Genomic DNA, 71865 nt, shown 5'->3' on the forward strand with positions numbered 1-71865 from the left:
TGTCCTGGGCTTCCAGAGTCGCCCGTCTGTCCTGAGCTGCCAGAGTCGCCCGTCTGTCCTGAGCTGCCAGAGTCGCCCGTCTGTCCTGAGCTGCCAGAGTCGCCCGTCTGTCCTGAGCTGCCAGAGTCGCCCGTCTGTCCTGAGCTGCCAGAGTCGCCCGTCTGTCCTGAGCTGCCAGAGTCGCCCGTCTGTCCTGAGCTGCCAGAGTTGCCCTTCTGTCCTGAGCTGCCAGAGTTGCCCGTCTGTCCTGAGCTGCCAGAGTCGCCCGTCTGTCGCCTGTCTGTCCTGAGCTGCCAGAGTCGCCCGTCTGTCCTGAGCTGCCAGAGTCGCCCGTCTGTCCTGAGCTGCCAGAGTCGCCCGTCTGTCCTGAGCTGCCAGAGTCGCCCGTCTGTCCTGAGCTGCCAGAGCCGCCAGTCAGTCAGGAGCTGCCAGAGCCGTCCGTTACTCCGGTGCTGCCGGAATCGTCCTTCACTCCGGAGCTGCCGGAATCGCCCTTCACTCCGAAGCTGCCGGAGTCTCCCGCCTGTCCGGTGCTGCCGGAATCTACCATCCATTCGGGACCCGTTGCTAGGGTCCCCAGTCCGAGGTTGGCGGCGAGGGTATGTTTTAGTATGGTCAAGGCGTGAGTTGGGTGGGTTGTCTATGTTCGTTTTTCTATGATTTGGTATTTCTGTGTTTGGCCTGGTATGGTTCTCAATCAGAGGCAGCTGTCAATCGTTGTCCCTGATTGAGAACCATACTTAGGCAGCCTGTTTTCACCCTTGAGTTGTGGGTGATTATTTTCTGTTGAGTGTTTGTATTCTGCACCAGACAGAACTGTTTCGGTTTCGTTTGTTCACTTTGTTGTTTTTGTTCAGTGTTCAATTTCTTTATTAAAAATATGGACACTTACCACGCTGCGCATTGGTCCTCCGACCCTTCCTACTACTATTCGTCAGAGGAGGAAGAAGACCGTTACAGTATGTAAACCTTTGACCCACTGGAATTGTGATACAGTGGAATTGTGATAAGTGAAATAATTTCTGTAAACAGTTGTTGGAAAAATGTCTTGTGTTATGCACAAAGTAGATGTCCTAACAAACTTGCCAAAAGTTTAGTTTGTTAACAAGAAATTTGGGGAATGGTTGAAAAACTAGTTTTAATGACTCCAACCTAAGTGTCCGTCTTCAACTGTAGGCAAGTCAGTTATTAAGAACACATTTTTATTGACAATGACGGCCTACCCCGGCCAAACCCTAACCCGGACGACACTGGGCCAATTGTGCGCCGCCCTATGGGACTCCCAATCACGGCCGGTTGGAATCGAACCAGGGTCTGTAGAGACGCCTCTAGCACCAAAATGCAGTGCCTTAGACCGCTGCAACCAGTGTATCAGCCAGTGTGTCATCCTACATCCTGCAGTCTTGGTTACTCCCAATGCTGGGCAGTCGGGATGGCTGCCTGAGAGAGGCAGTTTTCTAAAGGTCATGGGGAAACAGAACAACAGAGTCCTCACATGAACTAACCTCCTCTGACAGGGAGCTGTCCCTCACTGCATGGGCCTCTGGGTCTGGGTCAAACCTATACCAAAGGGGGGACAGGAGTGTTCACCTTGAGCTTAACTAGGCTAGATATAACTGTAAGTAATATGTTTCTATGGCTGCGTTTACACAGGCAGCCCATTTCTGATATGTGTGTCACTAATTGGTCTAATTGTTCTCTAATTGGTCTTTTCACTAATTGGTCAGCTCTTGAGATCAGAATTGGAATGCATGTGTAAACGCACCCTATATGTGACCATACAATATGTGACAAAACTACAATGGTTAAATATCACTATTTTGACATATTCTAATGAGACCATTTTGCGACTATTCAAAGAGTTTATACATAGAATTGGTGATACCGTCAGTATCTGCATAGCTTCAGTTTTGCACCAGAGGATGTGAGTCTCTGGTATGCTGTCAGTCACTGTCTGATGCAAGCCAATGGATAGTCTTTAAAAGGGTGAGCATGGAGCTTCTTATGGCTTACATGAGGTGATCTGCATGAAGGTGTTTAGTTCACATTTGACATTTACCATTGTAACAACTAGAATGTGTAAAAATTATAATGTATCCGATATGATCTACAGGTACTTTATCCTCATCAGAAATTTGATCAGATGAGCTATCTATTTACCATTACTTGTTACAACCGTGTAAAGACAGACAATTATGGCCGATTCAAGTGTTAGGACATCTATAACCCATGGTGTTGTTTGCATTCCCTACAACACCAGGGCCTTGGACTTGATGTTTACCTGACATCCAGACCTCTAGCAGATTGCCCAGTCTCATCCCACTGGGCACACACTGTGGTTGAATCAATGTTGTTTCCACATCATTTCAATGAAATTACATTGAAACAACATGGAATGGACGTTAAATTGATGTCTGTGCCCAGTGGGCTGTGTCACTCACCGTTTGTTGTTGTGAGTGGAGGCAGAATAAGAATAGAAAGGACAGTACAGAGTCGTCTGTATGAAGGAATCACAGGTGAGTGGGTGGAATTGCCCTCGGGCTGGGCTGTGACATATTGGTCTAGGACAGATCAGGCAGAGGAGGAGGATAACACACAGTAATGTGTCCACATTAGACAATCTTTGTTGCTAAACATTGCTTTATCGATAAAGGCTATTATCTCTCTCTAGATCTTTGATATCTTAAAACAACATGATCAATATGGTGCCTCTGTTTCTGTTGCAGATGGATTGTACAGATAGGCCTACACTATATCTGGAAATGTATTTAATGTTTGTTACTGTGGTTGCCTGATCTTGTGTTTGAGTATGAATTCGTGCCTTTCCAAAGTCAAGTCACATTCGAATAAATTCTAATCAAATTTTATTGGTCACATACACATGGATAGCAGATGTTAATGCGAGTTTAGCGAAATGCTTGTGCTTCTAGTTCCTACCGTGCAGTAATATCCAACAAGTAATCTAACAATTTCACAACAACTACCTTATACACACAAGAGTAAAGGAATTAATAAGAATATGTACATATAAATATATGGATTTTAGTCAGTATGTTGGCAGCAGCCACTCAATGTTAGTGATGGTTGTTTAATAGTCTGATGGCCTTGAGATAGAAGCTGTTTTTCAGTCTCTTGGTTCCAGCTTTGATGCACCTGTACTGACCTCGCCTTCTGGATGATAGCGGGGTGAACAGGCAGTGGCTCGGGTGGTTGTTGTCCTTGATGATCTTTATGGCCTTCCTGTGACATCGGATGGTGTAGGTGTCCTGGAGGGCAGGTAGTTTGCCCCCGGTGATGCGTTGTGCAAACACTACCCTCTGGAGAGACTTACGGTTGTGGGCGGAGCAGTTTCCGTACCAGGCGGTGATACAGCCCGACAGGATGCTCTCGATTGTGCATCTGCAAAAGTTACTAAGGGTTTTTGGTGACAAGCCGAATTTCTTCAGCCTCCTGAGGTTGAAGAGGCTCTGCTGCGCCTTCTTCACCACGCTGTCTGTGTGCGTGTACCATTTCAGTTTGTCTGTGATGTGTATGCCGAGGAACTTAAAACTTTCCACCTTCTCCACTACTGTCCTGTCGATAAGGATAGGGGGCTGCTCCCTCTGCTGTTTCCTGAAGTCCACAATCATCTCCTTTGTTTTGTTGACATTGAGTGTGGTTATTTTCCTGACACCACAATCCGAGGGCCCTCACCTCCTCCCTGTAGGCCGTCTCGTCGTTGTTGGTAATCAAGCCTACCACTGTAGTGTCGTCTGCAAACTCGATGATTGAGTTGGGGGTGTGCATGGCCACACAGTCATGGGTGAACAGGGAGTACAGGAGAGGGCTGAGAACGCACCCTTGTGGGGCCCCAGTGTTGAGGATCAGCGGGGTGGAGATGTTGTTTCTTACCATCACCACCTGGGGGCAGCCCGTCAGAAAGTCCAGGACCCAGTTGCACAGGATGGGGTCGAGACCCAGGGTCTCGAGCTTAATGACGAGTTTGGAGGGTACTATGGTGTTAAGTTTGTGCTTCAAAAGCAATCCATGTCATACTTACTGAAGGCTAGGAAGTAAACATCCAAGCTAGAGGCTAGAGGAAAGAAAACCCTAACTAGAAAACTGTACTCCTTTCAAAATGTATTTTAATGGTGTTTACTTTGTGCGTGTGTGTGTAAACAGCTAAATGTTCATTTTTATTTTAATGTAGTGTATGTTTATAATGCACACATAAAGGACTGTGATATGGCTGTGTGATCACATTCTAAGTTAACGAGTTGGCTTAATCAAATGAAAAATGATATAGCTTTCTGAGAAAAAGAGGGAGAAAAGAGAGAGATTTCAGTGTCTTTGATCTGTTTGTGTCAGATATAGGCCCGTCTGTTTTCGAGAATGACAGTAAATGACAAAACACCATCTCATATTGATTGACACAAGTGAATTACTGAGTTAATCATTTAACATTTTAATGTGCATTTACAAGCAGCCTGTCAAGTGTGGTTGACAGTAGCAACTGATATGGTTAAACAATTGAATAATACGATACAATGGCAATATTACCACCAGCAGGTTTTCTGGCCAATAACAACACTGGAACATGATTCTTCGAATCCTGGATTGGAGCAGGAAACTTTACTTGCAGAATCAATTACATGTTGGCCTGTTGCTATCACGACCAGAAGCAGCTAAACAACAATCCCTCTGAGCAATCATAGTCCCTAAATTAAAACAGCTTTGCTTTTAGATTATCCCAGGTGGTCTGGAAGGACAGGGAGAGAGAACAGACAACAGTTCTGTCCAGATCCATTGTCTGATAGCTCCATCTCTGTCACGTAACAGACACACACTTCCCCCCTGGCCCATCCCTGGAGCATGGAGCCCAGCTAAACTGTATACCCTCTGTCACTGATAACACTAACAGGGGACGGAGTCAAACGTGATGTCAGTCAGTCCTATTGGCTGTCACTATCGATCATACAGGAGGCTTTTTTGGTTGCTGTCAGAAGGACACTGCGACACAGAGAGGGAGCGGAGACGAAGTGGTGCAGTGGCGATGAAGGTGGCTCAACAGTCATGTTGTTCTGGATTTTATAGACGCTGTCTGTAGGCTATGGCATGATGGCATCGAGGATGTTGGGACGTGCTGTAGAACAGAATATTCCTAGAATTAAATATCCTTAGTTTTCACCTTTTGGATTAAGAGAATGGATTTATACGTCTTGTTGTTAGACGAGGGACTAGAAAAGTTTAGCAAGAATGTCCGTTTCTCTTCCTGCATGCTGAGTCTTTTATTGTCTTTCATAAACATAATTATTCTACTCTCCATTTTTTGGGGTGTAGAAAGACTTTCTCCACAGACCATACGCAAATAATATAACGACGTACCTTTTGATCATCAACAGAACCTTCGTCATATGACATTACCGGTGAAAATAATTGGATAGAAAACCGCAGTGATTTCATTATACCATTATAATCAATCATTATTTCCTTGAATAAAGTAATGTGATGGACCATGGAATATACTGTATATTGTGCCTAACCCTTCACATAACAAAAGACAGGCCTGAATGTGACCTTCTAATGCTGTATGATTCAGCTAGCAGGACAACGTGGTCAGATGGCTGGCTCTGATAAGATCTAGAATTAAATATAGACACTGTGTCAGAGCTCCAAAGCGCTATTTTTATACCTAATGTCATTATTGCAGCCATTTGTAAACTCAGTGACCCAATTCTTAATGTCGTCACTCTCCTTTTCAGAAGCTTCTAATTCCACGGTATCAGAGTGATGCTGAGACTCCGATTTTTCACTTTAAAATGTATGCCAAACAAAAAGTTAAGCAAACCATACAACTCTATGCACAAGGACAACTTTTAACAATTTCCACTGAACATTTTACACAAACACAGTGCAGATGCAAAGTTTGGTAACAGAATGACTGTTTGTGCTGTTGGTACCGTCATTCTGTTGTAACATTTTCTGTGGAGATTTTTTAAAGTAGTCCTTGTGCATTGAATTGTATGGTTTTTGTTTGGCTTACATTTTAAAGAGAAAAATCAGAGTCTCAGCATCACTCTGATACCGTGGAATTTCCCTGAAGTAAAATGCAGTGTCAACTCAGTCATCTCCCTCTGAGTTGGGATGAATTTAAAATCCTGAAATGGAATTACTTTCTTTGTTCAAGGTCATTAGGTTTGGTTATTCAAGGTCATGCACTTCAAATAAATCTTTATCTAGGACCTGGGGTTTTTCCCGTTCAGGCCAGGCGGTCAGGGAAAGTCATAGCTCTTTTTATTCCACTTACTGCACCATCATCATCATCATCAGCTTGTGACCTGTATCATACTAGGGCCCAGAGTTTTCCTTGTCAGGTCAATAATCAGGAGGAATTTCTGACCCTTCTTAACAGAGATATTCCAGTCTTAACATGGCATTCGTTTTGAGCTAAACTCTATATGAAGTTTGATAGCCCCCGTTGTTTACTTCTTAGCTTACATTGTCAATTTGTCTCTCAGAATGTGGTGTAGTCAGATAATGTATTCATCCACTATCTCCAATAGATGAATGTGGACTTCTTACCAGCAGACTTGCTGTGCTGGAGGCCCAGCATTAATACGTACCCTACCCAGTTTCTGAATAAATTCATGGAAATGTATTCTCCTTGGGCAGAGTGGCAGAGGCTGGAGCTAAAGGATTAATAGAGTCAGATCAACAGCTAGAAAATGAATACGCATATCATCATCCTTCTTGCCACTGGAGAAATTAAATCGTTTTTTCCCTTCTTTCTTTTGGCTGAGCATATTCACAGGGTCAGAGGGTACGAGACAAGACTGTCAACCAGGGCCAGCGGTATGGGCAGACCTTCGAGGGCCTAGCCCACCCTGACGTACCTCCTGGCACGCCCTACTGTACCTCCTTGCTCATCCAAATAAAATATTTAAATATTGATAATTTCTTTGACCGAAACACACGCTGACAGTAAGACCCATCATTGTCAGATAAAGCATCAGAGCAAGCAAAACAGCCCCTCTCTGCCTCAGTATGTGTAGTCCATGTATCTGATGCTGTCTGGACTAAAAGAGTACGACATGTTTCTTTTGCCAGACCACATCAGATACATGGGGCTACATATTGTAAGACAGAAGAGTGCTGTTTCAGCTGATTGGATGCTATTTTTGGACTAACGTGCAAAGGTAACCTACTTTTTAAAGTGATTTATTTTACAATCAGATGAAAACATCATGACCGGTTGTGTTCATGCCACATTAAAATATAGGCTAATACATTGCTACTGTTAAATTAAATGTTGTTATAAAAAAATCCACAACTAAAGCAGGACTGCTCATGAATTTTAAAAATGTATAACTCTGCCATTTTTGAAGTCATTTCCCCCCTCCGTCTTTGACTTTTCCTAAATAAGTCTATACTATACACTGTTATTGTTAGAATCTTAATATCATAAACAGAACTGGTGTTACAGACAGTTTTAGGAGGGCATGTCATTTTTTATTTGGATTTCCCCTTTGCCCCTCCTCTAGATAGTAGGGCCTGCTCCCCTCCTTCTCCCGATGGTTGAAGATGCCGTGCCCAGTTGAAAATCAACCTGATAATTGCCTCAAAGGTTAACCTAAACTATACAGAAACTAATTTCACACATACAATAAAATATTAGATAAATTAAGGAGGCAAAATTATACAGAACCAAAATATAAACGCAACAAAGATTTTACTGAGTTACAGGTTGTATAAGGAAATCAGTCAAATGATTTCAGTCAAATAAATTCCTTAAGCCCTAATCTATGGATTTTACATGACTGGGAATACAGATATGAATCTGTTGGTCACAGATACTGTACCTAAAAAAAAAGTAGGGGTGTGGATCAGAAAACCAGTCAGTATCTGGTGTGACCACCATTTGCCTCATGCAACACATATTCTTCACATAGAGTTGATCAGGCTGTTGATTGTGGCCTGTGGAATGTTGTCCCGCTCCTCTTCAACGGCTGTGCGAAGTTGCTGGCTATTGGCAGAAACCGGAACATGCTGTTGTACACGTCAATCCAGAGCATCCCAAACGTGCTCAATGAGTGATATGTCTGGTGAGTATGCAGGTCATTGAAGAACAGACATTTTCAGGAATCTGAAACATGAGGTGATGGTGAAGGATGAATGACATGACAATGAGCCTGAGCATCTCGTCACGGAATCTCTGTGCATTCAAATTCCCATCGATGAATTGCAATTGTGTTCATTGTCCATAGCTTATACCTGCCCATACTATAACCACTCTGTTCAGCTTCCTGATATGCTACACCTGACAGGTGGATGGATTATCCTGGAAAAGGAGAAATGTTCACTATCAGCAATGTAAACAAATCTATGCAGAAAATTTGCGTTTATATTTTTGTTCAGTGTATGATGGGGGAAATTAATGAATTGCGAGGGGAAGCGAAGGATGCATAGTTATGTAATCACTCATTGTGAATGAAGAACAGGGTGGGCCATTCTATTGTACTGATCTATTCTAATTATAATCTCAAAATGTATTGCATTCTATTAGTCTACTCTGGCCATCTTGGAGTACACAGTGAGAGCGTGCGTCATTTACAATGGCAAGAAGACCAAGACGAATGGAGCGTTACTACAGAATTTGAATAAAAACGACTCCGATGGTGGGGAAGAAATGAATCATGATGACATATCTGAAGAGTATTCTTCTGATTCCGAGCCTCAAACTGATTTTTTAAATAGCTTCTTAGCAAATTTCTCAAGCAAGAATTTTATTAGACTGTATAGGAATGGTCTGATTGGCGAGTGGAAAACTGAAAATTTGCTGACCCCTCCTGTCTCAGCCTCCAGTATTTATGCTGCAGTAGTTTGTGTCGGGGGGGCTAGGGTCAGTTTGTTATATCTGGAGTACTTCTCCTGTCCTATTCGGTGTCCTGTGTGAATCTAAGTGTGCGTTCTCTAATTCTCTCCTTCTCTCTTTCTTTCTCTCTCTCGGAGGACCTGAGCCCTAGGACCATGCCCCAGGACTACCTGACATGATGACTCCTTGCTGTCCCCAGTCCACCTGGCCGTGCTGCTGCTCCAGTTTCAACTGACCTGAGCCCTAGGACCATGCCCCAGGACTACCTGACATGATGACTCCTTGCTGTCCCCAGTCCACCTGACCGTGCTGCTGCTCCAGTTTCAACTGTTCTGCCTTATTATTATTCGATCATGCTGGTCATTTATGAACATTTGAACATCTTGGCCATGTTCTGTTATAATCTCCACCCGGCACAGCCAGAAGAGGACTGGCCACCCCACATAGCCTGGTTCCTCTCTAGGTTTCTTCCTAGGTTTTGGCCTTTCTAGGGAGTTTTTCCTAGCCACCGTGCTTCTACACCTGCATTGCTTGCTGTTTGGGGTTTCAGGCTGGGTTTCTGTACAGCACTTTGAGATATCAGCTGATGTAAGAAGGGCTATATAAATACATTTGATTTTATTTAGTTTGCCCCCGGTGATGCGTTGTACAGACCGCAGCAACATCTGGAGAGCCGTGCGGTTGTGGGCGGTACAGTTGCCGTACCAGGCGGTGATACAGCCCGACAGGATGCTCTCAATTGTGCACCTGTAAAAGTTAGTGAGAGTTTTCAGACACCATTTTTCAGCCTCCTGAGGTTGAAGAGGAGCTGTTGTGTCTTCTTCACCACACTGTCTGTGTGTGTGGACCATTTCAGTTTGTTGGTGATATGTAAACTGAGGAACTTAAAACTTTCCACCTTCTCCACTGCTGTCCCGTCGATGCATAGGGGGGTGTTCCCTCTGCTGTTTCCTGAAGTCCACAATCATCTCTTTTGTTTTACTGACATTAAGTGAGAGGTTATTTTCCTGACACCACAGTCCGAGGGCCCTCACCTCCTCCCTGTAGGCTGTCTCGTCGTTGTTGTTAACCAAGCCTACCACTGTAGTGTTGTCTGCAAACTTGATGATTGAGTTGGAGGCGTGCGTGGCCACACAGTGGTGGGTGAACAGGGAGTACAGGAGAGGGCTGAGAAAGCATCCTTGTGGGGCCCCAGTGTTGAGTATCAGCGGAGTGGAGATGTTGTTTCCTACCTTCACCACCTGGGAGCGGCCCGTCAGGAAGTCCAGAACCCAGTTGCACAGGGCGGAGTCGAGACCCAGGGTCTTGAGCTTAATGACGAGTATGGATGGTACTATGGTGTTAAATGCTGAGCTGTAGTCAATGAACAGCATTCTTACATAGGTATTCCTCTTGTCCAGATGGGATAGGGCAGCATGCAGTGTGATGGCGATTGCATTATCTGTGGACCTATTGGGGCAGTAAGCAAATTGAAGTGGGTCTAAGGTACCAGGTAGGGTGGAGGTGATATGATCCTTGACTAGTCTCTCAAAGCAGTTCATGATGACAGAAGTGAGTGCTACGGGGCGATAGTCATTTAGTTCAGTTATCTTAGCTTTCTTGGGAACAGGAACAATGGTGGCCATCTTGAAGCATGTGGGATTGCCTGGGATTGATTGAATAGGTCCGTAAACCCACCAGCCAGCTGGTCTGTGCATGCTCTGAGGACGTGGCTAGGGATGCCGTCTGGGCATCCTCAACCTTGCAAGGGTTAACATTTTTAAATGTTTTACTCACGTCGGCCATGGAGAAGGAGAGCCCACAGTTTTTGGTAGCAAGCCTTGTCGGTAGCACTGTATTGTCCTCAAAGTGCACAAAGAAGTTGTTTAATTTGTCTGGGAGCAAGACGTCCATGTCTGCGACGGGGCTGGTTTTCTTTTTGTAATTCATGATTGTCTGTAAACCCTACCACATACGTCTCATGTTCGAGCCGTTGAATTGCGACTCCACTTTGTCTCTATACTTACAGTACTTGTTTGATTGCCTTATGGAGGGAATGACTACACTGTTTGTATTCTGTCATGTTTCCAGTCGCCTTGCCATGATTAAATGCAGTGGAACGTGCTTTCAGTTTTGCTGCCACCAATCCACAGTTTTTGGTTAGGGAAGGTTTTAACAGTCACAGTGGGTACAACATCTCCTATACACTTCCTTATAAACTCGCTGACAGAGTCAGCGTATACGTCAATGTTATTGTCTGAGGCTACCCGGAACATATCCCAGTCCACGTGATCGAAGCAATCTTGAAGCGTGGAATCCGATTGGTCAGACCAGCGTTGGATAGACCTAAGCACAGGCGCTTCCTGTTTTAGTTGCTGCCTATAGAAGGGGAGCAACAAGATGGAGTCAGGGTCAGATTTGCCAAAAGGAGGGTGGGGGAGTGCCTTGTATGCATTGCAGAAGTTAGAGTAGCAGTGGTCGAGTGTGTTACTCGCTCGTGTACTGCAATCGATATGCTGATAGAATTTAGGTAGCCTTGTTCTCAGATTAGCTTTGTTAAAATCCACAGCTACAATAAATGCAGCCTCAGGATATATGGTTTCCAATTTGCATAAAGTCCAGTGAAGTTCCATGATGGCTGTCTTGGTATCTGCTTGCAGGGGGATATACACGGCTGTGACGATAACTGAGGAGAGTTCCCTTGGGAAATAATACGGTCGGCATTTGATTGTGAGGAATTCTAGGTCAGGTGAACAAAAGAACTTGAGTTCTTGTATGTTGTTACAATTACACCATGAGTCGTTAATCATGATACAACCCGCCCTTCTTCTTACCAGAGAGATGTTTATACCTGTCGGCCGATGCACTGAAAATCCTGTTGGCTGTACGCACTCCGACAGCATGTTCCCAGCTAGCCATGTGTCTGTGAAACCGAGTATGTTACAATCCCGGATATCTCTTTGGAAAGCAACTCTTGCCCTAATTTCGTTGAATTTGTTAACTAGGGACTGGACATAAGCGAGTAATATACTCAGATGCGGTGGGTGGTGTGCGCGCATCCGAAGCCTAAATAGAAGACCGCTCTGGCACCCTCACCTCCGAAAGCGTTGTTTTGGGACGGCCTCTGCAATCAGATCGAATGCCCTGGGAAGTGCAGACAAAGGATCCGCTTTGGGAAAGTCGTATTCCTGGTCGTAGTGCTGGTTGTGCTGGTAAGTTGACATCTCTCTGATATCCAATAGTTCTTTTCGGCTATATGTAATAACACTTAAGGTTTTCTGGGCTAACAAAGTAATAAATAATACATAAAAAAACTAAATACTGCACAGTTTCCTAAGGACTTGAAGCGAAGCTACCATCTCTATCGGCGCCATCTTTATACCCACCACTGTTCTGTCAACATGGTCATACATCCACCACTGGTCTGGCAACATGGTCATACATCCACCACTGGTCTGGCAACATGGTCATACCTCCACCACTGGTCTGGCAACATGACCTGAACAAACACTGTACAATTAACAACAACATAGTTGGGTTCCTATTTGCTTTGTTAATTGGATTAATCCCGATGTTCTTGATTTCTTGTTTTTTTGTTGTACTTTTTGTACATTTTAATTATTTGTGTTCTTGTTTGTCATTTTACTGCATTGTAAGGAGCTAGAAACATAATACTTTCACTGCACTTGCTATAACAGATTTTAGGGTTTTGGCTGCTCTAGGATTTGATCACTACTGTATGTCCTGTGGTCTTGACTGTCAGAGTTGCAGGATCTATCGTTTGGCTTGATAGCTAGCTAGCAGCTAGCTGGCTGTTTGGATTCAAATAATCTGTTTGTAAGCATTACACCAAGGACTGCATGCTGTGTCCAGGGGTAGCAGAGTCAGTCCAGGGACTGTTCAGGGAATGCTCTTAACCGCTGCCAAGATGTGGTGGCTTTTCAGCAGCCGTGGCATCACCAAAGCTGGGTGCTACATTCCTGGCAATGGAGCACCAGTACCAAAACAGCGGCATCAGTGGAGTGACAGACCATTCAGAGAAGCAGGTGCGGTGCACTGTTGTTTCTCCTTGGCTACCCCATCAATGCCCCCTCCACTGAACCTACACTGCCTTTCCAGTCCAAACTGGATCAACTTCATCCCAAGCTGACTGAGACCTTCAATCACGCTCAATAAAAAAAAGTGTTTGTTGTTTTACTTTTGATGTGCTTTGAGATTCTTTGAAAACCGCTATACAAGTTCAAAAATGTATTCATTATTATTATATGAGTAACCCAAGTATGCCTAGTAGGCTAGGTCTACTGCATAACCTAGGCCTACTGTGTAACCTAGGCCTACTGTGTAACCTAGGCTTACTGTGTAACCTAGGCCTACTGTGTTATGTATATATTGTTTTTCAAATTAAGAGGAACACAATTGAAATACGTTTTCTAAATGTTTCGTATTGTGTTTTAATTGATCAAATAAACCTATCTATAACCGATACATTTTGATGTGATTAGATACAGGTCCATTGTAAAGTGGAGACCAGTAGGAACTAATGGACAGAGAATAATAGGAGAGAAAGCCTCAGTAAACTATAATGAGAAGACTAGAATATCCATGCAGAATTACCTACATAGGGATATGTGTGTCATGTATGTGTCATACGGTCAAAGTTGTCTTTTCCATTGGCTATTATATTGTATATGCCATACACTGCATGACCACGCAATACACACACACAAACACACACACACACACACACACACACTCTACATATCCATCCAAAGAGCAAAGCTAAAAGAAAAGATGAAAGTAGGATGTGTTGGCTGACTGACAAGACTGCAGCCAGAGTCTGTCCATTAGCGGTGGAGATGAGAGCAGAGGGCTCTGAGGGAGACGGAGACATCTGTACAGGAACACAGAGAAGAGAGCAGAGCAGGGCTGGGAGCATCTGTGGCCTGGCCTGATCTCTAACAGCAGCAGAGCCACCAGTCCAAACCCACCACCTGAGAGAAAACCCTGCTCACTGTTCTGTGCAGAGAGAGAAACAGAGAGAAACAGGCAGACGCAAGCATGCACACATTTACACACACATACACACTAGTGCTGAGCGATTATCCAAAATGTTGGTTAGTTTTCACTTTTTAAACAACTAATTGACCGACGTTGGTTCAATTATTTGAATTCCATTTTGTTATATATTTTTTCTGTAAGCTCGATGTGCAGTTTCTGTAGAGATAAACCAGATCAAGCCTGAACTGTGTGATGTAGTAGGGAGTTGTAGTTTCCAACAGGTTAATATTCTACATAATTTTACTCATTTTCTGCACTAAACTAACTACAATTTCCATAATCCATTGCGTGCACGCTTAAACTTCTCTGTTCTGTGCAGAGCAAGACAAGGAGACTGAGAGAAGAGAGAACGCACAATCGACAGGGATAGAAAGCAGTTGCTACGCGAGCCTCAAAATCTTGATAGTGATCTTGATAGTTGGTATTCAGTAGTCCTAAAAGTATGCCTTATTTACTTTGAAGAACTACTAAAGTAGTGATTTTGTCAGACAGCATATAGTATGCAGCAGCTCTATAGAGATGAGATGATGACTTGGAAGGAAATAATAAAGACATAGAAGTCTTCACATTAAAGTAATGTGACTAAATGATGGTTAATAAGTGATAGGCAGTAATGGGCAGTCACTACCATCATGAAACTTCTATTAATTTATAATTCCGTGTTGGTACAGCATTCCACCCACATAATGTATAGTGCATTTCATGTAAAAAAAAAGAAAGAATCGAAACCGAAAGCTGTGATTATTTTTTCATTATCAAACCGAAACCGAGCGGACTTCAAAAAGCACTAATCGCTCAGCACTAACAAACACACAAAAACCTATCTTCCTCAATGTGTGTTAACAAAAATACTCAAATGTTAATATAAAGTATAAAAAATACATCATTCTGTCCAATAATTAGAAATTCAACTTCACTTTTAGCATTTAACTAAAGCAGCAGTCAAATATTTCTCACTAACCATCATACCCTTTTCCAAACATGACACAGCAGCCCATGATGAGAAGCAGTGAAGGAAATGCTACATGTCTCCCAGTCAGTTGCTAGGAGCAGATAAAAAGAAGCTTCATTACAGCTAATCAATATAAACCGGAGCTGCCATGGTAACAAATCGTGCAAAGCTGCAAAGTAAATGTCTCGTTGAATATTAATTTGAAATATTGAACACACCTTCTATTTACTATGCCACTGACTTACTTTCCAGTAGTCCTAGATGATCTGGAGTAGTCGGCCTATATTTTACATACAAGATATAAAGTTGTTTTAACGGAATCCATATTAGGAAGTCATCAGATAGTTTTGCTTGATATATGAAGTCCTAATATGGATGCCGTATAACTAGTATGGGATGCCAAACCACAATTATGAGCCACATCCACAGTAGTTTCAATTTAGGTAACTGTACATGTTCTTTGTCAAGGGCATTTGTTCCTCTGCTGTATAGCCCACATATAGGATTTTAACCAGTAACCATTTGGTTGTGAATTAAATTGGCCTAACCTTTTGGGTGGTGCAGTAGTTGGCCCTACACCTTTTCTTTCCAATATATGTTTTGCTCTGTCATCATCACCAGTCTGATACATATTCAACACAACAAACATGCCTGAGTAGAACATATTTATTTAGATTATATTCAAATACATTTCACCCCGCAACTTTCTCACGGTTTGGTTCTTTTACATGTTTCTACAGTGTAAGATGTGCTGCTGCTGGGCTACTGTTACTCATGGTGACAAGATCAATAAACAAAGATCAGGTAGAATGGGACAATATCAAAACAGAAGTTAATAGTAGCAAAACAGAAGAGTCATAGAGGTTAGAATAGTAACACAATCTGTACAAAGGAAAAAAAACAACACTCAGAAACTAAAATCAAAACAATACACAAATCAAACTTTAATATGATACATTTGATTTGATATATAATAATTAATATATATAATAATTAATATATCTTTACATATTTTTGAAAGTACCATAATGGTTGACGGTGTACATCTCCAGAATCATTCAAATGTCCCATACATTTCTAGAAAAACTAGGACAAAGAATTATTTTATTAAATGTTAAATGCATAAAAACCATATAATCAAACTGTACATGGATAGAAACCTCTAACGGCCCATGAATACCAAAACTCTCAATGTTCAGATGATATCTATGAGACATTGAGGGGACATACAGTAAGACATTTAGGTAAACAGTACAGTATAAGGGTATAAAAATGGAATCATGGAGAAGAACATACAACAGGAGATTTCATCAAACTGTGGTGGTATAAAAACAACTTCAACCACAATGCATTCGGGAAACTGACGTCTAGTCGTGCATCAACTATGAATCTCATTGCTGGCCTGTGAGTTTAAAACAATACTCCATATTGTACTAAACAAGTATCTGCCATATCAACATACAGTATGAATCAATACACAAAACATATAGCATATCAATTTAATGAAATGTTGAAAATGTACAAAAATATCAATGCTTTCGCAACACATTAAAATCGAACTGAGGAATAAAAACACATCCTCTAAAAAAAAACATCTTTATATTTCCATCTTATTTCCATAATAGCTATGTTGCCTGACCGTGGCAATATTATGGTTGTTGATTGTCTGGCAAGCCCTAAGCAACATCCTTCAATCCACAAGAGAAAATGATGTTGAAACGTTTACCAAGCACACATACAGTACACATGCACACACATGTACGGATCCATTCGCACACGTACACACAGTCGCACACCCACGTATTTCTAGCTAATCGCAAGAGGGATTCCTCTGAAAACTACCAATAAAGACTATACTAAAATGTCAGTGATCTTTGGATCTTCGTTCTCTCAGGTTGAGAAAATCTAAACAGAAATAAACCCACAGAGTGGCTCTGACAACATACAGTTTGGATTGCACTGGTTACAATACATACATCATACTGTCAAGCCAACACATATGACATAATAAGAAATAAACATAATACAGGTTTACACAGTTGGGCTATAGGATTCCTAATCTTTGAGGAAGTAAAAGTGCATATACAGAAGTATTATGTTTGTTTGATACAGTATATAAAATAAGGAATACTTTTGGGGAATTCAATGAACGCCAGTAATCAGCAGGACAGAGGAGCAGCTTGGCATTTTATTGGGATGACTCGTGTTCTGGAGGCAGGTCTGCAGAGTGCTCACTTGCTGGCACAGTCACAAAGTCAAACAATCTGATTTTAAACCTAAACTTAACAATGATGTTAACCACACTGCTAACCCTAATGCCTAACCTTAACCTTAAATTAAGAGCAAAAAGCAAATGTTTGTTTCAATGAATTTTTACGAAATAGCCAATTTTTACATTGCAGCTGGCCCATCTAGCGGATATCACTCACTTCTGCCGCCAGGGAAAGATTCATGACAATAAACGTCAAACTGCAACAGGAGAGAGAGAGGAATGAAGAAGAAGAAAGAAGGAGAGAAAATGTTGACTGGTTGGAAAAAAATCAAATAAACTGGTAAAACTACAGAAATATCTCCAATTCCTTTGGAATGATCAGGGTGAACATAATGTTTGATTGGAAATAGTGTCATACTGTATAGGTCAGGGTTGGGGTCAATTATAATTAAAGTCGCTCAGTTAATTCTGGAAGTTATTTAAATATACAATTCAAAAACTGAAAAGGTTTTCAGTTTATTGAGAAGTAAATTATTGAATCGGAATTTCAGTTTTATGCCTGAATTGAAATGTAATTGATCCCCAACCCTAGTATAGATACACATCAACATCAGGATGAGTGTGGCCCTCCCTCCCTCTGGCGACCATGATGACTGATAAGCGAGCAGCAACCACGTCCAAACAATGTGTGTCATGTGACACATTCATTGTCATGTAACCTCGGCAAAAGTAATAGGATTCTAAAGAGAAAAGAAGAAAAAATGTAAAGAACAGCGAGATATCTTCAATGATTAAACACATTCCAGGATTAGACCAGAAATGCCATGAAGCATTTATTAAGTATACTGATTCAGACAGATCAAACAGTAGGCTACTTGGTATCATGATGATAATTGCGGTCTCGATTTAACGGAAGAAGAAGATTGCTTATATTATTGGTCAATTTACTACAAAGTAAAAAAAAAACATCTGACAAGATACAGCATAGTATCGGTCCAATTATATCTTCATCCCCAACATCTCCACCTTTCCTTTCTTCAATGATGTAACAACCCTTACATAACCATCAGCTAATGAGTCGGTTGCTTTTATTTGACCAGCTGAGGTGCTTGTAGGGCTGGCTGTCCACACACGAAGACACACACCAGGGTTTCCGTTAAGCAATTTCCGGCTTTTGGCTGATTAAAAAATATTTAAAGCTGATAAATAAAACTGTTGCTGGCCAAAATGACTAGGAGAAAAAATGCCAAAATAATGCTTTTTATCATTGATGGAAATACCAGTCGATGGAAATACATTTGACCGTCATGCTCATTTGTCTGTAGGTTCATTACCATCATTTAGTGGAATTAACTTGGCCTGTGTATATTTGCGTTAGTCATCATGCATCTTATTTATCCAACACAACTACCACACAGCATACAGAGCCTATCTTGAGCAGGATTTCTCCTGCTGCTACTCAGCCGGTTGCTGCTGGAGTAAAACATGCTTTTATAAGCCCATTCATTTCGCAACAATTCTAAATACAATCCTGTGTTAAAAACTGTTTTGGTGCACGATTAAAAAGAGCTACTATTTTATTTCTCAACTGGTAATTGAAGCACGCCTCCCATTCACCATTCAAGTGCAGGCAACAGGATATTAACGTGTCACCCACCACTTTACAATGTGAGCTGGAGGCAGTATGCATTTTGAAAACATACTTAATTGTTTGAAACCTGAACGTTTTATTTCATATTATGAGGAATTATGAGTTTTACCTTTCTTCAAAGTAGCCTATAGGCTAACTGGGACCATGAAAAAATGAAGGCAATTATTTTATAAAGACTTTATAGGCAGCGCGAGTTTCAAGTCTGGGCTAGTTTACAATTTATCATACAATTTCTTCTGTACTGAGTACCAGTTATGATTTTCATTATGCAATTTTTTTTAGAACAGCTTAATTTCAATAATAATGTTTTAGTTTCTCAAAATCATTGTAATGTGGTTAATCATAAGAATTAAAATGATACTAAACAAAAAATGCGAGATCACCAGCCTCTGCCATATGGAGACATTGATACACCGTGATTCCATTGGCGGCTAAAGAAATGAGAGCATGGAACTTATAACCTATAGACCAATGCAGCAGCAGGCCAAAAACTTCCATTGCTATTTCACATCGAGGATTGGTGATTGTCGAGGGGGAGATGGTTGGAAAGATTTTCAAATAGCCTACTGTGAGGATGTATTAGTTTTAATATACTATCATTCAAAATGGATGTAAAAAAAAAAAAAAGATTTCCTGCATTTCTGCGCAGCAGGCCAAGTACTTCTATGCATGCTCAGGAATGAGCGCTCCTTCAACATTATCAGTACAGAGAAACCAGACACATGCTCATTGCTCACATGTAGCACTCCAAACTAACAATGAAAAAAATTGACAAAACTCGTAAATGATGGTTATGAAATAAACCCAAACATGTTTCTCACAAGTCTAGCAGGTTGTGAACTCTGCAAACAATATTTCCACTCCAAGAATGAGAACAGTAAATGACTGTAATTAATACATGCATTAACAGAAATGAATGTAACCAAATAACGGGGATTAATGGTACATTTACTACCGGTGACATATGTAATGGGGATTTTTTTTTTTATGCATAAAAAGGGCAAATAATTCACATAATAAAACAATGAATCTCCCGAGTGGCACATCGGTCTAAGGCACTGCGTTGCAGTGTTGCGGCGTCACTACATGGCGGCGCACAACTGTCCCAGCGTCATCCGGGTTAGGGGAGGGTTTGGCCAGGGGGGCTTTACTTGGCTCATCGCGCTCTAGTGACTCCTTGTGGTGGGCTGGGCACCTGCAGGCTGACTTCAGTTGTCAGTTGAACGGTGTTTCCTCAGACACATTGGTGCAGTTGGCTTCCAGGTTAAGCGAGCAGACGTTAAAACTTCTTTGGGATAGGGGACTGCATTTTCACTTTTGGATGAAAAGCTTGCCCAGAGTAAACTGCCTCCTACTCAGTCCCAGATGCTAATATATGCATATTATTAGTATTGGATAGAAAACACTCTGAAGTTTCTAAAACTGTTTGAATGATGTCTGTGAGTATAACAGAACTAATATGGCAGGCAAAAACCTGAGTAAAAAGTCCAAAAAGGAAGTGGGAAATCTGAGGTTTGTAGTTTTTGAACTCACCCCTATCGAATACACAGTGGGATATGGGTTATTTTGCACTTCCTAAGGCTTCCACTATTTCAGCCTATTTCAGGCTGCTTCTGTGAAGGGGGGCCGGATGAGAGCTGTTTGACTAAGGGGTCTGCCAGCAGCCTCGTTCTCAGTCACGTGCATTTCTCATGAGTGGTATCTCTCGTTCCATTGCTTTTCTACAGACAATGGAATTCTCCGGTTGGAACATGATTGAACATTTATGATAAAAACATCCTAAAGATTGATTCTATACTTAGTTTGACAAGTTTCTTCGACCGGTAATATAACTTTTTGAACTTTTCGTCCGACTGTACCAGAACGCACTTTTGGATTTGTTTACCAAATGCCCTAACAAAAAAGGGCCATTTGGACATAAATGGACATCAATTATGGACATTATCGAACAAAACAAGCATTTATTGTGGAACTGTGATTCCTGGGAGTGCATTCTGATGAAGATCATCAAAAGTAAGTGAATATTTATAATGCTATTTATGACTAATGTTGACTACCCAACATGGCGGATATTTCTCTGGCTGGTTTGGGCTCTGAGTGCCGTTCTCAGATTATGCTTTTTCCGTAAAGTTTTTTTGAAATCTGACACAGCGGTTGCATTAAGGAGAAGTGTATCTAAAGTTCATCAGCATTTTCACAGTATTTCTGTGAATTCATGTGGCTCTCTGCACAATCACCGCATGTTTTAGAACTACTGAACGTAACACGCCAATGTAAAATTAGATTTTTTGATTTAAATATGAACTTTATCAAACAAAACATAAATGTATTGTGTAACATGAAGTCCTATGGGTGTCATCTGATGAAGATCATCAAAGGTTAGTGATTAATTTTATCTCTATTTGTGCCTTTTGTGACTCCTCTCCTCTGGCTGGGTTTTTCTGTGAGTTGGTGACCTAACATAATTGTTTGTGGAGCTTTCGCTGTAACGCATTTTTGAAATCAGACACTGTGGCTGGATTAACAAGAATTGTATCTTTAAAATTGTGCCTAATACTTGTATGTTTGAGAAATGTAATTTATGAGATTTCTATTGATTTGTATTTGGCGCCCTGCAATTTCATTGGCCATTGGCGAGGGTTCCGCTAGACAGGTTAAGAAGCGCGGCTTGGCGGGTCATGTTTCCGAGGATGCAGGACTCGACCTTCACCTTTCCTGAGCCCATTGGGGAGTTGCAGCGATGAGACAAGATCGTAATCACGAAATTGTGGAGAAAAAAGGGGTTAAATGTTCTTCTTTTTTAAAACTATGAATGCGCACGAATTGGTAGGAGTTGACAGACTTGACTATACCTTCGTCACTTACCCCTCCCCTTCTTCTTGTCTGAACATTTTAAATTATACTCAAGACACATTTTCACACATATTTTAGATGCTTTTTTCACACATATTTTAGATAGGCCTAGCTAATTGTTGCAAAAACTATTGCCAGGTGTGCTGCCCAAATTGAGGGATCAACAAATAGGCATCAACCTAGGAACTTGTGATTTGAAACAATCCACAGCAATTTAAAATACGTTAATTATCCTCGATTCCTCTGTGGCTGTCATGCTTTCTGGTGAGCTATTTTTTACTGATTTTATTTCTGTATAGAGAGGGGTAATTTAATAATTTTGGCAAATTTACAGTGCCTTTAAAAAGTATTCTGACCCCTTGACATATTCCACATTTTGTTGTTGCAGCCTGAATTAAAAATATATTAAAATGATTTCGATTCTCATCCATCTACACAAAACACCCCATAATGAAAAAGTGAAAACATGCTTTTAGAAATGTTTGAAAATTTATTGAAAATGAAATACAGAAATATCTCATTTACATAATTATTCACACCCCTGGGTCTCTACATGTTAGAATCACCTTTGACAGGGATTAAAGCTGTGAGGCTTTATGGGTCAATCTCAAAGAGGTTTACATGCCTGGATTGTACAATATTTGCCCATTATTCATTTCACAATTCCTCAAGCTCTGTCAAATTGGATGTTGATCATTGCTAGACAACCACCAAACTTGACCATAGATTTTCTAGCATATTAAAGTCAAAACTGTAACTCAGCCACTCAGGTACATTCACTGTCTTCTAGGTAAGCAACTCCAGTGTAGATTTGGCCTTGTGTTTAGGTTATTGTCCTGCTGAAAGATCAATTCATCTCCCAGTGTCTGGTGGAAAGCAGACAACCAGGTATTCCTCTAGGACTTTGCTTGTGCTTAGTACCATTCCATTTACTTTTTATCCTGAAAAGCTCCCAAGTCCTTAACTATTACAAGCATACCAAAAACATGACGCAGCCACCACTTGAAATATGGAGAGTGGTACTCAGTAACACTTTGTATTGGATTTGCCCCAAACATAAAATGTTGTATTCAGAACAAAAAGTGAATTTCTTTGCCACATTTTTTGCAGTATTACTTTAGTGCCTTGTTGCAAACAGGATGCATGTTTTGGAATATTTATTCTATACTTCTTTTCACTCAGCCATTAAACTCTGTAACTGTTTTGAAGTCACCATTGGCCTCAAGGTGAAATCCCTGAGCGGTTTCCTTCCTCTCCGGCAACTGAGTTAAGAAGAAAGCCTGTAGCTTTGTAGTGACTGGGTTACACCATCCAAGGTGTAATTAATAACTTCACCATGCTGAAAGGGATATCAATGTCTGCTTAATTTTTTTTACCCATCTACCAATAGGTGCCCTTCTTTGCAAGGCATTGGAAAACCTCCCTGGTCTTTATGATTGAATCTGTGTTTGAAATTCACTGCTCGACTGAGGGACCTTACAGATGTGTGGGGTACAGAGATGATTTAGTCAATAAAAAAGAATGATAAACACTATTATTGCACACAGAGTGAGTCCATGTAACTTATTATGTGACTTGTTAAGCACATTTTTACTCCTGAACTTATTTAGGCTTGCCATAACAAAGGGGTTGACTACTTACTGATTCTTGACATTTCTGCTTTTCATTTTTAATTAGTTTTTTTTTTTTAATTAAAAAGCATTATTTCACTTTGACACTATGGGGTAGTGTGTGTAGGCCAGTGACACAAAAAGCTAAATTTAAGACTAACACAATAACATGTGAAAAAAGTCAAGGGTTGTGAATACTTTCTGAAGGCACTGTATTTTCATTTACTTCCCTATTGGACCCACTGCTATGCCATTTCTTTCCTGTTCTATGGGTTTTCATATCAACTTTCTTTTGTTGTCTGGAACCCAAGGCGCAATCCTAGTCATATTAGCAACCCATCGTAGTTGTTGCATCTTTAGATTTCCCCTCTAAGTTTCAAACAGACATTTTTATCTCTGTCACATAAGGTGCACTGTTAAGAATGGTGTTTTCCTGTGAATTGCATTTTGGCAATTAGTTGCATGTTCTGTTATTAAGATGCATTATCATGCACCCAATGCATATGGGTCTGTAAAATTTCTCAAATGGCCAGTAAATTAAAATCTTCCCGGTCCCTCTGACACACACACACACACACACACACACACACACACACACACACACACACACACACACAGGGCCTGCATGAAGTTGAAGCTAACACACTGTACAGCTTCTGGTTTGCCTCTAAGCATATAGCAAAGCTCCTGGAGATTAATGATTTAGTCTTTGGAGGCTCTATAGTGGTAGGGAATGCTAGGCCATGCATTGCAGGAAAATAAAGTCGCTGACCTCCTTGGTAATCTTGATGAAGTGCCTTGTGGAGACCAGGTGCTCCACCTATATGAATCCACAATGAGTCCAGGGGAAGTTACATTGGGCCATTCGTCAAAGCAAAAGAGGATGCCCTCATCTTGCTAACATGAGGTGTGTGAGGTGAATAAGGAGGCGGATATGTGGAGAGGTGTGTGTGTGTGTGCGTGTGCGTGCATGCGTACGATGAACAAAGCCTTAATGGCAAGAATGATCAAATTTGTAGTAGGTTAGGTTTGAGGGACAAGATGTACTTTAGGTGTACTATAGAAATCAAACATCCAATGGAAAGCAGTTTCACTCAGTGTACAATGTAGCGTTGCGGCAAGGAGGATATATCTAAATGCATTTCCACACTGAATGCATTGCCACACTCAACATCACCATGGCCATAGGCCATCTGGAAACAGAGTACAGAAGGTGACCCAAATACATCTGACACATTAGGATGTTTTAGAAAAACCTTTAGAGACAGGCTCACTGCTCCCCAGACTGCCTGACTGCCTGGCTGCCTGACTTCCTGGTTGCCTGCTACAGCATTCAGAGATTTGAACAGAGTTCATTAATAAAGATCCCATAATCAAGCCAGTTGTTAGTAATGAAGGATATCATGTCTTACTTCTAATACAAAATGTAATAATAGTATTGACAAGGCAACATGTGTATTTTAAAGGGCGTTATAGTTTTTCCTGGATGAATGAATGAATGAATATGGGATATATGAATTCAACTGAAAACAATAAACAAAACAGAACTTTGTCATTAGACAAAAACTTGATGTTGCGAAACATGTATCCCCATCCATCTACAAACATGGTGTATTCCAGTAGTGTTCTTCTCTCCTGTCAGTTATAGGGTTACTCCAACTTCCAATGGTCTGAACAGTGATCTCCTGCCATTTATAGGGTTACTCTAGCTTCCAATGGTCGGAACAGTGATCTCCTGTCAGTTATAGGGTTACTCCAACTTCCAATGGTCTGAACAGTGATCTCCTGCCATTTATAGGGTTACTCTAGCTTCCAATGGTCGGAACAGTGATCTCCTGTCAGTTATAGGGTTACTCCAACTTCCAATGGTCTGAACAGTGATCTCCTGCCATTTATAGGGTTACTCTAGCTTCCAATGGTCGGAACAGTGATCTCCTGTCAGTTATAGGGTTACTCTAGCTTCCAATGGTCTGAACAGTGATCTCCTGCCAGTTATAGGGTTACTCTAGCTTCCAATGGTCGGTACAGTGATCTCCTGTCAGTTATAGGGTTACTCTAGCTTCCAATGGTCGGAACAGTGATCTCCTGTCAGTTAAAGTGTTACTCTAGCTTCCAATGGTCTGAACAGTGATCTCCTGCCAGTTATAGGGTTACTCTAGCTTCCAATGGTCGGTACAGTGATCTCCTGTCCGGTATAGGGTTACTCTAGCTTCCAATGGTCGGTACAGTGATCTCCTGTCAGTTATAGGGTTACTCTAGCTTCAAATCAATAAACCGCAAATGGGCAACTTAGCCCAATTACTTACACACACACACACACACACACACACACACACACACGGCTTTGTAGTTATCAAAACACTTTGTACAGACAGGTAACAGAGCCAGGTTTTTACTCTTACCTTATCCGTTTACACTGTGTGTGGTTGATCCCAATGTAACACCGTGTGTGGTTTATCCCAATGTAACAATGTGTATGGTTGATCCCAATGTAACAATGTGTGTGGTTGATCCCAAAGTAACACTGTCTGTGGTTGATCCCAATGTAACACTGTGTGTGGTTGATCCCAAAGTAACACTGTCTGTGGTTGATCCCAATGTAACAATGTGTGTGGTTAATCCCAAAGTAACACTGTGTGTGGTTGATCCCAATGTAACAATGTGTATGGTACAGTATATACTGTAGCTAATCACCTGTATGAATCTATTTAGGAAATAGACATTAGCAAACAGACACTATCTCCCTCAGGGACCGGGATTGTGGACTCTTGGCTGAGACATTGAAAGAGCTTAAAAGAATTGTACCTGTACAATATATAGGACTCTCAAGTTAGATACAGTACTTTGTATTCCAAACACATATGTATATTTTTTTAATCCATTTTCATACACCCTCACACCTTGGAAATGGTGGAAGTGTTGATATTTCTATACAGAGAATGGAGGATAGAATGCATCTGATGTGTCTTTCTGTATGGTGGGCACAGGAGAATTGGCTGAGGCTAAAATGCAAAGTACACTAGGAAAGTGTACCTAGCAGAGCCGGGAGCACAGTATGTTGTACTTAGCCTACTACATTTAAATGTGTCTGCCAGTACCTGTGAGGCTATGTACTTCTCCATCGTGTTGTCCATGATCCTGGGCTGGCCCATCATAGGAATACTGCTGACCACGCTCTCCTCCGGCGGGATCTCATTCAGCAGGCTCTTCCCTTTGAAGTTCTGCACCACCCCTAGAACCTACACTCACAGCCACGGCAGAGACAAAGGAAAATAGAGAGAGAGATAGAGAGAAAGAGAGTGAGAGAGAGAGGGTGAGGAAGAGAGAGAGAAAGAGCAAAAGAGAGATAGAGAGCGAGACCGAGAGACAGAGAGAGAGAGAGGGAAAGAAAAAGAAAAGACAGGACAGGACAAAGAGATAAGGAAAAGAGATACTGTACAGATATAGGATCTTAATTTGATCACCCTGTTGCAGAACATATTTTACGTGTAGTATGAGGTTTAAAAAGGCTTCTGATGTTTTAATTTCCATTTTAAAATGTCAGACTTGATTTTCCCTTACAAAAAATGTATCAACCCCTACAAAAATTTCCATTAATTCACATTTCCTGTTACTGGCCTGCTGAAGGATTATTTTCCTGCTGTAGCAAACTGGCTCCTACATCTGTAGTTAATAAGTAAGTTAGTTAGGCGGATATGGAGATAGAGAGACCCTGTGGCGTTTTTTACAGAGCAGATTTCCTTTCTCTTCTCGTAACAAGGGTTATATAAGTCCTTTTTCCTAAGATGAAGGATTCGCATGACTTGCCCAAAAATATGAATTCAATCAGAGCTGTGTGTGTGTGTGTTTGAATGCATGCGCGCCTGAGTGTGTGTGTGTGTGTGTTTGAATGCATGCGCGCCTGAGTCTGTGTGTGTGTGTGTGTGTGTGTGTGTGTGTGTGTGTGTGTGTGTGTGCATGCATGCATGCATGTATGTATGTGTGTGTCCTCAAGGAGTTCCATCCATTACCAGAGCCCAAACAAGCTTTTTGTATTTGACTACTATCTAAGGCAATGTTCAGACAGAGGAGAAATGCAACTCAGAGAACAATATCATCTAAAGGGACTCTTCCATTACCATTACAGGCCAAAGAGCCCCGCAGTCATTTGTTGAATTACATCCCAAATAAATAAATAATACTGTATACGTGGTAGTTATTTTCAGTATGTGTTTAGCACACTTCCATTATCTCAGCAGGTTGCTGTAGCGTGCAGCATAAAAACCTGCCTCAGCTTGAGATATGGCATGTTATAAAACTTCAAATGTGGTAATAACTGTTTGTGCGCAAATTGCGATCTCACACCACGGCACTAAATTCTCCAGACACAGGCGTGACTGAACATTGCATGTGAGAGTGGATTAACAAAAGCAGGGTACACGCACATAGCCAGTGAACAAATATAGTGCACATCAGAGGTAAAAGACATGTGTGCGGTAATGTGAGATACATACAGTATGTTGTGTACACACCCAGAAAGAACACATTCTACATATAAACACATCAAATCTGCTAATCCCATTTTCACGTGAAATAGCTGTTTTCACATGTTCAGTTTACATTTCAGACGTGAAACCATAATTATAGTTCACATGTTAACGCCACCTATTCACATGGGAGAAGAATAACATTTTCACCTCAGATATGAAATTATCGGTTTTACATGTTAAAAACATTCACGTGAAATCGGTTATGAAGTTTCACAAGTGAAAATCTCACCTTTCACATGTGGAATTGCAAGTTCACATGTGAAATTCAATCACATTTGAAAATCAAATTCACAGGTTCACATGTAAGAAAACTCCACAGATGTGAAAAACACTCACATATAAAAATCACATTTACAGTTTCACATGTGAATAACTTCCACTTGTGATTGTTTTTTACACGTTAACTTTGTGGTGATTAATTTCTGTATTATCAAATGAGGAGAGACAAACTTATCACACAAGTCAGAGTTACACTTAAACTGAATCTTTATTAGTGAGAGCTTTGCAATAGTGATGATTGATTGAGAGCCACAACACAAAAGCTACTGAGATCTTTAATAGCAAAGATCCCCTAGTCGACATAAACCACAGATGTTTAGAACGTGTCACAAGGTGAGACTTTTTAAATGAGAAAGGAGTATCCCGTAGACAGATAGCATTCACTATAAATTATCGTTCAGTTTGGCCACTAAGACGAGGTTCCGATCTAGTTCCTGGTACTTCATAGCACAAAAACACCAACTCATCCAATGGCATAAATAATTTGTCAACTTCAGATACTCCCATCTCAAGTTAAATCCCTTCTTGACCACACACCTGGACAAGCTCACTGAGGGGAGTGAGCCTCTAGGTCATACACTACCCCAGGACAAGTGCAACATCAGAGATGACATACAATGGTTCCAGACACTACCACACACATCCCCCAATGCCAAAGGAGGGAGTGACTGGCGCACAGACATTGTGGAGACAAGTAACTGGTTCCCCATTAATCACGCCATCCCTTCACGGTTTAAGAATAGGTAAAGATATATTCACATATGAAGACAATGTTCCCTCCTGTCCTCTTCCCTTTCTGATATTATGCATAGCACCAGGGACATGTGAAAGACAAGCCTGACTTCTCCCCTCTCTGAGCCCCAGGTGACTGAGCCCCAGCTGACGAAAGACGTGCAACTGCCAACACCAGAGTCCGAAGGGATACATTCTAATAACAAGTACATCATATAAGCATATTATGCAGATAAGACATCTTAATTATCTATGTTACCCAACTAATTCTGATTCTTCCACCACAACTTGCAATTCCAGATGTAAAGATGAAACTCTAATTTGCATTTCCATATGTAAGAAAATCTCACTTTCACATGTGGAATTGCAAGTTCACATATGGAGTTGAAATAATGTTATCCTCCACACGTGAAAAGATGGTGTTAACAAGTTACAGTTGCAATGTTTTTACTGGTGGAATTTGGGTGACCACATCTAAAAATCCCAAATGCAGGACAAGGGAACGATTTTACGGGACATTCGCGGAACAGAGGAGAGAATATATTGTTTTAGAGCAGGTTCAATTTAAATAGTTTTGAGCTAAAAAAAAATTATCTGATAACGTGATTATATAAAACACCTCCCTCTTTCCTGCAATGTTCCCTATCTTTGGTTATGTTACCCTGGCCTTTGCTTTCTCTGCCTTTTTTCCAGTGGCATGTTTTGGCACATTCATTCCAGCAGCATTCCACCCTGCATCCCACTGCTGGTTTACCTCTGATGCTAAGCAGGGTCGGTCCTGGTCAGTCCCTAGATGGGAGGCCAGATGTAGCTGGAACTGGTGAAAATAAACGAGGGATCAAAACATTTTTACAAGGGAAAACTGTCTGACTTTCAATCACAGAAACATTTATGGGAATTGTTCACACGAAAACCATATATTTATTTTTTCAAGTTCTCTTTACACCTGTGCTTTCTTGCTGATAATGTGTGATATGCGTCTGCTAGCCTGTGATTTGATCTCAGAAATCCCATGCTGGTCCATAGCCACGTATCCCCTTTCCCCATCCAGTCTAGTTAACTAGGCCATACTAAGTTAGTGTCCCGAATGGAACCCTATGCTCTACATTGTGCACTACTACGTCTGACCAGGGCCCATAGTGTAGTTTATCACTTGGGACAGAACCTAAAACAACCCTCCACCTCTCTTCTACCCAGGGAAAAACTACACTACAACTCTCCATCTATGCTGGAATTTCTTTTAATGATTTGCTCGTCTTTGAAGATAAGTATGTGCTAGTAGTAATTTGACGTTATTGAGGATAAACATGTCAGCTACAGTATGAGCAACAATCTAGCGCTTATGTATCCACACCCACTTTGTAATCCAAACAGTTCAGATAGATTTCTCCACAGAATAGTGCTCTGCATTCTGGGAAACTCTTGTTCACACTCACTCAATTAAGAAACACACCACAGAATAACGTTGTATTGCAGAGATATCACAGGAATCCACTCATACAGGAGCTCACTTGAACTGTCCTAAACAGCTCCACATGGCCCCACTGCATTCATCTGACCCAATTAGCCAGCCATATGAGGAAGAAAACCCTCGCAGGACTGAGCCATTGCCAGGGATATGCAGGGTTTCCATCAACATCTAGACAGTTAAATAAGGATCACCGTAGCAGATTCAGGATCAGATGGTCGTCACAAGTTACCATAGCCACAAAGTCTTAAACCCTGACTATTTCGACAATTTCTCTTCTTAAAATATGATTATTAACCTAACCCTAACTTTAACCATAACCTTAACCACAATGCTAACTTCATGCCTAACAAACGAAGACCAAAAAGCTATTTTTTGTTTTCATGAATATAGCCCATTTTGACTTTGTGTCTAGTTAGTGGAAACCAGATCAAACTAATCCATGTCTTAATCTCCATCATTGGAAGGAAACAGTAAAACAGGCCTTAGATCAGTGCTTCGGGGCAACTTCATCCTACATCTTGTTGTTATCCCTGGCCATTCTCCTCTAAAATAGGAGCCTTGTGGCAATATGAAACAACATGAGTAACCTGTGCCACCTAGGAGATGGTGAGAGAGAAGGGACACAGGCAAGCACAAGGTAATAATCATTTACTTTCAAATTGAATACACCCCAGGCAGATACACACGTATACTTGTCTGACTCAGTGATACCTGGGGAACCTATTAAGTTCATAAATTCATCAAGACTAAAATATAAAGTACATCTTTCCATTATGTTCCCTTCTGGATTGTTCAGAATGAATATGAAACCCCATAAATCCATTGGGTATGTACCGGTACTCTGATGTTTGGTAGTTGTTGTGGTTGTTGTTCGACATATCAACACTGAAAACACCTGATGCCCCCCATCATCTATCCAAATGAGTTTTCCCTTGATGTTGGCAGCATGGGAAAATGATTTTGCACCGTCTGTGGCTTTTGAAAAACTTGGACAGGGGTTTGACACGGCCTCACAACACACAGAGAAAAACACTGGTCCAAACAAGTCTATCGGTCAAAGGGGCAGATAACAAGTTCCCATTCATCTCATATAAAATATTCATAGAGCCTTCTTTTCTATTGCCTCACCAATGTAAGTTCAAGAACAGAATTACTCTTCACTTTATCATGTAAATGAATATACAGTATGTAGATGACTTGACTTGGACCAGAAAAAAGTAATGACGGTGTGATCATATTTTAGATTAAAATGAAAGAAATTGAAGAGCTGACAGTGAGACTGCATAACATGATTTTACACATGTAGCAAATACAAAACAAACACTTGTACAGAGTTCAAACAACAAGCATTTCCATTTGAAAATGGCGAGGGCCTCATGAAGAGTATATGTAAAAAACGTAATATGTAATAAGCATGTTTTAAGCATGGAACAAATGTGTAATAAACATGTAATAAGCAGTAATACACATGGACTAAACATGTAATACGTAAGTTATAAGCATGTAATAAACATGAGTATGTAATGAGCACGTAACAGGATTTAACAAACACATTCACAGAACTGATCCTTCTATCTTTAAACAGAAGTCTCTCGTATAAAGACATTGGTTCACTCACCATGAAGACTGCTATGGCCCCTCCGATGATAAACCCGGCGATGACGTCACACCAGTGGTTGCGGTACTCCACTACCCTGTTGATTCCTGTGAGGAAGGCCAGACACATAAGTCCCAGAGATAGGAGTGGCTTGGCCAGCTTGGTCCCCTTGGCCTTCACTTTTAACGTGATGTACATCTGCAGCAGGGAGACAAACACACACACAACAGAACTCAGTTTGATAGTATGTTAAGTGTTGTCATGACGTTGGCCTGTGTGGGGGAGGTTTAAATACCTTTCCCCTTTTTCCTCTCTCTACTCTACCGATGTGACTATTGAAAATCCCTTTGTTAACATTGAGAGAGAGTCTGGTGACATCAACAGATGGGAACGGAACCATATTTCGGTAATCCAACCAGCTGACAATATGCGTTGGTACTAAATGAATATGATGCCAGATCAGTTGGCATCTGAAACATTATTACTGATGACAGGACGACAAACTGTATCTTGGAAAGCCTACACATTCTAGTTATCATATTCACATGGAATTGTTGTGCAATTTAAATGTTTAAATGTGAAACTATTTGTGAAAAGATTCAATGTAATTTTATTCGAATTTTCGAATCGAATTTTAATGTGAAGGTGACAACCTACACGCCGGAAGAATGAATTTCAACTATACCAGCAAGAATATAGCATGAGCATATACTGTGGGGAAAAAAAGTATTTAGTCAGCCACCAATTGTGCAAGTTCTCCCACTTAAAAAGATGAGAGAGGCCTGTAATTTTCATCACAGGTACACTTCAACTATGACAGACAAAATTAGAACAAAAATTCCAGAAAATCACATTGTAGGATTTTTAATGAATGTATTTGCAAATTATGGTGGAAAATAAGTATTTGGTCAATAACAAAAGTTGCTCAATACTTTGTTATATACCCTTTGTTGGCAATGACAGAGGTCAAACGTTTTCTGTAAGTCTTCACAAGGTTTTCACACACTGTTGCTGGTATTTTGGCCCAATCCTCCATGCAGATCTCCTCTAGAGCAGTGATGTTTTGGGAATGTTGCTGGGCAAAACGGACTTTCAACTCTCTCCAAAAATGTTCTATGGGGTTGAGATCTGGAGACTGGCTAGGCCACTCCAGGACCTTGAAATGCTTCTTACGAAGCCACTCCTTCGTTGCCCAGGCGGTGTGTTTGGGATCATTGTCACGCTGAAAGACCCAGCCATGTTTCATCTTCAATGCCCTTGCTGATGGAAGGAGGTTTTCACTCAAAATCTCACGATACATGGCCCCATTCATTCTTTCCTTTACACGGATCAGTCGCCCTGGTCCCTTTGCATAAAAACAGCCCCAAAGCATGATGTTTCCACCCCCATGCTTCACAGTAGGTATGGTGTTCTTTGGATGCAACTCAGCATTCTTTGTCCTCCAACACGACGAGTTGAGTTTTTACCAAAAAGTTATATTTTGGTTTCATCTGACCATATGACATTCTCCCAATCTTCTTCTGGATCATCCAAATGCTCTCTAGCAAACTTCAGACGGGCCTGGACATGTACTGGCTTAAGCAGGGGGACACGTCTGGCACTGCAGGATTTGAGTCCCTGGCGGCGTAGTGTGTTACTGATGGTAGGCTTTGCTACTTTGGTCCCAGCTCTCTGCAGGTCATTCACTAGGCGTGTGGTTCTGGGATTTTTTCTCACCGTTCTTGTGATCATTTTGACCCCACGGGGTGAGATCTTGCGTGGAGCCCCAGATCGAGGGAGATTATCAGTGGTCTTGTATGTCTTCCATTTCCTAATAATTGCTCCCACAGTTGATTTCTTCAAACCAAGCTGCTTACCTATTGCAGATTCAGTCTTCCCAGCCTGGTGCAGGTCTACAATTTTGTTTCTGGTGTCCTTTGACAGCTCTTTGGTCTTGGCCATAGTGGAGTTTGGAGTGTGACTGTTTGAGGTTGTGGACAGGTGTCTTTTATACTGATAACAAGTTCAAACAGGTGCCATTAATACAGGTAACGAGTGGAGGACAAAGCAGCCTCTTAAAGAAGAAGTTACAGGTCTGTGAGAGCCAGAAATCTTGTTTGTTTGTAGGTGACCAAATACTTATTTTCCACCATAATTTGCAAATAAATGCATTAAAAATCCTACAATGTGATTTTCTGGATTTTTCCCCCAATTTTTTTCTGTCATAGTTGAAGTGTACCTATGATGAAAATTACAGGCCTCTCTCATCTTTTTAAGTGGGAGAACTTGCACAATTGGTGGCTGACTAAATACTTTTTTGCCCCACTGTAGCATGGCAACTTGGTATATACTTTGAACTCTTATTCACTAAAGAAGTGATACCTCCTAGCCGTCGCGTTAGCGCAGCAACTGTAGACATGGGCTAGGAGAGGACGGACAGAGTATCTATTCTACCACATGACAACGGTAATACCAAGTATCCATCTACCACACTCCAATTCACCACTAGACATTCTTCAGAGGACCAGAGATCCATAAAGGACAAACCCGGCCTTCCATCGACGACCAATCTACCGAAGCACAGATCAGAGTAAATATTTATTGCATTCTCCTTTTTCAAATGGGCAGTTATTTAGAATGCATAAGATTCTGTATTTACGATAGCTTGGCTTCTCCCTTTGTTACTCAGTTTTCCCGCTCTTTCACTCAAACCCAATCCCCTCTCTTTGTGTAACCATCCAACGTATCTGTTCCGTCCACCAGGGACGTTTTCTTTATGACATAATTTGTAATCAATGAATGATCCATTCTGAATGATTATTTAAGGTATTTAGTAAATAAAGAATTAAACCAAATGTTGTATTGCTGGGTTCGTGAAGATAACCAAGAATTTACAACTTTCAGATGAGACTGAATAAAGTCACGATTAAATATTGACTGCTATTGATGTAAAAGATTACTAGGTCTTTAAGAGTTTATTCGGAAGATAACAGCTCTATAAACATTATTTTGTGGTGCCCTGACTTTCTAGTTAATTACGTTCACCCAATTACCTTAATCAGGTAATATTAATTACAGAGAAATAATTTTATGGAATAGCAAGTCATATCACTTAATCTGGCATAGCCAAAGAGACACAACAGTGTGTAAGGGGGAGATGCTTAAGGGTAATTTGCAATGAGCATGAATTATTAAGAGTTCATCACATTTTTGGGAGGGCTTATAATTTTCAAATACAAGATAATTGGTCGCGTTCAAGATCCTCAAATCAGTGATGCATTGTGGATAAATTGTGACTGACCTACAAATAATAGTAGTTATTAACGAAGCAAGGTGATTTGTTGATCAGTCAGTTCTGACTTGCAATGCCGGCTGCAATGTCGAACAAGCCCATTGTCTCTGTAGTTCATTTGCTGAAAGAAAGGTACTATTGCTGAATCTGCCACTAAAGGTTAATTACATTTACATTTTAAATGATTTTGCAGTTTCAATTTAGTTGGAGATGAGAGGAAACTTTTGCTCCAGAAACATTTGGAAACAACTTCCTGCGTCATTGTTTCTGCTCTTCCAGCTCACCTCCAGTCCTTTGCTCCTTTAGCAACCAGCACGACTCTAGCGATAACATTGGAAATAAGTAAGCGAATAGAAATACTGTCTTCTAGGCATTCCAATGTTGTTCTGGACACATCAGCCACTCATCTGGCATTCAGGCCAAACAGTTCAATCTTGGTTTCATCAGACCAGAGAATCTTGTTTCTCATGGTCTGAGAATTGTTTAGGCGCCTTTTAGCAAACTTCAACAGGGCTGTCATGTGCCTTTTACTTAGGAGTGGCTTCCGTCTGGCCACTCTACCATAAAGACCTTTGGTGGAGTGCTGCAGAGATGGTTGTCCTTCTCAGAGTGACCATCGGATTCTTGGTGACCTCCCTGACCAAGACTCTTCTCCCCCGATTGCTCAGTTTGGCCGGGCGGCCAGCTCTAGGAACAGTCTTGGTGGTTCCAAACTTCTTCCATTTAAGAATGATGGAGGCCACTGTGTTCTTGGGGAACTTCAATGCTGCAGAAATGTTTTGGTACCCTTCCCCAGATCTGTGCCTCGAAAGACTCCTGTCTCGGAGCTCTACGGACAATTCCTTCAACCCCATGGCTTGGTTTTTGCTCTGATGTGCACTGTCAACTGTGAGACCTTATATAAACAGGGGTGTGCCTTTCAAAATCATGTCCAATCAATTGAATTTACCACAGGTGGACTCCAATCAAGTTGTAGAAACACCTCAAGGATGATCAGAGGAAACAGGATGCACCTCAGCTCAATTTCAAGTCTCATAGCAAAGGGTCTGAATACCTATGTAAATAAGCAGTGATGCACCGATATGACATTTTTGGCCGATACCGATATCCGATATTTTCCTTGCCAAAATACCGATACCGATAACCGATATTTAACATTTTAACGGCCTTTTAAGCATTCTAGTACAATTAAATAGTTAACACACACACATGGACGCAGCGGTCTAAGGCACTGTATTTCAGTGCAAGAGGCGACACTACAGTCCCTGGTTCCAATCCATGCTGTATCACATCCGGCCGTGATTGGGAGTCCCATAGGGCGGCGCGGAATTGGCCCACCGTTGTCTGGGTTTGGCCGCGGTAGGCCGTCATTGTAAATAAGAATTTGTTCTTAACTGACTTGCCTAGATAAATAAAGGTTGGACACACACCACACTGACCAAAAAGTTATTTTGTTGGCATTTAGGCATGTCCCCATTACCAGTAAAACATAATCAAAACCTATTTCTTTCACTTACTTACTGTGCTGTTTCGTTGTTCATTTGTTCAGTCATTTCATACTCAACCAGGATTTCTGTGGAATGCCGTTTGGGTCTTTGTGTGTCAAAAAGATATGTGTCAAATTACACTATTTGATGTATAATATAAGCTTGTTGACCAATCTGGACCTGAATATGACATTTTACGTAGTTTTTACACATTGATTACACTATCACTCGTATTTCATATGTCACAACGATTCATCGATACGTATGCTATGATGCTGGTAAAGTCGTCTAGCGCACAAACAGTGCTGGTCATAAAAATAAATTTAAAAAATGAATACAAATAGTAGAATTATGCCATAATTGAATAGATCATGCTAAACGAGGTTGGAATGTTGTTATAAAATCAACAAAAGACAATCATTTGTTAATTTGACAAAAATCTGTTGAAATCACACTTGCTGTATTAGACTTTAGAATTGCATTGGGGGCATACTTATTTCACTGTACAGCCTTTCCTATGGATTGTGGATTAATGACATGGCGTATCAGTCTACTCCGTGACACCCAGAGAACATGGGATATCAGTCTACTCAATAGCCAAGCTATTTCTTTCCCAACGTCCTCCACAGAGTTATCAGACTCCAAAATATCCACACAGTATTGTTTTTCCTCAGGAATAGTGTTCAATACACATAGGTTGACAATAAATGTGGCTCAATTCACAGTTGATTCAGAGTCCCACAATAAGAGCTACAACGTGACCTCCCTGACCAAGACTCTTCTCCCCCGATTGCTCGTAGTAGCTCTTATTGTGGGACTCTGCATGGATGTTTTGGAGTATGATAACTCTGTGGAGGACGTTGGGAAAAAATAGCTTGGGTATTGAGTAGACTGATATCTCATTTCATTGATCCCAAATCCTTAGGTAAAGCTGTACAGTGCAATATGAATGTCAATACACACCATAGGCTGACTGGGGAGCTGATTTCACAGTCACAGTCCAGTGATAAGAGCTACAACTCTAATATTTGCGTAACTCTTCACAGTTGTGTTATGTGAGTGTCACCGAGTAGACTGATACCCCATTTCACTGCTTCACATTGTAAACCTTGTTTAAAATGATCTAGTCTAAATATGGCATGATTCCACCAATTGTAAACTTCTGCATCACTTTCAAAGAGGTACCTTAATTTTGAAGGAAAACTGCAAATTCCACTATTGTGCCTAATCCTTATTGTGGCTAGCTTCACAACACATAACACGGTCTGGTCGAGCCTCACTAGCCAGATGAAGCTAGCTGGCTGCTTACGTTAGCTTTGGGCAAAAGGGTTAAGTAGCCAGCTAGCTATTTATTGTCATGAACTGAAGTTCAATTTCAATATGCGAACCACAAGTGGCTACCTAGCTAATACTTCCTAAATCATTGCTAAGAATAATGAGCATGACTGCAGTTTCTACTGGTTATTGTTTTCAGGCTGGTTGTAATTGGTGCTAGCTAGGTACCAAGCTAACGCTAGCTAGCTACCCTAGAAGTTGCGGTCAAACAAATAATGCTTTATTACTAACGCGGTATTGTAAACACATCGTTCGTGGCCAGTGTTTGCTAGTTTGTAGACTTTTTTTGTACAGCTTTGACAGTGCTACTGATAGTAGTGGTGGCGCTTGGCTTCCACGTGCAAATTCAGAACACACAACATTCTATAATAGAACTGTGATATTTTACATGTTAAATTAAAAGCTTATTTAACGTGTCAAATAGTGTTATTGTCAAATAGTGTTATTTGACGTGTATATTTTGACACGCAAAGACCCAAACGGCAGTATGTCGTGAAGCTAATTGCAGTGACGCTATTACTGTGTAACTCCGGTAAGGCAACATCTGAAAAATAGCGCACTTGATAGTGAGTACCGGTGCTCGACCAGTCGCAAAAGCCAACATCACCCACGACAGAGAACGGTTGATTGTCAAGGGCGATGAATTCCATTATCTTGGCATTAATGGATTTGCCATTGAGTTGTCTCGCTGAAATTTGCTTACTCCTTCAACTGACTGCTCGACTTGTTGACTGCTCGATCCACACAGCAGATATTGTGGGCTAGGTTAGGAATGCTGTGTTGCACGTGTAGCGCAACAATATATGTGGCATCATTACTTCATGTACATACGTTATATAGGTATATCGGTTTTGCACATAGGCTTTAAACTAAGCATCGGGCCGATCCCGATGTTGGCATTTTAGCTAATATCGGCCGATTCCGATATGTTCACCGATATATCGTGCATCCCTATAAATAAGGTATGTTTATTTAAAAAACCTGTTTTCGCTTTGTCATTATGGGGTACTGTGTATAGATTTGATAATAAAGCCGTAACGTAACAGAATGTGGAAAAATACTTTCCGAATGCACTGTATATATTGTGGCAACACTACAGTAACATGTCTATCCAACTGAGACTAGTTAAATATGACACTTCCCAAGCAACTTACAGTACAGTGAGGGCATGCATTTTTGCTAAGTGTGTGGCTGTGATTCCTGCGGAAAATAAACCTGAAACCTTGATGTTAGTCTGCTAGTGCCACCATTGCCATACTCTTACCAACTGAGCCACACAGATCAGACCATTTTCCACTAATCTCCAAGGTTCCATTATCATTAACTGTTATCGTTTCTGAAAAGCATGCCCACCAAACAGCTGTGTCTAGCCTCTACCCTCAGACTTCACATACAATCCATTTCCATTTCTTCTCCTCCTTAGAAACATCCAAAACTTAGAAAACTCGCCACTTGAGCTGAATTTGGAAATGAGGGAGCACAGAAGAGGACCGGGTGGTGATGCTGCTGATTTTGCAGCATCCTTCTCCCACCGTCTTCAGACAGGAAGCTCTTCAATAAGAACTAATTTAATCAAAGCGCTCAATACCAGCGACATCAACAACAGCAGCAACCCCTCAAAACATCAACAGGGCATTCTGAGCAGAGCAGAATCCAAGCAGAGCATTCTGCTCAGCCTACATCCAACCTTTCATTCAATATCATAGCAGCAGTACAATGTAGGCCCGGGGTAAAAAGCCATGGGCCTACCTTTCTGAACAACAACTGGATACAATTAGGTTCTAAATCTGTACTAAACAGGTAGTCACCATAGAGATATTGCGCAACGGTCTACTCAGATCTCCCTTTAAATGAATATAATTTAGCTGTTCAAAAAGTAGTCAAGCCAAACATCTTTCCAATGAAACTTCTCAGTCTCATTAACATCAAATTAATAGGCAAACATTAACATTCTGAAATCCATTCAGAATTTGATAGCAATGACCTCGCTTTGGTCAAATCAGGGGACATTTTCTATTATCAAATGTTAGAGGTACCAGCAGAGTCAACATCAAGCTACTGAAGTAGGACCACCAATAGAAATTAACTATGTATAATAGCCCCTTTAAACAAATCAAATCAAATGTTATTTGCCACATGCGCCAAATACAACAAGTGTAGACTTTACTGTGAAACGCTGACTTACAATCCCTTAACAAACAATGCAGTTAAAGAAGAAGAAAATATTTACCAACTAGAATAAAATAAAAAGTAATAATAAAAAGTAACAACTAGAATAATAATAATGAGGCTAATGTAAATTGTCCGGTGGTGATTTTTATGAATTGTTCAGCCGGCTAATGGCTTGGGGATAGAAGCTGTTGAGGAGCCTTTTGGTCCTAGACTTGGCACTCCGGTACCGCTTGCCGTGTGGTAGCAGAGAAAACAGTCTATAACTTGGGTGACTGGTGTCTCTGACAATTTATAAGCTTTCCTCTGACACCGCCTATTATATAGGTCCTGGATGCAGTGCTCAGTGTAGATTGAGAGCCGGTGTAGATTGGCTACAAACTGTCTTTAGTAGTACATTTGGCGTAGTCTGCAGGATGAGAAACATATAGTTAGCGTGACATCCCCCACTTCACACTATGTACTGTATAATAGCAAACTGTGGTGTAATAATACCATCATACATCATCCCTAATAACAAACAAACAAAAATGGTCACTTCTCCAAATTGCATCCCTGATTTACCGCTGTGTAGAGTGCGGCATAGACACTGAGCGCCGCCTCTTTGGAGGGGAAGGATTTGCGGGCGTGCATGATGTCGTCCTCGTTGCCCGTGCACGCCCCCTGTTGGTTGACGAAGCGGGCAGTCTGCACGCAGCCCAGGGCTGTGTAGTTGGGCTTACACACCGTCAGGAAGTGGGGGGACAGGTTCCCCGTCACCACTTGGCCCGCGTTCACAAATATGTCAGTGGAGAAAAGGCCAAAAGCGTACACACCTGGAGAGGGAGGGGAGAAATAGAGAAAGCGAGAGAGAGCGAGAGCGAGAGTGAGAAAGAACGGGGTTAGAGATAGCGAGAGAAAGAGAGTCAAAGGCGGGAGAGAGAGAGAGAAAGGAGGGGCAGAAAGAGGGAGATTGATGAGGACATCAACAAAAGGTCAGAGGTGAGGAAGTGAAGAGACAGAGTGATCAACCACTATGTCTTATGAGTCACAGACTACTGATGAGCACCATGTAATTATCTTGTCTAGACTATAGTCCTTCACCTTGAATGTGTCCTTTGATGCGTTGATGTTGCAACACTAATCCAGAGAAAATAAACAAACAATTGCTAAATGCTTGACTACAGTTTCTGATTATTCTCAAAAGTGAGATGACAAACTACTAGTCATTGAGCTGAGAATCTATTTAACTTAATTACCCAAAGACCTTTAAAATCTCTAAATGAGTGGTAAGAACAAGACAGGACGGTAGTGGTTTTCCATTTACTACTAGGTCTGACACATTTACTTCTAAGCCTGCCATAGCAAGAAAATCAGGTTGGACACACTTAAGCCCAGAGGGTTACACTGGAAATGTGCTTCCTGTCCTATAAGTTGCCACTGGCCAAGACTACAGGGTCTCTCTGAGGAAATACTCAGAGTCTCACAGTCACTGCAAAAACCAGAGGAGGCTGGTAGGAGGAGCTATATGAGGATGGGCTCATTAGGAATGGAATAAAAACAGTAACAAACACATCAAACATATGGAATCCACATGTTTGACTCTATTCCCATCCTCCTACAGCTCCTCCCACCAGCATCCTCTGGTAAAACATAGCACTACTGTTCATTTTAGGGCTGACTCCACGATTGTTTGGTCGATAGGCTGTTGGTCGACCGAGATTTATTAAGTCGAGTAGTCGCAATCTTTTTTTGTGTTGCATGGTGCACAAGATACCTGTCTGATTTGCGTCTGTCTCAGCCTATGCACGCAGCCCCCCTACTGTCTATGCACGCAGCCCCCCTACTGTCTATGCACGCAGCCCCCCTACTGTCTATGCACGCAGCCCCCCTACTGTCTATGCACGCAGCCCCCCTACTGTCTATGCACGCAGCCCCCCTACTGTCTATGCACGCAGCCCCCCTACTGTCTATGCACGCAGCCCCCCTACTGTCTATGCACGCAGCCCCCCTACTGTCTATGCACGCAGCCCCCCTACTGTCTATGCACGCAGCTCCTATACCCTCCTTATTGTTATTATTTCAATTATTATTATGATCATCATTATCATTAGTAGGTTTTATATAGTAGCCTTGTATAACCACCATAGAGCTGTAGACGTGTTAAGTCTTAATATCATAACCTACTTACGCCTATATTTCAATAAATAAGCTACTGTATCAGTCAACCAATCATTAATTTGTTCATGCCATCACACAGCATATGAGACATTCATACTTTGAAATGCAATCAAGCATTTTAGTTATAAAATTAAATAATAAAAGGAGCATGAATAATTAGCCTAAACAATAAATAAACCGCAATTCATGAATGCTTGCAACTGTTTTTAGACTGCTTTATTTTTTTTTTTTTTTTTGTTCGAACAGACTCTGATACTAAATAAATGTGTGTGTTGTTTACAATGTTAAAAATGGTCTGAAAAAAATATATTATTCAAATCTAACAGCAACTGTTTGTCACACATAATACTCTCACAACGCTTGCTCCTATACCCTAATTTTTCTTGAGGCATTTTAGTAACAGAGCTTTTCAGTCAGAAACAAGTAAGGAACTAAATGGTGCCTTTTCACTGCAGGAGGGAGGAGAGAGAGACAACGTGTGCCAGTCACACAGGCTCTCGCTGTCATCAGGCTCTTTCTTGAGTCATTTTTTGTGTTTTAATTATTTAATCAAACAGTATGCTTAAAGCATCAGACAATCTCAGTGCATATGTAGTTGATTTTATTCAAACACTGTCTGTCTACATATGGAAAAAATAAGTTGAAACATTTCAAACAATCGACTGGTTGAAAGAACAGGGTTCCTCTTGCTCGACCAAAATCTATTTTAGTCGGCGACAGTCGACAGTCGACAGTCACCATAGTACAGCTACTCAAACTGATTTTATCCAATCAATTCCACTCCGTGTCATTTCTACATGTCATTTCTAGAGCGTTTGGTAATTTATTTTCATTCAGCAAGGGTAAACACAACAGAGCATTGCTTCAAGCAAGCCCACGGCAAAGACAAACATTCCATTCACGTTTACTGTTGACTGCAGCCAGACATAGGATAGGTTCAACTTTGTTGACACTGATGATAGCTTAGAAGATGTTTCTACATTGTATTTTACTAGCAGCATTAAATATAGCTATGCATCACTTATCTTATTTTAGGTCAGACCTTTCCTGTTCACCACTTATACCAACAATCGTTGTTTAATTTGAATTGCAGACCTTTGAAAATATATTGCACCCAAGGTCCTTGCTACCACATCATGAGTTAGGGCAGCCATTTTACATGGGGACAGTAAGCATTCGGCAAATGGTATGGAGGTAGGTTACTGCCAAAATACGTACCCAGGAAGCGGAATGTCCTGCGCACCAGAGGGTTGAGGTAACAGCAGTCTCCCATGACAATGATCTTCTCCCGATTGTCCAGGTCCTCTGACACATACTGGAGCAGAAACAACAACGACTCTATGGCTGTGATCTAACATACAGGGAGAGAGAGAGATAGACTCTAATCACTGATAACAGGATCTGAATATTGTGACCTTTTTTTGCAGAAAATGCCATTCATTCAAATCATGGTCCGTTATGCTAACAAATGCAGCTGATTTTCGGGACATTTCTCTGATATAGCGATGCCTTTGTACCAGTTGAACCAAATATTCCCTTGAAGGCACAAATTAAGACCTATTCTTGTTGTCTCGCTGCAACCAAGAATAGAGTCCAGTATATAAACCTAAGGCGGAAGAATACTGCACCAATGAACAATGGAGTTGATTTGGGTTCTGATTCAGTTCAGCTGTAATGCCAGTGTTCCACTACAGCTGTTGGCCTTGATTGGCCCGTTTAGCTCAATCGCCAGAGGTCAATGGGTTGAAACACTGATAGGCGCTTTCTGGAAAAGACACAATGAACTGTGCAGATTCCTAGTTGATGTGTGCAATCATATCCTGAAACAGGCAACTAAACATTTTGTGGTGGTAGAACGTTAAACCATTGTGTGTGACACGGGTGGTTGGCAATCATGATAGGTTTGTGACTTAAGCCATCAGCTTTAAGAGTGTGGAACAGTAAAGCTGCAGTCTAGACCAGTTTGACCATTCATAATGCAGCAGAGAGAGCAGACATGTTCATAACCTTCTGTAACAGCACATCTCTTAGTCAAAAATGGGTTCTGTTCTCTCTCCCTAGTGTCCCTAGACTCTAGACACTATCCTTACCAGATCTATTGAGTATGGAACAATCAAAAACAGAATCACGACGAAATCACACCAGAAAAGTATGCCAACTGGGCCTATGCCTTCTAAATACTTAGATGTTCAGGACTTTGTAAGTTGTTAACATTCATTTTACAAGTCATAATGGCACAGTTCTGAAGCACACAAAAAAACGGACAGAAATCCAGTAATAACTTCCTTTGTTTCCATCTGGAATGAAGCCAGATCACTTTTCATTATTTATTTTCTGTCTGATGATTTTGAGTGTGCCATCCTAACTTTGTCACTTTCAATTATATAGTCTTGTTCTAGAACTTTTCCATAGTTAAATGTCAAAGGTTTGGCAAGTTCATGAAATCAATTGTGCATAAAACTGTTTGAGCATTCCTGTCTTCTTCAAAGAAGTTGCTTCAGCTACCTTTACTCTTCCCTTCTGATCTGTCATCATCAATACATCTACTTATTAATAAATGCAACATTATCTCTTTGATCAAATTTGGATCAGATATATCTTTTAACCCATTAGCACTTCAGCCCAATGCATAACATAACATTAGGCCCTTCTCATAGGTAGGCCTGCTGTGGAGCACCAACAAACCCGTATTCTTTTTGTGCATTCTTCTCTCTAGCCACCCTGTTTCTCCTTGTGACAGTGTGACCTTGTGCGAACAGATTTCCGCTCCATTATCGCCCATGTCTCTGTTCTTGTAACCGTGTGAAAAAGCACATGGAGTGACTGTTCGAACTTGTGAACTCGACCACAACATGTGACACAGCTTTCCACTCAAACCAGGGTGTCTTCAAAGTACAGCACAGTAGGCATTAGTGCAGCTGACGTTACAATGAGAAATCAGTGGGACCATCTCTCTCTCTCTCTCTACTACTGGCACTCTTTGCAGCTGGACCTCACATTCCAGTGAGAGAAAGTGGGAGAGAGAACGAGAAAGACCCACTGGTTGAATCAACGTTGTTTCTAGGATTGGGCGGTATCCAGATTTTCATATCGTCATACCATCCTTTTCTCATCCCGGGATTTACGGTATTACCGGCATAGCACACAAGAGGGCGCTAAAAATACAAGTAAAGCCCATTGGGCCTCTATAACCAGAATGCTAATAAAATTTGCACAAACTAATAGTGAAATCACATAAATGCTAACGAGCGAAACCGAATTGCAAAGAGAGGCAAATCCAGATCATAAAGTTATACAAGTATTTCTAGTAGCTACTGAATGTCATTTTCAGTGAGTGTGGACATTTACAAGTAAAAGTAAACTAAATAAATTGTGCAAATGAACAAAGTTGTGATGCATGTTTTCATGTTTTCTGAAGGAAGAGCAGCATGTATACACGGAGCAGAGGTGAGAAGAACAGAGGAGGAAAAATACTCTAGTAGGAAGCACAGGGAAAAAATGACAACTATACAGAACTCATCCAGAGCTCTTTGACTTCTGGCAGAAAGTCATAAGATATCTGATGGCAAACATTTAGTATTGAATTGCATACAGGTGTAACTTCATCACCTCATGTGCGCCGCACAACAGACACTCGCTGATAGATATAGAACACTGTGGACTCACCAGCTCACTTCCTGTTGTGCTAATTACAAACAAACACCTGACTGGCTCAGAGAGTGAGAGAGAGAGTGAGAGACAGACAGACAGACAGACAGACAGACAGACAGACAGACAGACAGACAGACAGACAGACAGACAGACAGACAGACAGACAGACAGACAGACAGACAGACAGAGAGACAGAGAGAGAAAGACAAAGACAAAGACAAAGACAAAGAATGTGAAAAAGAAATCTCTATCAAATAGTCCAAGCCCCCAATCCATTGAGAAGCCGTTCAAAACACGGTGACGACTAATATCAGCTGATAAAAAAATTATATGAAGGAAACCATTGAATGTGACGGTCAGCCTACTTGAATCAAGCCTTTGGACATGATGTGCCCAGAGTAGCCTTAGACTTGCTTTCCATGAACAAACCATCAATTTCATCTATTCCCACTTTTCTTTTAATGTTGTAGAGCACTCATTATTTAGGCTTTAGAAACCTACTGTAAATAAGACAAGTGTTGGCCAATCTGCTTCATGACAAGTCACCTGTCTTTTCAATAAAAACATATAAACGACTGTTCATAAAGGAAGTTATTAATAGTCATTAATTAAACTCTAATATGCTCCCCCCTTTCTCTTCGCAGAGCACAGGGGCCTAAACCCTGTGCAGTGTATTCACGTCTCACTGCAAACCCATCCCCTATTCCCTGGTCCTGTACTGTGAACAAGATCGAGCCCGAGCCTTACTCACTGCTCACTAATAATAGCAATCATGTCATCTTTGGCCCATAAATGTCAAACAGTATAACCCTGATGAGTGGGACTGTTCCTCTGGCCGCTTTACAAGGACTACAGTGGGCAATTATTTTATTCTTGGCCAAATAACGACAGAGCACGCAGGGCACGTGCCCAGGGGCCCAGACCTCCAGGGCCCGCCATTGATTTTGTTTGTCACTCTCACTCAGATATTATATTAAAATGACATAAATCATGACATAATGTGTAGAATTGCTTTAAACTGCAAAGATTTCTTTCCACCACATGGCATGAAAACTTGTTTTAAAACAGTAACACATTCTCTACACCCCAAAATGTGTAGAATTGCAGGAAATGTACTTTAAAACTTAAATGTTTCTCTCCATCGTGAAGAGGGGAGCCACTAAAATGTTGTTGTTGTTTTTCTGGGAGGGGGGGGGGGGCTCCTAACCAAATCCCGCTTAGGGGACATATGCTTTCATGATCAATAAGCATACACTTGTTAAATTAGTTGATTTAGCCACGGAATGGGCTGGACATGCTCGGAGATGAGTTTGGATTTGTCTGCCATGTAGCATGCTTCTGTCTATAACGTGAGCTGTTCAGTATGTGTTGACAGTCCTTTCTAAAGCACTGTTTTTGAAAGATATAACGTTAGCCATCGAGAACTACAAAAGTTTTGCTACTTTTCTCAACAACATTGATGCCCTGTATTTAGCAGGTGCTATCAACAAATCAGTTGAAAAAAGTGATGGGCTACTTTCTGCACAAGTGTCAGTGTGAACCGGAGTGACTTGACACAACGCTGGCCAAACAAGATATAGCTGCAAACAAAATGGAGTTAAATTGTGAAGCGTTCATCCATGTATATGGGTAAGAGTCTAGCTACATTTTCAGATATAAGTTTCTACTTTGGTCAAAAAGCTGTTTTTATTGCAAGTTAAAGTGTACTGTTAGTTAGCTAGCAAACCTTATGTGTATGATTCAGTAATATTATTCAAATCAGAAAACCATTTGCATTGCTAGTTATAGCCTAATGTTAGCTAGCTAACATTGAACCTAGTTTATTAGCTTTAGCTACCTGAAGATTCATATTACAGCTATGACAATGTTTGTATTGGTAGTAGTATGAGTTGGGATTATGCCGGTTAATTGTTTAGCTAGCTAGCTACATGTCTAAACAAAAGACTCCACTTCGGCCAGATTATTACATAATCCATCAAATTAACCAGGTGTGTCTGAGGGTGATTACGGCTATCTATTTTATTTCATGAACATGTGTACATGTCTAGACAATAGTGACCCATCCACTTAGCTAGATGTGGCTTGGGGGGTGACATTTCCTTCACGTGACCCATCAATTTAGACAAGTGTGTCAGGTAAGCGTCTAATAATGATAAAATATTTCTGTTTTTGATATTACTACTATGCAAGTAACCACTTCACTGTTCTGTTATGGGGCGGCAGGGAGCCTAGTGGTTAGAACGTTGGGCCAGTAACCACTTCACTGTTCTGTTTTGGGGCGGCAGGGAGCCTAGTGGTTAGAACGTTGGGCAAGTAACCACTTCACTGTTCTGTTTTGGGGCGGCAGGGAGCCTAGTGGTTAGAACGTTGGGCCAGTAACCACTTCACTGTTCTGTTTTGGGGCGGCAGGGAGCCTAGTGGTTAGAACGTTGGGCCAGTAACCACTTCACTGTTCTGTTTTGGGGCGGCAGGGAGCCTAGTGGTTAGAACGTTGGGCAAGTAACCACTTCACTGTTCTGTTTTGGGGCGGCAGGGAGCCTAGTGGTTAGAACGTTGGGCCAGTAACCAATTCACTGTTCTGTTTTGGGGCGGCAGGGAGCCTAGTGGTTAGAACGTTGGGCCAGTAACCACTTCACTGTTCTGTTATGGGGCGGCAGGGAGCCTAGTGGTTAGAACGTTGGGCAAGTAACCACTTCACTGTTCTGTTTTGGGGCGGCAGGGAGCCTAGTGGTTAGAACGTTGGGCCAGTAACCACTTCACTGTTCTGTTATGGGGCGGCAGGGAGCCTAGTGGTTAGAACGTTGGGCCAGTAACCACTTCACTGTTCTGTTTTGGGGCGGCAGGGAGCCTAGTGGTTAGAACGTTGGGCCAGTAACCACTTCACTGTTCTGTTTTGGGGCGGCAGGGAGCCTAGTGGTTAGAACGTTGGGCCAGTAACCACTTCACTGTTCTGTTTTGGGGCGGCAGGGAGCCTAGTGGTTAGAACGTTGGGCCAGTAACCACTTCACTGTTCTGTTTTGGGGCGGCAGGGAGCCTAGTGGTTAGAACGTTGGGCCAGTAACCACTTCACTGTTCTGTTTTGGGGCGGCAGGGAGCCTAGTGGTTAGAACGTTGGGCCAGTAACCACTTCACTGTTCTGTTTTGGGGCGGCAGGGAGCCTAGTGGTTAGAACGTTGGGCCAGTAACCACTTCACTGTTCTGTTTTGGGGCGGCAGGGAGCCTAGTGGTTAGAACGTTGGGCCAGTAACCACTTCACTGTTCTGTTTTGGGGCGGCAGGTAGCCTAGTGGTTAGAACGTTGGGCCAGTAACCACTTCCCTGTACTGTTATGGGGCGGCAAGTAGCCTAGTGGTTAGAACGTTGGGCCAGTAACCACTTCACTGTTCTGTTTTGGGGCGGCAGGTAGCCTAGTGGTTAGAACGTTGGGCCAGTAACCACTTCACTGTTCTGTTTTGGGGCGGCAGGGAGCCTAGTGGTTAGAACGTTGGGCCAGTAACCACTTCACTGTTCTGTTTTGGGGCGGCAGGGAGCCTAGTGGTTAGAACGTTGGGCCAGTAACCACTTCACTGTTCTGTTTTGGGGCGGCAGGTAGCCTAGTGGTTAGAACGTTGGGCCAGTAACCACTTCACTGTACTGTTTTGGGGCGGCAAGTAGCCTAGTGGTTAGAACGTTGGGCCAGTAACCAAAAGGTTGCTAGATTGAATCCCCGAGCTGACAAGGTAAAAATCTGTCGTTCTGCCCCTGAACAAGGCCGTTAACCCACTGTTCCTAGGCTGTCATTGTAAATAAAAATTTGTTCTTAACTGACTTTCCTAGTTAAATAAAGGTTAAATAAAACAACACCTGTATCCTGTGCGTGTGACAATAAACTTATTTGATATAGTGTGTTTACCACATGGCCTCCTCGCATGTGAATCCATAAAGAGATGGGTGGGGCTAAGGCTTAAGAGGCTGTGAATGATGCTGAATGGGTTTAGACAAAGAAGAGCTCTCCAGTAGGTGTACCAAAACATTCAAGCGGGGTTACAAGTTTCAAAGCAGAATAACTTTCCCATTGTTCCTAAACTGTAGTGTAGGATATACCATTTCGTAGCTCTGAGTCTACTTTTATCCAATGTAAAAAAAAATAATAATCATATTTTGCTACATAAGACCGAATCGAGGCGGTCGGTCACAAATACACATTTGATTGGGTGAAACATTAATCTCATCATCCATCTCATCCAAATGAAAAGGGATCAGCAGGGTTCTGCGTGTACGTCATAGTTTACTTTAAACTTTGCAGTTTACACTGCTCATTTAAAGCGTCAAGTGAAATTGAAATGAGGTGATTATTAGTTAGAGGTTACTCAAACTGTGCGGCTAGTGGTCAATGGGAGCTGGACTGGACAATCAGAGCTAGACTAAAATTATGTGCTAGCATGATACTGCACAGAGGACATGTTGGACAACTTTACATTTTGGAATATCCTCAACTGCTGTATAACTTAACCAGTATATTTTGTAACTTGTGAAGACATTGAAGAACTGAACAAAGCAGCAGAACAGTGACATGAAAGCCTGAAAGACAAATCTGCATACAACTGCTAAGATTTTTTTTTAAATGAAAAAAATGAATGACTATATTAATAAATAAATATCTAATGCCTTGGAGAATTATGGAGAAAGATAGCTGATCCATTCCACGAATCACAAATAAACATATCCACTTAATAAAATTATGTGACTACCAATGAACCAAACTCACTCTTTAACAGTTTTGAGATTAGAGAGCGAGAACTCCCCCTAACTCACGTGTGAAAATCACACCAAGTCTACCTCCTGGAATGAAATTATTCATGATCTCTTTTAAAGCCCGGCGTTGAGTGGAACATCTCACAAAACAGCACTATGGATTAAAAAGTGGCCTAGATCTCAAACAGTGTTATCATTAAGCATCCTGACATCCAATCGCAGGGGCCAGAAGTGCTTTAAAAGACATAAGTAAAGCTGAAGGGAAAAGCGAGATCGTTTTACGTGTGGTGACTGTACTACTAATGACAGGTCACATAGTTCCGGTTTTAATGAAATCATCCATCAGAAGAAAAAAGGGCGTTGTTGTCCAACAACCAAGGGGAGTAAAAAGTGTGTCCAAATTATTGTGTCTATACTTGTGTGTGTGAATGCATGGACGTGTTCATGTGTTTTATATGGGCGGTTTAAAATCAATGTAGACTTACTCTAATGGACATGGAGAGAGAATGAGTTCCTGGTTAAGGCAATGTCTAATAGCAGTGCACAATGTATAGAGCTAATGTGTCCTTTCCCATGAACATTAATGCAATGTATGTCATGGTATGAAAACAAAGTTTCCATCCAACATTTTTATGCGAGTTTAAGTACATGTTGGATAACAAAATGTCACGACAGGCCTTTATCGGTTAAGTTTCCAAATTTTGACAAAACAAAATACGCTGGACAAGGTGGAATGTTTTTGTGTCTGTAAAATTAATAATGTGAGAAATGGCAGTGGAAATGCCTTTATGCGCAAATACTGATATAATAACCATTATATTGTAGTAAAGTTGCAGTCACGCGATGACATGTTGTGTGGTCTTCCCACTACGACTTGGGGAAAGTATGCAGTTTATTAGGCTACATATTAAATAAATTATGATGAACTTCACAGGGTGGTGAATGTGCACAGTGATGAGCTTGATGCTCCTTTCCAATAAATATCAAGAGTCTTATTCTGGTGACATGATGATTGATGCTTGGCTGCCATTTGACAAATAAAAATAATCTTGCTCTTGTCTATAATAATCTCATCATGTAGGCTAGCCTATCCTCACTGTGTCTGCAAGCTGTTGGCAGAGCACACGTACCAAGACCAGTGTGGGCACATTTGCTATTTAACGCAACAGTTTGTCACAAAATCATCAGTAGAGTGGAAAATGCGACGGAAACCAATTTAACTTTTGTATTTTTATCCACAAAAAGTCAATTTGATGGAAACATCTCTGCAGTGAAGTGGGGAAATGTTTTTATGCAGATTTTTGAATTTCGGTATAAAGCTGAGTGATGGGGCTGGAGAAATGTAACCCCTCTCAAATTCATTTACCGAGCTATGGATGCAAGGACTGACCATCCATTGTATCAAAATTATAGTTTTAACCATGTTTTGAGGCTATATATATATGTAGGATCGTAGACCTTTCCTGCATTCAAATGACCAAATCGCCCACTAGTGGTCCTCATGGGTAGAATGTTATTAATATTTTTCCAAATTTCTTCATTACTAAACATTACTTTAAAAAAAAATTATAATGCTTTTGTTCTATTTCAGTCTTCTGTGATGTATATTAAGTATAATATTGGGTTGCAAACTCAAAATGTAATACATTTCAACTGTATATCTGACATGGTACAGGTGTTTTCTTTTGTTTAAGTCCATAACATGTATGTGAGGTGTATACTTCCATTTCAAAGTAGATTTGTTTAAGACTACCAAGAAACACTCTGGGTGACCCTGATACAGCCCAGTGCAGTAATTTTCCTGCATCAAATTAGCAATGTACACATTACTAACATGTGTTGTCAAAAATAGAAGTCTTGACTAGGGCTGTGGCGGTCACGAAATTTCATCAGCCGGTGATTGTCAAGCAAATAACTGTCAGTCTCAGGGTAATTGACCATTAATTAACATAAACACATTTAGCATCTCCTGGCTTCCAACACGCCACTGATACAGACCTTTGGAACATCTACATTTTAAAAAGTCTAATAAATCCATGTCATATAGCCTACACCTTTACAATAAATCCATTATTTATTTTAGACAGGTCTAAAGAAGCATGATATGAAGAGAATGTAGTCTATTTCAGAAGAACAGAATAGCATACTCTGAGTTGTCCTCATGTTAGGTCCTGACCTGGCTATGCCAAATGGCTGTGGCCTACACTAGTTAATTTAGCAAATCTTTAGCGGACAAGATTTGCTTAGAATTCCGTGGCATTATTTTATAGTATGAAGAATAGAATTGAACAAAGCTGAATATAATATTTTCTCCAAACAATGAGGGAGTGCGCACATACGGCTATTCTGTGTTGAGCAGTTAATAAAGAAATAGGTACTCCTATATGCTTAATTTAGAGTTATTAATGTAACTTTAGTTGTTCTACAAACTAGGGATGCACCGATATGACATTTTTGGCCGATACCGATAACCGATATTTTCCTTGTCCAAAAAACTGATAATGATACCCAATATAAAAATGTTTCGCGGCCTTTTAGGCCTTCTAGTACAGATAAATAGTTGAAACACACACACACACACACACACACACACACACACACACACACACACACACACACACACACACATACACACACACACACACTGACCAAAAAGTTATTTTGTTGGCATTTAGGCATGTCCCCATTACCAGTAAAACATAATCAAAACCTATTTCTTTCACTTACTTGCTGTGCTGTTTCATTGTTCATTTGTTCAGTCGTTTCATTCTCAACCAGGATTCCATCATACATGTCAAGCAGTGAAGTTTCAGCTCTGTCTGTCCGTGGCCTCTCTTCCTCGGTGCGCATGGTCACTGTGTCCATTTCCATCTTGTCCAGCTGTGTCTGTAACATTTCACATAAACCCTGTTTCTTGTCTGCATCGAAGTAGCGGGTATTGTTCCTAGCATCAAGCATGGTGGCGACACAGTAAAGAGGCTCAGAGAGAATGCCACCGAATCGCTTGTTCACAGCGTCTAGTAGAGTACTTTTAAGTTAACCCCATGGTCTGTGTCGGCAGTTTTGTTGAGCAGGTGTTTCAGTGCCATGACAGAGGGTATCACGTCTGCTGCAGATGCAGTTGATGAGATTATTTCTCCAGTCAGTTGTTCGAAATGGAGCTAGGAGTGTGTTCATGTCTCCAGGTTTCAAACATGTTCTCAAATGCCATTGAAATGGCAGCAGCGGTATGAGAACCAGCACATTCTTAAGCGTGCAATACAGCTTTCCTAAGTACAAAATCGACCCACTGTGTTGTCAGACTCAGTATGCTCATGGGGCTGACATCACAGGTCCATATGTCAGTCGTGAAGCTAATAGCAGTGACGCCCATAGCAAGTAGCTCATGGATGTGCATTTCAACAATACTGTGTAACTCCGGTAGCACAACATCTGAAAAATAGCGCCTACTTGGTAGTGTGTACTGGGGCTTGAGGTGCTCGACCAGTCGGCGAAAGCCAACATCATCCACGACAGAGAACGGTTGATTGTCAAGGGAAATACATTCCATTATCTTTGTGATAATGGATTTTGCCTTTTAGTTGTCTCGCTGAAATGTTCTTACTCTTTCAAATGACTGCTCGAACTTGTTGACTGCTCGATCCCCACAGCTGTGTTGTACGTGTAGCGCTATATTTTCCCTGGCGTCATTAATCATCTACCTACGTTATATAGGTAGGTACGTCAGCTTGACATCGGTTTTGCTTATTGGCGTTAAATTAGACATTGGGCCATTTTTAGCTAATATCTTCCGATTCCGACATGCTTACCGATATATCGTGCATCCCTACTACAAATGTTGGGCTATGTGTTTTGATTTTTAATACATTGAAAGACTGCATTATGCGACTCTAATGATGATTTGAAAAATGTTTCTTGAAAGGAAGGAGCTCTGCTTTGTTTTTCATGCGGGCTGTACACACTACATCAGTCACTCATTCACAATTTGACAAGCTCTTGATAATGCCTAACATTTCACAGCGGCATCCCCTTGTGTGGCCATAACGCACCCTAAAAAATCCATGCCTTTTGCGGCCAGTGGCCGTTGTGCCCTTCTCAGAGTGCTAAGCACTCAGAATCACCTCTCACATGGCTCTCCGTCATGTGATTGGGTCTTTCTCACAGGCTACAAGTGAAGACAGATACGTCGAGGATGCAACTGCGCACATCCTTATCCAATTCCAAGGTACATATTGACGATATTGGAAGAACTGTCCACATTTACTTTTCGTCATCCAAGAAGATGAGTAGACATAACGAACAGCAAAAGCACTAGCCTATGTCAATCTACTATCCCCCATAGTACAAAAGCCTACCTATTCTATTCTGTGTGAGAAATAAATATTCCAAACATAGTCTGGGACAGTTGTGGGATGCGCTAGATTTTTTACGCAATGTGGCTGACGCAACAGATGAGAACGTTTAGCTTAAAATGTTGACCAACTATTAGGCTATTTCTTCACATTATAAGTGCAGCAATGCGCACCTGGTAGTTGGCTATCAGCACGAATGTTCCATTAGCAGAAAACACCATTATCAAAAATGACTGCAAATGCAATTATGCATGTAATGCTTTTATTATAAAGGTGCATTTTTATGGTGAAAATTATCTTTTCCAAACTTGAAACTCACGCACTGCTTATGTATGTCAGTTAGGATCTACACCCATTGTAAAGCGGATTAATGTGCTTAATTTTAAGACGTTTTTTGGCTACTTTAGTTGTGATACAAACCGTATCAAAACATATAGGCCTATGGGCTAGGCTACATGAGGGGTGCAACTATGATTAGAAAAAGTAGCAAAAAAGGCATTGTTTCTTATGCTGGGCATCAATCACAAGTGATTATATATAATTCCCAAGTGATAGGCTAATATTGTCACCCATCAGACTATTCTTGATTTAATCTTGTCTTTACATATACAAAATAATAAGTGTGAAATTTGTTTTGACTTAGAATGGACCATTATGATGCACCTGTCTCAAAACAAGGGCAGTGGGAAAAAATACATGTCATCTATGCACTTAAATAGAGGATGGAGAACGTTTTTCACGTGGTTCCTTTTCATGTCAGCCAGGTAGGCTATACTCCAGTTGTAAATATAATACATTTGCTTAATATTAGGAAAGTTGAGAAATACATATAATATGCCTAGCCTATAGAAAGCTGATGGGATCCTCCTGTTTTTAGTAAAGGCCGTCACTCTGTTTTCTCACGCAACTGCATAGCCTATAGAAATGTTGCGCAACATGAGCTCATGGGCTCTCATGAAGTGTTTGATTAGATTTCCGATTACATTTGCATTGATGTCAGAGTGATTAGAGGGACAATAGAGTGCTGATTACCAGGCAGTTAGAAAGTTTGGTAGGCTACTAATGACCAGCATCAGAGCTTGGAGAAGCCTAATTACCGTGACTAAAGGGTCATAACTGGTGACCGCTGGTTTGGCGGTAATACAGTCACCACAACATCCCTAATCTTGACAACATAGATACTGTATAAAGCTAGCTCATCCTAGCCTGGGTGCCAGTCTGTTCCTGCTCTCTTGTCAATTCCACAAGGAATACTGCATTGTTGAGGAAGAGCTTGCAAGTAAGCATTTCACTGTACTGTTTACACCTGCTGTATCCTGTGCATGCGGCAAATACATTTTGATTTGATTTAAAGACAGCACAGCGGAAAACTGTGCCACCTTCTTTGATTTAGCTTGAGAAGTCAGTGTTTCAATTGTCTTGTGTGTGTGTGTGTGTGTGTGTGTGTGTGTGTGTGTGTGTGTGTGTGTGTGTGTGTGTGTGTGTGTGTGTGTGTGTGTGTGTGTGTGTGTGTGTGTATGTGCGTTCGTGCAAACGCGCACGCGTGTGTCTCGATGGTGATGCTTCTGCTGCTACTCTTTTATTGATAGCTGGGTCCGTCAATATCTCGCTCATCACAAATTCCCCCTCAACATGATATAGGGCCATAAGGGAGGTCCAGCGAACTCTAGGGCAAGGCTAAGCCGGTGAGAGACTTCAGTGGATGTTTCTGATTCTAATCTTCCTAGGATTTGGGGGTTGGACTGTGTAAGATATTTACCCCATCTAAGGATAAAATGGAATCCATCCCTGTACAGCCCAGGAACTGACAGAGCCAAGGATTTCTGTACTCAACTCAAAGGTCCTCAGACCTATACGCCTTTGGGCGCATGGTTGAAAAGGATTTGCATTCCCAACAATACGTAAAACCCACAAAGCTACTGACACGTGGTAGCCTACTAAACCATGGCAGTACTTCAGGTCTCAAAACAAAGGTGAGGTCACTGAACAAGCATGGCTAGCTCTCACTAGCTAGTCAACATCTGCAATACTACACTGAGGTGTCAAGTCAGGCTTTTTAATCTAGCTCTCTAGAGCAGCTTAGAGCAGCTGAGTAAAATGTATTTTTGAATGATCCTCCTAGCTGTTCCCTATCTATCTGCAATAAAAACTTGTCCTACGTTGGTATTGCTAGAATTTTTTCTCTCACTATCTTACCTCCAGTCTCAAAGGTAACAACTCTGGGGAAATGGATGGCAATGAGAAGGTTGGATAGCAGCGGTTACTTACTCAGTTTGGGATGGTGGAGGCGAGGCCTGCCCTGACTCAGTCGATCATAAATTCAGAGTTCTGTTACTACATTTGTATTATACACTCTTAGAAAAAAAGGTGCCATCTAGAACCTAAAATGGTTCTTTGGCTGTCCCCATAGGAGAACCCTTTGAAGAACTCTTTTTGTTTCCAAGTAGAACCTTTTTGGTTCCAGGTAGAATGCTTTTGGGTTCAATATAGAACAATTCCCAAAGAGGATTCTACATGGAACCCAAAAGGGTTCTCCTATGGAGACAGTCGAGGAACCCCTTTGGAACCTTTTTTTCTAAGAGTGTAGGCTGTTTAGTCTAGGAGGACACACAAGCACACAGATACACCCACCCATACAGACTCCTTGAGAAACATGTTGCAGCCTGAGGCGTGTTCTTACTGTTAATGATTTCCCATGTCAGAAGTTAAAAATGGTAGCAGGACTACAATGAATGACATTTGAATGAATGCATTTTGCTGTAACATCACTGCAGACTAACAGCCTCTGAGGACCACTAAAGATGACGACATCTCGACAAATGGACCATACCTTGACAGCCGAGAAGAGAGAAGTATTAATAACAATTCACAGACAGGTTTTGGCTGTTTTGCATAAATAAACTAAGTAGGTTTGGCAAATGGAAGTACCCATAATGAAAAATAATTCCATTAATAATCACAAATTGTTATGTTTTCTTGTAACCCAATGCATCTATCTAGCTGTTGTTTAAGCCTAACCCCATACAAGTAGAGTACAGCACCTGTAAGACTACGTTAAACGTGACATTATACCTCGTGGTTCTATTTGGCTGCATGGTGAGTTCGCCATTGTCAGGCATCAGCAGCTTGAAGAAAGACATCTATTTATTAATTACAAAATTATGAAACACCTGAATACATCCATGGGGACTGTCAAAGGGATGCAGTAGTGACTGCTCCACAGTATCAGACGTGTAAAAGCAAGGGAAATATTGAATGGCTTATCAATAATATATGGCTGGCACAACCAATCTCCATCGATTATTTACCAACGTAGCAAAAACAAAAATTGAGCAGGTAACCTCATTGAGGTTAGAGTGCCTCTTTCCAAAGGGATAGCTGTGCAACTGCTGTAACCTAAAGTTTGACATTTGTGTTGTTCATCTCTGTACAATCGGTGTGTCCATTAACTTATGCCTTACTTATCCATACATTTGTCCATTTCCCAAAACTCACCAGAAGCGACGGCACTCCGCAGACCACTGCATAGAGTATGGCAGGAGGAACAGCGCTGGACGCCTCTGGTCCAAGGTAGGGCTTCGTGTATGCATTGTCATAGCAGAAAAACCCTTGGACGTGCACGTTGAAAGTGTCGGTGTACTCAAAGTAGTAAGCCAACATGACAGTCCCTGCCATGATCACCAGCTGGAAGTAAAGCATGATCACAGAGGTGAAGCGAACCGAGCCCCACGAAAACGACGGGCATTAGAAAAGCCCGGTTGAATGGAACCCCCCAGTCGCCCGGTTTTTAAGCTACTGCTGTAACCCGGGCAGTGCTCCGTCTCGCTCCGCGTTCCTTCCACATCTATCTCTCGTTACTACAAGGGAAGATAATCCATAAAACATTGTGTTGAGTGAACAGGCGAGTTTTCAGTCATGACCCCACTCAATAGCTCCGCGCAAAAGTGAGGGGAGGGGGTTAGAAAATGCACGCGTGGAATGGAATGGACTCGATGGCGCGAGAGATATGCGTGGCGTGCAGCCCTCCTCCCGCCTCGAGCTATGATGAGGGACAGCGCGCGCCAACCATGAGCCAATATTGCGTTTATTGTAGTCCCAAACACTTGTTAACGTTAATGTGTGAGCTAAATAATAAGCTAAGGGTTAAAAACACAATTCTTGAAAAAAAAAACATATTGTTTGACATCAGTTTGATGTTTTATGCATATCATAAAAGTATACAGGTCAGTAGCAGCCAAATCCTCACCAATGACTCATGCTCTTCAGATGTTAATAGGCTATGATATGCTCTAGGTAATCTACAAGTGTGTGTGTGTGTGTGTGTGAATGTGTATGTGAATGTGTGTTTGTTAGTGTTTTGCTAGACCAAAGGTCCTGATGTTGATGATCTACTATACTGTGCATTTCAGGCCATGAGTTCTTTGACTTAGATAAATTATCCTGTCAGCCAAAATAAATTGAATGGAGAATGTCCTTCACACACACACACACACACACACACACACACACACACACACACACACACCTGGTCATCTGGAGTCTAACATTAGGATGATAACATGATCAAATGTTTTTTTTTATTTTCAGATAATACAACAATTCTTGAAATGTTCTCCTAAAATTCACTAAAATGTTGTGCACAACATCTTTAACAACCACCACAGAACATTCCCCTGAGGTTCTTATTAGGTTTCCAGGTAATGCAATAACAACATGTGTTCTGGGAATGTTCTTGCAACATCAGTCGAATCAGCACAACTGGACAGTTTTTGTGTAATTAGACGTTTCGGGGCAACCCAATGAATGTTCTGGGAATGTTGACAGAACCACTTTTGGTTTGCTATGGTTTGCTATGTAACCTCAAGCTCAAGCACTTGATTACTAGCTAGATAACTACAGATACTGTATCTTGAAAAGAGAACGATTTCAGAAAATAATGGTAAGACTAAATGTGACTGTAGTTACTCCTTCCGAACAGCATACTTCCTTCCTTTACATCCATGGACAGAAAATCATTAGAGAGATAATATGAAAATCATTAGAGAGATAATATGAAAATCATTAGAGAGATAATATGAAAATCATTAGAGAGATAATATGAAAATCATTAGAGAGATAATATGAAAATCATTAGAGAGATAATATGAAAATCATTGTAATAGTGCTCAATGAATGCAAATCCTACACTAATAAGATGCTTGTAGAATAATAAGGCAACGTTTGCCCAGTGTGATCTGACGCATAATTTGTGGAGTGGTTGAAAAACAAGTTTTAATGACTACAACCTAAGTGTTTGTAAACTTCCGACTTCAACTGTGTATCCAATCTTGTGTTTATGTCTGTCTTCTTCTTCTTCTTCTTTTTCAGCAGCAGCAGCATTTCTGTTGCCACTGTTATTGCCACTGTCCTCCCCACCGTCCTCATAAATCCTGTTGATGTCATCATCTTTAACAGTGTTATCCTTGTAACCACTGATGTAGAGAGGGTTTCTGATGGTGATCTGATGAGAGTTTGGTTCCTAATAGTCCAACCTAAAATGTGCCAAATGTGCTGTGACTGTCACAATCCCTCTTTCTAAAAGTTGTGGCTCAGCTAAACAAGGTGGGTGCTCCATAATTTATTCAGCAACCTCATGATTATTTCAAAGGAAACCAAGTATTGTTCCAGTGGCAACCCTGAATTTCTTTAATCTTTTGGTGTATTGCATAATAAACACGGCACCCTTTCTAAGTAAAAGGGAGCAGATTGGAAGTATCCTACAGTAGCCACATATTTTTGTAGATGATGAATATCAGATTATGGATTAGGAAAATCAGATGTTGATACTGTTATGTCGTTCCCCTCATCATCGAGAACAAAAGGTTATTGTGATGATAGTACAGCACAGAAACATTGTACAGTGAATATGGAATGTGTTTACTGTGAATTAATTGAATGTGTATGGGGAATGAAATACTGTATGCTACAGTAACATCAAGACTGATAAGGTGTCTTGTTTTCCTAGTATTTACTACTGTCGTATTCACCAAGAAAAGCTGACACTACTCAAATTCAGATCACCTTGACAATCAGGTAGATTTAATAGAAGGGCGATCTTAGACATATTCAGTAACACTTTATATTGTAGAAATGGTTAACTAAGAGCATTTCCCTCTTGATAACATTAATTAATCGTGATTTGTTTTAGTTCCCTCATTTTAACAATATTGTGGCATGTCCGTGCACCCTCTAGTGGAATATGACGAACAGGAAAATATTTGTTTATTTGCATGTGGAGTTGAGACAGAGAGTAGCCTACAAATGGATTTGTCACAGTCCCGAAAATAACGCAGGGTAGCTCAGTCAGCGAGCGAAACTAAACAGTCATCTTGGTTCAGTTACTGTATTTGTCCTCTATGGACACTCTTGGTGTGATAATAATTTATTTTGCTTAGTTTTTTTGCGGTTGCTTAGTGCCTAATGTTTAGGTGGTGGCCCAGACAGGACTGGATTGGAGACAATTTAGGGACAGAGAACTGTGAATAATTGCTTTGACAAAACTATCTAATAATAAGAAGAGACAGCAAACACATTCTCCTCCTTTCTCTTCCTAAAGGTCTCATCCTACTGATGAGTAATTTAACTAGGAAGCCTTTACATAAAAATGAGGTTGTGTTAATATGAAGGCAAACACTTCTGATTAGCAGCTATGGGACTGGTTTAAGGTTTAGCCTGGTCTTTCTAGAGGAAACATTGTTTCCGACAGTCTTATTCTTCATCTTCACATAGACCTAGAGTTAGCTAGACCCAAGGGAACTACACAATCCCGCCGTCTACCCTTCGGTGTGGTTAGACTTGCAGTCTAGACACTGAGTGAGAAGGTCGCAGTGGTGAAATTGGATTTTCAGACACCTCCCTACTACTAATTATGTTCTCTTTTTCAGGGGTTATCAAACTTTACCAACTTAGTGATACTCCTGTGGTCACCTTGTTGTCACAATGCAAAAGGTCAGATGTTAAATCAACAAGGTGTAACCGCAACAATCTGCGATTCAGAACGACTGAGGCGGACGACGGCAGAATCTCAACTCCAAAGTTCATTACTACAGGACAGTGTACTGTACAGCGACCTTATCAGGAGCAGCCACTTCCCACTGGAGAATCACGAAGGCCTAACCAAAACATAAGAAGCCCAAAATCCTGTAAGGGGAAGGCTGTCCTATGCAAACTCACATTTTCTTGCCTGTGCAGCCATATTGACTTTTTCAATCCAAACTTTAGAACTGTAAATAATAGGGAATAAATTGGAACCAAAGGAAAATAGACAACTCCATTGTTTAAAAAAAATCCCAGCCATAACTTCCAAATATTGGGGTCCTAGTCCCCTTGGTTGAGATTCACTGCTACACAATGTTGCATCATAACAATTATGAGAGTGGTTAGGGGCTACTTTTACCTACTCATCAGTTTGTTCCAACATGATCCCCTGTGTGTGAAATGTACCAGGTCACCATATTGGAAGCTGGTCCAGGACGGGATGTACCCCTTGAGCATTTCTTGTACTGGACAACTGTTTGACGCTGTTACAAAATCATTAATAATAATTTGCTTTTTCCCCCATGTGAATACATTCATTAAGATATAAAGTGGGAACATACTGTAGATACATTCAACTTAATTCATGAGTTGAATCAAAACCTATGTTTAAACCTTTTCTCATTCTTTGAGTCTTCACAGATTATGCAAAAATCGTGTGACTTTAAACACTAACTTTCTTTCCTTACATTTATGATACTGTTGTTTGTTGTTAAATCATATACTAAGCATTTAACAATTGAATTACACATTGACCTTGATCCTGTGAACCTCTTGTGTGAAAACCAGTGGCGATTTTAACATGTAAATCTTGGTGGGGCAAACAAAACAAAATGTGGGATGCAGCAAAGCCACACAACACAACACTAAGCAATACATTGGTGACAAACGGTGCCCACAAACTGTTAGGGCCTACATAAATCTGTTCCAACAGCAGAGTCCCAACAGCAGTCTAAACACTTGGCTTTCAGCGGAGCCTTGTCTGGCAGAAAAACAGTTAATTTAGCCTAATTTATTGCCTTTTAAAAAAACATTGCTGATATGGCAGACTTGCTTAACCAAATGTGGTTCCTACCGACAATTGAGATGTACAAACTACGGCATAAGGGGACGACAGGCGGATAAGAGGCAATCCGTAATTTTGATTAAGCCATTAATGACCGAGCGACAACGGACATAGTCAATATAACTATTTGTTCAGCAATTTTGAAATGTAAAGCAACAGAATTCAGAACATGTGCCATTCTTACAGTAGAACTGTCAAAGCTGTACAAAAAAAGTTTGCAAACGAGCACACACCGGGACACGAACGATACCACGTTGGTAAAAATAGACCAAAATGATTAGGGTGAGGCACATGGGCTACTAACAGCTTACTACACAACATACACTTAGTATTACTTTCTTAGCGACAGTATACATATCTCTCTGGCATCCTACATAATTTATGAAGCACCATAAGACATATTTGGACAACATTGTTATGATGTGCTTGAACAGGAAAGTGGCGCGGCGGTCCTTTTTGGGCAAATTTGTAATCAAAAAGAAAGATGCCGGATTTACAATTCCGAGTTGAATGTCCACTCAAAACATATTTTCCCAGTTTGAGCTGTTTATTCCAGACTTCCCAGTTGCAATGCTTGCAGTTAGCCACTGTCACTGATTAATTACAAAGCACTCAGTTGAATTTGCGATATCCAAACTGTTGTATAATGTTTATGTCCAATGGCCGATGAGCACTGATATGTTTTATCTATATTTTCTCTTCACTATTTCTCTTCATATGACAAGGATTAAAAATGATTTGCCAGTAGACTTGATTCATGATGATGACTACTAGCTAAGATTGTGAAAGTAAGATATTGACATGATCAGCCCAGTCAAAGCTACTGTACATATAGCGTGATTTGACGTAATTTCTGTGGCCGATGACCTTGAGCCTTCTTGGAAGGGAACTTGTTATGTAACTCTACGGCAGCACCAAAAGGGCTCACATTTTTTATGTCTACCCTTACTAAAGGCGGGTGACGTAGTGTCCCCAAAGGTGACTTAACACTGAGCCGATCACGGTGCAATGCTGAGCCAATCATGGTGCAATGCTCCTATTTTCTGCTGGCCTGTTCCACCACCACAGAAAGCACTGAGCTAGGGTGAAACACCTGCATTTTGGAGCTGCCTGTTTGTATGCGGCTTTATTAACTGAATTATATATATACATTTTTTTTACATTGTTTGCATACTGATATTAATGCTAAAATAACATGCAAAACAGGCATGAAACTTCGACGTTTCCTTGTTTTTTAAAGACAAGCACATTTCTTGTCCATTTAAAATAACATCAAATTGATCAGAAATAAAGTGTACACATTGTTAATGTTGTAAATGACTATTGTAGCTGGAAACGGCAGATTTTTAATGGAATATCTACATATGCGTACAGAGGCACATTATCAGCAACCATCACTCCTGTGTTCCAATGGCATGTTGGGTTAGCTAATCCAAGTTTATAATTTTAAAAGGCTAATTGATCATGAGAAAACCCTTTTGCAATTATGTTAGCACAGCTGATTAAAGAACTTCAAACCCGCCAGAAACGTCATTTACGAGTGGTTCGTTTTCTGAAGCTGCAAACAGGAAGAGGGTGAGTCCGTACACAACTTTGTAACCCGTTTGAGAGAAAAATTCGCCACTTGTGAATACGGGGGATTGAAAGATGAATTGATTCATGACAAAATAGTACTGGGAATTGCAAATGAGGATACGCGCCGGCGTCTACTGAGAGAGAGAGAGACTTAACATTAGTAACTGCCATCGAAATGTGCCGCACTGCTGAAGTCACTGACATGAGAATGAGAGCAATGGAAATCGAAACCCCACGCTCCGACGTTGATACTGTTCACGCTGTTGCCAGTCAGACATTCAGACAAAACCAATCGAGGCAGAGTAATACACCACGAACGGTGAACACAGAGAGCCCCATAGCATGTAAATACTTTGGGAATACACACAACCGTGGCAAAGAGCACTGCCCTGCCTACGGAACACCATGCAGTGCTTGTGGAACTAATAATCACTTTGTGTGTCTCAAAAGCAAAAGAAGGGTGAGTGAGGGCAAGATTCACTGTTGATGATGTCACTCAATGTTCAGAGCAGAACAGTGAAAGTGACATTTACATGCATGAATCCATTGGGGCTATACACTCAAGAGGGAAGAAATGGTTTGTGACACTACGATTACACAACAAGCAACAACAATGTCAACTGGATTCCAGTGCTACATGCAACGTAATGAGCTACAAAGACAAAATCAATCTGGCACCTGACACACAACTATTGCCCAGCGATACTAAACTAAAGCTCTACTCAGGAGAGCTAATGAGCTCTATGGGCATCTTTGAGCCCGAATGTGTTATTCAGGGACGCAAACACAAGCTGGAGGTTGAGATTGTGAAAACCCGCCCAATTTTTCAGTTTTTGATTTGTTAAAAAAGTTTGAAATATCCAATAAATGTCGTTCCACTTCATGATTGTGTCCCACTTGTTGTTGATTCTTCACAAAAAAATACAGTTTTATATCTTTATGTTTGAAGCCTGAAATGTGGCAAAAGGTCGCAAAGTTCAAGGGGGCCGAATAGTTTCGCAAGGCACTGTATATGTTTGGCTTGTTTGGTATCTGAGCGCCGTACTCAGATTATTGCATGGTTTGCTTTTTCCGTAAAGCTTTTTTGAAATCTGACACAGGGGTTGCATTAAGGAGAAGTGTATTTAAAGTTCCATGTATAACACTTGTATTTTCATCAACATTTATAATGAGTATTTCTGTAAATTGATGTGGCTCTCTGCAAAATCACCGGATGTTTTTGGAACTACTGAACATAATGCGCCAATGTATACTGAGATTTGTTTATATAAATATGAACTTTATCGAACAAAATATACATGTATTGTGTAACATGAAGTCCTATGAGTGTCATCTGATGAAGATCATCAAAGGTTAGTGAAGAATTATATCTCTATTTCTGATTTTTGTGACTCTTCTCTTTGGCTGGAAAAATGGCTGTGTTTTTCTGTGACTTGGCTCTGACCTAACATAATCGTTTGTGGTGCTGTTGCCGTAAAGCCTATTTGAAATCGGACACTGTGGTGGGATTAACAAGAAGTCTATCTTTAAAATGGTGTAAAGTACTTGTATGTCTGAGGAATTTTAATTATGAGATTTCTGTTGTTTTGAATTTGGCGCCCTGCACTTTCACTGGCTGTTGTCATATCGATCCCGTTAGTGGGATCTCAGCCATAAGAAGTTTTAACTTGTCCTCTGTTTATAAAAAAAATATTTAAAAAAGAGGAAGATGACAACTGAAGTAAAAAGAAAATGTAATACTTTTTCAATTGTTATGACTTGACTGTTAAGAACTTAATGTTATGCCGTTATGTTTGCACTTTCTATTGAAAAGGATGATGTTACGGAGTCTAGTTGATAGGTAATCGACTAGCTGGACTGTTCCCCGGACTCCGAGTGTAGGGATTTGTACAATGCATGAACAAGGCTATTGAACTTGAAATTTGGTGTCTGTCTTTATTCCTTTATCCAACATATAATACTGAAAAAGATATTGACCAATACCTTGCACTGCAGTCTTTCACCACAGGACCCTAGAGGTATTACAGTCAATGCTAATGAACTGAATATTTGTATGTGAATTTCCATATATCAATGACACTAACAAAATGGTTGAATTGTTCAGCAACATATCCAGTGAACATGACTTTAGTGATGAAACTTACAGTTGAAGTCGGAAGTTTACATACACTTACGTTGGAGTCATTAAAACTCATTTTTCAACCACTCCACAAATGTCTTGTTAACAAACTATAGTTTTGACAAGTCGGTTAGGACATCTACTTTGTGCATGACACAAGTAATTTTTTCCAACAATTGTTCTCAGACAGATTATTTCACTTATAATTGACATTTCCAGTGGGTCAGAAGTTTACATACACTAAGTTGACTGTGCCTTTAAACAGCTTGGAATATTCCAGAAAATTATGTCATGGTTTTAGAAGCGTCTGACAGACTAATTGACATTATTTGAATCAATTGGAGGTGTACCTGTGGATGTATTTCGAGGCCAACCTTCAAACTCAGTGCCTCTTTGCTTGACATCATGGGAAAATCAAAAGAAATCAGCCAAGACCTCAGAAAAATAATTGTAGACCTCCACAAGTCTGGTTCATCCTTGGGAGCAATTTCCAAATGCCTGAAGGTACCACGTTCGTCTGTACAAACAATAGTACGCAAGTATAAACACAATGGGACCATGCAGCCGTCATACCGCTCAGGAAGGAGACGCGTTCTGTCTCCTAGAGATTAACGTACTTTGGTGCGAAAAGTGCAAATCAATCCCAGAACAACAGCAAAGGACCTTGTGAAGATGGACCTTGTGAGGAAAATTATGTGGATTTATTGAAGCAACATCTCAAGACATCAGTCATGAAGTTAAAGCTTGTTCGCAAATGGGTCTTCCAAATGGTCAATGACCCCAAGCATACTTCCAAAGCTGTGGAAAAATGGCTTAAGGACAACAAAGTCAAGGTATTGGAGTGGCCATCACAAACCCTGACCTCAATTGTATAGAACATTTGTGGGCAGAACTGAAAAAGCATGTGTGAGCAAGGAGGCCTACAAACCTGACTCAGTTACACAGCTGTGTCAGGAGGATTGGCCAAAATTCACCCAACTTATTGTGGGAAGTTTGTGGAAGGCTTCCCGAGACGTTTGGCCCAAGTTGAACAATTTAAAGGCAATGCTACCAAATGCTAATTTAGTGTATGTAAACTTCTGACCCACTGGGAATGTGATGAAAGAAATAAAAGCTGATAGAAATAATTCTCTCTACTATTATTCTCACGTTTCACATTCTTAAAATAAAGTGGTGATCCTAACTGACCTAAGACAGGACATTTTTACAAGGATTAAATGTCAAGAATTGTGAAAAACTGAGTTTAAATGTATTTGGCTAGGTGTATGTAAACTTCCGACTTCAACTGTAAAACAAAAAAAGTGACTCATCAGATTCATACATCTTTGCACTACTCATATACTGTATATATATTTTTTTGTGAAACATGTCATTTAATTAATTGTCAAAGTTCCAAGATGAGGTAAGATTTCTCAATTGCTGCATATGATTTAGTGCTAATTGACTTAGTAATGAACTGCAGTTACTGTCAATGGTTAGCTGACTGATATATCCTAGCTACCTAGCTAACTATTGATAATCTTATTAAATGAGGCTATACAGACAAAACAACAGCATCTATTGCTAGACTAGAGATATCAGGGACCTCCCGAGTGACACAGCAGTCTGAAGGCACTGCATCGCTGTGTTTGAGGTGTCACTACAGATCCGGGTTCGATCCCGGCCGCGACCGGGAAACCCATGAGGCGGCGCACAATTGGCACAGTGTTGTCTGGGTTAGGGGAGGGTTTGGCTGGCCAGGATGTCCTTGTTACATCGCACTTTAGCGACTCCTTGTGGCAATCCGGGTGCATGCACGCTGACAGTTGTGCAGTGTTTCCTCCGACACATTGGTCGGCTGACTTAAGCGAGCAGTGTGTCAAGAAGCAGTGCGGCTTGGCAGGGTCTTGTTTCAGAGGACGCATATTTGTAATATATTTTTTTAATCGCTTTTTCTCCCCGATCTCTAACTAATGAGAAGGAAGAAACTAGAGAAAGTACACAAGCCTTGATAAGTACCATCCATCTCGTATGATTACCTAGCCAAGGCTAGTGTGCATCCTTCATAAATGTGAGTTCATATTCTTACAATTCATGCTAATTTGCATTTTTACCGCGAGCTAGTAACTCTAAGCTTGCTCTTGTTTCTGTCATCCAATTTGAGACATTTAGCATATCAGTGTCTAGTCGTATATTGCCTGTGGTTGTATGGATTTATACTTTATAGATTGTGTGGGTATTTTGTTAGCAATGACCTTGTGGATGCATTATACATTCAAATTCATGCAGCTGTGTGAGAATGATGGTGCTCCTCAGTACTGCTGTGTAGTTTCACTCCTCTGATCATTCATTAGTGAAGTCACAGCTATGGTGTTAGGTTGTATTGCCCTGTGCAGCAGATAACCTATTGTAGCCATATTATTTATAGCTTATGTAATTGCAGGTTGTATTAAGTCTATACCTTCCATTTACTATTGTATTTAATTTCTCCCTTTTCAGAATCACACACACTCTTGGTTAACACAATTGTCAAGCCATGCACTGTGCTGTGCTGTGCCATTACTACGATATGTCAATCAGCGTCATTAAACAACCTCAACTAGATTCCTACCGGTCTGTCATCTGTGCCCTTACAAGCGCCTGGAAGAGAACAAGTAAACCTAACCCTACAGAATACGCAGTCCACCAAGTCCTCAACTACAGTAACTACCAATTGGATATAACGAAATTGTGGAGAAACAATGGGTCAAAAGTTACAAAAACATATACCCCCCCCCAAAAAAATCGAAGAAAGACTAGAGATATCCCCTAGCTATAGCTGGTCGGTGGTTGGGATCCTCTCTCACATCAAAACATACCTGCAGTTGAGAGACAGATGGAGAGAGAGAGAGAGCATGATTTAGCCTTGTGTTTTTTGTATTCTAACACAGGCAGTCATCATAATCATCAGGAGGTGAAGTGCAAAACTGACCTTGGATCATTAACTCTGAGACTACAACATCTCTATCTGTATTTCTATGTAAAACATCTCTTTAATAATACTTCCTGTTGACTCGACCAAGTGACCTCTCACCTCTGATCATGTTGTGCCCTCTATGTAGCCAGTTCAAATGGGGGAGAGGTTCACCGACACAGCTGATATAACCTAAAGGATTTAGGGAGAAGGGGAGAGAGAGATAAAGTGAAGGATAGAGACTGTTATTGAGAAAATGAGGTAGTAAAGAGACAATGTTCAACAGGAATATGTGTGTGTGGCCTCACCTGGTGTCCACACTAATTGGCTGCAGAGTACTTTATGCTGAAAAACATGAACAGACACAAGGACAAGCAATATAGCGTAGTTATAGAAATAATGAAGTGTCTTACTATTCTCCATGGTTAGCACTCTTGCCGTACTTTGAAGGTGGAAGGAGCCACAGTTATACACCTGAGCCTGCTTATTGCACAACACAATCCATCAATCAGATTGATACATGAGTGTGTAGGTGTGGGTTATAGGGTGTCTAATTGTTCTACATTGTTTCAATATGGGTGACTTAAAATAGCCTGTTTTGTTTTTGTACAGACATCACACCCTTACCTACACAACACCCTCACCTGAGAAGTAGAAATCAAAGGGAGAGAAACTGGAAATTGAATAACTGCAGTTGAAATGGAAGAATACTCTTATTGCAATATGGATGGCTCTTAAAAGAGCCTTTGGTTGTGTATAGTGTAGTCTATGGTGTTGCCAGGGAACAGCATTATCTTCGAAGAAGTAGGAGGTGAAGATCTCCCATACACGGATTGCCTATCTTGCTGCGTTGCTGGACCCCATCCTTGAAACATCCTGCTGTGCAGCAGACTTCTCCTCTGGCACACGGCGTCGAGCTGCAGATCCCCTCCTGGTCCTCGTTTCCATCCTCATGAAGTTAATGCATGCAGGACACAGGTATCAAATCAAATCAAATTGTATTAGTCACATGCACCGAATACAACAGGTGCAGACCTTACAGTGAAATGATTACTTACTTACCTAACCAACAATGCAGTAAAAAAAAATACGGATAAGAGTAAGAAATAAAAGTACCAAGTAATTAAAGAGCATCAGTAAAATAACAATAGCGAGACTATATACAGGGGGGTACCGGTACAGAGTCAATGTGCGGGGGCACCGGTTAGTTGAGGTAATATGTACATGTAGGTAGAGTTATTAAAGTGACTATGCATAGATGATAAACACAGAGAGTAGCAGCGGTGTAAAAGGAAGGGGGGCAATGCAAATAGTCTGAGTAGCCATTTAATCAGGTATTCAGGAGTCTTATGGCTTGGGGGTAGAAGCTGTTAAGAAGCCTCTTGGACCTAGACTTGGTGCTCCGGTACCAAGAGAACAGAGAGGACAGTATGTGACTAGGGTTGCTGAAGTCTTTGACAGGTAACCTTCACAGGCCTGAATTCCCCCAGGAGGCAGTCCCAGATGTCCCAGGTCACCCAACCTTGCAGTGCCCTACACGGTAACTCTAGACAATCGTTTTGAAGGAATCTCCAGTTACAAGGTATCTGTAGGAACAGTGGCGGTTCTAGCTTGTATGGCTCCTGGGCTAGCCCCCCCCCCCCCCCCCCCCCCCGACCCCCTGAATTTTGGCACCACACGGACAGGTCTGTGACCTCATCCCTATAGGCTGTCTCGTCGTTGTCGGTGATCAGGCCTACCACTGTTGTGTCATCGGCAAACTTAATTATGGTGTTGCAGTCGTTCCTGGCCGTGCAGTCAAGAGTGAACAGGGAGTACAGGAGGGTACTGAGCACGCACCCCTGAGGGGCCCCTGTGTTGAGGATCAGTGTGGCGGATGCGTTGTTACCTATCCTTACCACCTGGGGGCGGCCCGTCAGGAAGTCCAGGATCAAGTTGCAGAGGGATATGTTTAGTCCCAGGGTCCTTAGCTTATCGATGAGCTTTGAAGGCACTATGTTGTTGAACGCTGAGCTGTAGTCACTGAATATCATTCTCACATAGGTGTTACTTTTGTCCAGGTGGGAAAGGGCAGTGTGGAGTGCAATAGAGATTGCATCATCTGTGGATCTGTTAGGGTGGTATGCGAATTGGAGTGGGTCTAGGGTTTCTGGGATAATGGTGTTGA

General features: G+C 41.1%; 1 protein-coding gene across 1 annotated transcript; it reads right to left on the reverse strand.

The window, feature by feature from the left end:
* Window positions 1-15490: 15490 nt before the first annotated feature.
* plppr5a (phospholipid phosphatase related 5a) lies at window positions 15491-58949 on the reverse strand. The gene is made up of 6 exons (XM_021589702.2): window positions 58428-58949; window positions 43415-43547; window positions 40601-40851; window positions 31796-31972; window positions 26265-26405; window positions 15491-17792 (listed from the first exon to the last, which is right to left on the reverse strand). The coding sequence occupies exons 1-6, from the start codon at window positions 58629-58631 to the stop codon at window positions 17763-17765; spliced, it is 936 nt and encodes a 311-aa protein (XP_021445377.2). The 5' UTR covers window positions 58632-58949; the 3' UTR covers window positions 15491-17762.
* Between the last annotated feature and the right edge of the window lie 12916 nt (window positions 58950-71865).

Source organism: Oncorhynchus mykiss, chromosome 28 (genome assembly GCF_013265735.2).
Source record: "Oncorhynchus mykiss isolate Arlee chromosome 28, USDA_OmykA_1.1, whole genome shotgun sequence".
Classification (NCBI taxonomy): Eukaryota; Metazoa; Chordata; class Actinopteri; order Salmoniformes; family Salmonidae; genus Oncorhynchus; species Oncorhynchus mykiss.

What these genes read in the sequence shown, in the direction of transcription:
- plppr5a (XM_021589702.2), bottom strand. Translation starts at nt 58,631, where the DNA reads ATGCTTTACTTCCAGCTGGTGATCATGGCAGGGACTGTCATGTTGGCT. An exon ending in GCGGAGTGCCGTCGCTTCTG is followed by an intron (nt 43,548 to 58,427) that starts GTGAGTTTTGGG and finishes CCTGTATGTTAG; the next exon opens with ATCACAGCCATAGAGTCGTT. An exon ending in GGGCCATAGCAGTCTTCATG is followed by an intron (nt 26,406 to 31,795) that starts GTGAGTGAACCA and finishes CTGTGAGTGTAG; the next exon opens with GTTCTAGGGGTGGTGCAGAA.